The 53,559-nt window shown below is 30.0% G+C and overlaps 7 protein-coding genes across 11 annotated transcripts; 3 read left to right on the top strand and 4 right to left on the bottom strand.

The window, feature by feature from the left end:
- The first annotated feature begins 1,866 nt into the window (after window positions 1–1,866).
- Window positions 1,867–2,850, top strand: LOC127257970 (3'-5' exonuclease-like). Its single transcript, XM_051284584.1, has one exon. It carries the CDS (start codon window positions 1,933–1,935, stop codon window positions 2,575–2,577), a length of 645 nt encoding a protein of 214 aa, XP_051140541.1. The 5' UTR covers window positions 1,867–1,932; the 3' UTR covers window positions 2,578–2,850.
- Window positions 2,851–5,920: 3,070 nt separating this feature from the next.
- Window positions 5,921–12,183, bottom strand: LOC127257885 (protein NRT1/ PTR FAMILY 3.1-like). The gene is made up of 4 exons (XM_051284393.1): window positions 11,988–12,183; window positions 9,096–9,313; window positions 7,790–8,349; window positions 5,921–6,843 (listed from the first exon to the last, which is right to left on the bottom strand). Exons 1-4 carry the CDS (start codon window positions 12,109–12,111, stop codon window positions 5,964–5,966), a joined length of 1,782 nt encoding a protein of 593 aa, XP_051140350.1. The 5' UTR covers window positions 12,112–12,183; the 3' UTR covers window positions 5,921–5,963.
- Window positions 12,184–15,633: 3,450 nt separating this feature from the next.
- Window positions 15,634–19,041, bottom strand: LOC127259408 (exocyst complex component SEC15A). Of its 2 annotated transcripts, XM_051286739.1 has the most exons (3): window positions 18,927–19,041; window positions 18,684–18,812; window positions 15,634–18,261 (listed from the first exon to the last, which is right to left on the bottom strand). In XM_051286739.1, the coding sequence occupies exon 3, from the start codon at window positions 18,233–18,235 to the stop codon at window positions 15,866–15,868; it is 2,370 nt and encodes a 789-aa protein (XP_051142696.1). In that variant the 5' UTR covers window positions 18,236–18,261; window positions 18,684–18,812; window positions 18,927–19,041; the 3' UTR covers window positions 15,634–15,865. The 2 variants fall into 2 exon arrangements, with proteins under 2 accessions (XP_051142696.1, XP_051142688.1); XM_051286731.1 differs by having other exon boundaries at window positions 18,684–19,024.
- Window positions 19,042–24,553: 5,512 nt separating this feature from the next.
- Window positions 24,554–29,207, top strand: LOC127258609 (uncharacterized). Its single transcript, XM_051285530.1, has 4 exons — window positions 24,554–25,005; window positions 26,461–27,076; window positions 27,381–27,660; window positions 28,970–29,207. Exons 1-4 carry the CDS (start codon window positions 24,822–24,824, stop codon window positions 29,021–29,023), a joined length of 1,134 nt encoding a protein of 377 aa, XP_051141487.1. The 5' UTR covers window positions 24,554–24,821; the 3' UTR covers window positions 29,024–29,207.
- Window positions 29,208–31,064: 1,857 nt separating this feature from the next.
- LOC127258668 (calmodulin-binding protein 25-like) lies at window positions 31,065–32,037 on the top strand. The gene has a single exon (XM_051285601.1). It carries the CDS (start codon window positions 31,281–31,283, stop codon window positions 31,851–31,853), a length of 573 nt encoding a protein of 190 aa, XP_051141558.1. The 5' UTR covers window positions 31,065–31,280; the 3' UTR covers window positions 31,854–32,037.
- LOC127258648 (transcription factor IIIA-like) lies at window positions 31,724–38,139 on the bottom strand. Of its 2 annotated transcripts, XM_051285588.1 has the most exons (7): window positions 37,991–38,139; window positions 37,738–37,869; window positions 36,951–37,248; window positions 36,618–36,853; window positions 35,674–35,817; window positions 35,421–35,575; window positions 31,724–31,845 (listed from the first exon to the last, which is right to left on the bottom strand). In XM_051285588.1, the coding sequence occupies exons 1-6, from the start codon at window positions 38,117–38,119 to the stop codon at window positions 35,423–35,425; spliced, it is 1,092 nt and encodes a 363-aa protein (XP_051141545.1). In that variant the 5' UTR covers window positions 38,120–38,139; the 3' UTR covers window positions 31,724–31,845; window positions 35,421–35,422. The 2 variants fall into 2 exon arrangements, with proteins under 2 accessions (XP_051141545.1, XP_051141543.1); XM_051285586.1 differs by lacking the exon at window positions 31,724–31,845 and having other exon boundaries at window positions 35,189–35,575.
- Window positions 38,140–39,255: 1,116 nt separating this feature from the next.
- Window positions 39,256–45,573, bottom strand: LOC127258631 (aladin). 3 transcript variants are annotated; one of them, XM_051285564.1, is made up of 15 exons: window positions 45,100–45,573; window positions 44,945–45,000; window positions 44,681–44,842; window positions 44,203–44,317; window positions 44,011–44,110; window positions 43,744–43,917; window positions 42,992–43,050; window positions 42,580–42,667; window positions 42,391–42,466; window positions 41,989–42,088; window positions 41,431–41,482; window positions 40,883–41,020; window positions 40,147–40,234; window positions 39,763–39,841; window positions 39,256–39,613 (listed from the first exon to the last, which is right to left on the bottom strand). In XM_051285564.1, exons 1-14 carry the CDS (start codon window positions 45,155–45,157, stop codon window positions 39,794–39,796), a joined length of 1,314 nt encoding a protein of 437 aa, XP_051141521.1. In that variant the 5' UTR covers window positions 45,158–45,573; the 3' UTR covers window positions 39,256–39,613; window positions 39,763–39,793. The 3 variants fall into 3 exon arrangements, with proteins under 3 accessions (XP_051141521.1, XP_051141540.1, XP_051141530.1); XM_051285583.1 differs by having other exon boundaries at window positions 39,256–39,608; XM_051285573.1 differs by having other exon boundaries at window positions 39,256–39,543.
- Between the last annotated feature and the right edge of the window lie 7,986 nt (window positions 45,574–53,559).

Here is a 53,559-nt window from a genome sequence, read left to right as displayed (position 1 = left end):
TATTATATACTTATGTAGTTAATAACAAATGAAGTACTATCATCAGTGTAGTTCAATGAATTTTATATTGATTTTTAAATATTAATTATTATATAAAATATAGTATAAATTAAAAATATTATAAAAATATTTTTATTAATCTATTATAATACTAATGAAAAAAAATATTATAAAATATTTTTAATATTTAGTATAATAATAAAAAATGTAAATGTGACATACGGACGGAGAGAATATTTTATAACAATAAAAAGGTAAACAAAGTAAAAATTAAACAAAACAAACATTTAATGAAAAATAAACAAAGTTACAAAATCTGCATATAAACATAATACTGTGTCCGTCCGTAATATTATATGTTTTTTTTGCATAATTTTTTTAATATTATTATTATATTGCTCTATCCTCTGTTTAATTTTTTAATTATTTTTATTTTTGTCCCTTTCATTTAATTTATTTTTTATTTTTTTTAAATACAATTTTATAATTGATAGTTTTTTTATTTTAATTAAATTATTTAATCATATTAATTTTAAAATAAAATTATTTAATTAAATCTGTTATGTACGAAATTTAGAATTAGGTTAAAAGCCCAAGTAAAAAGAAAAAAGGGTCTGGCAATAGAGTTAATTGAACTGGTTGAAGGACACCGTGAGGAAATCAAAGAAAATAGGTATATTTCTAAGGAAAATACAGGACGGAAAGACTTCAGGTCGGAAGGTCTTCAGGTCGGTAGGTCCTCGAGACGGAAAGTCCTCAGGACGGAAAGATCTCAGGTCGGAAGGTCTTCAGGTCGGGAGACCCTCAAGACGGAAAGTCCTCAGGACGGAAAGACCTCAGGTCGGAAGGTCTTCAGGTCGGGAGGCCCTTAAGACGGAAAGTCCTCAGGACGGAAAGACCTCAGGTCGGAAGGTCTTCAGGTCGGGAGGTCCTCAAGACGGAAAGTCATCAGGACGGGAAGTCCGCAGGTCGGGAGGCCTTCAGGTCGGGAAGTTCTCAAGTCGGAACTCTGCGGTGGGACCAACAAGTCGGATGGTTTGTTAGTCGGGATGTCTGTAGCTAATCCTAATCTCAGATGGTTTGGAAGCCGGGAGGATTGGCAGTCGGACCAATGCGGTTGTAGATTGGCAGTCGGGCCAAAAGGGCGGAAGGTCTGTAGCTAATCCAAATAAGTTAGATGGTTTGCAAGTCGGGAGGATTGGCAGTCGGACCAATGCGGTTGTAGATTGGCAGTCGGGCCAAAAGGGCGGAAGGTCTGTGGTCGGCTCAAAGAGTGAAATATAGGGATAATTTTGGTCTGCTGAGGACACGTGTCAGCAGGAGAAGGATTGGAAGACGGTTGGGAAGGAGACGTTGTAACCGTTCGGGCGACGGTTTTCAAAATCATAATTATTTTATTAATATATTTTTAATTATTCACTAATTATATTGTATTTAAAATTACGTGACTCTGAGTGATTTAAATGAAACAAATTAGCTACTTATAGTAATAAAAGAAAAAAAAATTAATATTACAGTATAATATAAAAAATATTATTATATAATTTATTACTCCGTATAAATTATAAAAATATTTATGATAAGGGTGTGTTTGTTTGGGGGTTTGGATTTTGAATTGGGATTTGAATAGTAAAAATTTTGAATTTGAATAGTTGTATGATGTGATATAAATAGGTTTTGATGTGATGTTTTGAATGTAAAATTGATTTTTAGTATAATATAAAAAATGAAAAATAGGTGTTTGATTTGATATTTTTGGGGGGAAAAAATTGGATGAATAGTGGAAATCCACCAAAATCCTTCAAACAAACACACCCTAAATAGATAATATTGTTATCGTAGGAATGACATGAAAAGGTTGAGAAACAAATAGTAATTCCTTTTCCACTCGCTGTTACAGACTGACCTTTCAAATTCGGACGAACGGCGGCTATGGCGAACAGCAACAATCCCTTCCGAATCTCCGATCACCAGCTGCCCTACGATTCCCACAACACTTACACTGTCTATTTCTACGACGAATCCATCCACACAACCCTCACACACGATCCCACCATCCTCACCCAATGGATTTCCGACATCGACGCAAACTTCGGCCGCCGCATCGTCGGGCTGGACATGGAGTGGCGTCCTTCTTACACTTCCGAACAAAATCCGGTGGCGACGCTGCAGCTGAGCAACGGAGACCGGTGCCTCATTTTCCAGCTCCTCTTCTGCCCTTCGATTCCCAATTCTCTCTGGAATTTTTTATCAAACCCTAACTACAAATTCGTGGGGGTCGGAATCGAGAGAGATTTGGAGATGTTGAAGTACGATTACAGTGTGGATCTAGATGTGAATTTCGTCGATTTGAGGTCTCTGGCGGCGAGAGTGTATGCCATGGACGAATTGAAGAATGCCGGGGTGAAAAGGCTCGCGAGCCTTGTGCTGTCGCGGGAGGTGGAGAAGCCGAAGCGTGTGACGATGAGTCGGTGGGATAAGCAGTGGCTGATGCCGGCGCAGGTGCAGTATGCGTGCATCGATGCCTATGTGTGCTGCAAGATCGGCCAGGCCTTGAATGCTGATTCTTCGACTTGATTACTCGCTCTCTTCTCTGGTAAAATCAATCTGACTCTTGTTTTTACTTTGATTGTGAGTATGTTTTGGGGGTATGGTTGATTGATTGATTGATTGGTTTTGGGTAGATGAATTGATTGAATTGAAATGCTTATTTTGGCATCGATGATGATTATGAAATACTTGTTTGTGGATTTTGTTTTTGGTGTTTTGTGTTGTGTTGTTGTCTGTGAATTGAATGTGTTTTTCGATTTGTTTCTTACGATTTTGGGATTTAGCATTCTGGTTTCGATAGTTCTTGATTGATCCTTTTGGCTTAATGTCGGAATCTGCAAGAATCGAATATGTTTCTTATGATTATGTGATTTGCAATTCATTGTTTTGATAGTTCTTGATTGATCCTTTTTGGCGAAATGTTTGAATCGGCAAGAATCAAATATGTTTCTTATGATTTTGTGATTTGCCATTCATTGTTTTGATAGTTCTTAATCGATCCTTTTTGGCCTAATGTATGAATCGGCAAGAATCGAATATATGTCTTATGATTTTGTGATTTAAAATTCATTGTTTAGATAGTTCTCTTGATCGATCCTTTTTGGCCTAATGTTCAAATCTGCAAGAATTGAATATGTTTTTCAATTGTGTTTCTTGCGATTTTGTGATTTACAATCCTTGTTTTGATGGTTCTTAACCTATCCTTTTGGCCTAATGTTTGAATCTGCAAGAATTAAGAATGTTTTGAGATTCTGTTTCTTGCTATTGTGTGATTTACCATTCTTGTTTGAATGGTTCTTAACTGATCCTTTTGGCATAATGTTTGAATCTGCAAGATTTAAGTATGTTTTTCGATTGTGTTTCTTATGATTGTGTGATTTAAAATTCTTGTTTTTGATAACTCTTAATTGATCCTATTAGCCTACTGTTCGAATCTGTGATATTACGAGAATTTCTTGATTGAGCCGGTGCTTGAAATAGCTCGAAAGATCACAAGTGATTGACAAGAATATACTATGGATGCTTAAGTACTTATCTACGAAAGTTTTTTAAAGAAGATCATAAAATCTTTGGGATATGTATACTTTTTGTATTTGTTTTTGTGTTTGCATTTTGGTTTTGGTTTTTTTTGAATGAAATAGTTGTTAGACGTAAACGTTTGAATCATTCTTTGAGTCGCGACTCTTTTGAGTGCTCACTGGGTAAACTCCAAACTAAGCTCGGTAAGATTGTCACATTAAGTGAATCATATATGACAAACAAGATCTAGAGGTGTCGAAAATTTGAACTGATGATCTCACAGTCACTAATTCATCCTACACCACTAGGCGTTCTCTTTCTGGATATCTTTTCTTGATTTTCTTCTAATCGAATCCTGATTGGTTTTTCTAAGGAGTTTTTAATCTTTTCATATCTTGGATTATTAAGTTCTTTTAATAGAATCTTTAGAACTTAAAATTTTGATCGAAACCAAAATACTTAAATTCTACACATTTCAAATATCTAAAAAAACATATGAACTACACGATAAAGAAAGTGTTTCCAATTACTTAAAACACAACTGTAGAAGAATAGGTAGAAAAATTCGATCAATGTTGTTGGAATGATAGAATTACAATATTTTTCATATTTCTACTCTCCAAGATTGGCCTTAAAGAAGATCTTACCAACTACGATCTCTCTATTAAGAAGAATTTTTGTTTTGGATTCGATTGCGTTCGCTGATTTCGATCGTTGTGTTTTGGATTGACAAGATTTTGAACATTTTTAAGATCAAATACATGATGGCAAGTACACACAAACCAAGCTATTGGATTTGAATCCAATGTCGAAGCCAACAATACAACAGACTTTACCAAAATCCTCTTGAAAACTTGAGGAAACCACAAGAGATGATCGAGATGAGGAAATGCCAAAAAGAAACCTCAAATCGCAAGAGAAAAATAAACTATTGGATTCGGATACAACACCGAAGCCAACGATATCACAGACTTTACCAAAATCGTCTTGAAAATTTGAAGATACAATAGACTTCATCAAAACCGTTTTGAAAATTTGAAGAAATCACAAAGAGCGAGATAAGGAAATGCCAAAAGGAGGAAACCTCAAATCGCAAGAGAAAAAATAAGGAGAAGTGGTCCCGGGATAGTGAATTTGTGATTGTGGGGTCATTGGTTCAAATGTCTATGCTTTCAAGTACATCTGTCACACATGGTTCGTCTAGTATGACTTGCCTTGTCGAGCTTAATGTGCAGCCTATTAAGTTTGACCGAATATTTATCCAAAGCGCATATTCGGATAGTTGCCGCGGATTTTCACATTATAAAATAATAGTAATAATAATAATAATAAAAAAGAGAAGTGAGAATGAGAATAACGTGAGAATGAGAATAACGATGTACACAAACACACCAATATATATATATATATGTATACCAATACAATCAACGAACACAATTAAACTCTAGATGATCCAACGGTTCATATCAAGTCTCACAAAAAAGAATAAAATAATAAGTTAAGTCTGGGTTGGGTCACGAGAGGGTTTGGGCCATGGGCCATAAACAAAACTCTACAACCTGACTATTTATATATAAGCTTGAAATTGTGTTTTTTATACAGTATAAAAACTAAAATAAAATTTTTAAAAGGCTAAATTATATAATACTTTTTGTATTTTAGTTTAAATATACAAAATATTCCGTGTTTTGTTTATTATGTGAGATTTTTTTGTAATAAATTAAAATATACACAAAAACATTTTTCTTTTATTAAAGTTAATATTTGATTGTAAACACATATATAATTATACAATTTTTATACAAATAAAAAGATAAAATATGTATTAATATTTTTTTAATAAAATAAATATGTAGATAACATTTATCAACTATTCATTTCATAGTTTTCTAAAGACGAATTGTTACTTAGGGTGTTTTCTTGTTTTAAAAAATCTTAAATATTTCTCCAGAAAAATTAATATATTACACATATTCATTATTTTTATATTTCTATATCTCACATGCTTTTAAACTATTTCACAAAACAACACACTTTTAATTTTTTTTAAAAAAAGAATAAATATAAAATAAAAGATTGATTAATTATATATTTATCTATTTTATCCCAATAAAATTATTTAAAATATTTTATCTTTTATTTGTATAAAACTTATATAATCACGTGCTTTACAATCACATATTAACTTGGGACAAAAAAAAAAAAAAAAAACTATTTTATGCATATTTTAATTTATCACAAAATATTTCAAATATTAAATAAAACATAAAATATATTGTACATTTATACCAAACTAAAAAATTATATATATTATATAAACTTTAATTTTTTATTATTTCATAACTCAAACTTAGAATTAAATATCACTAACAAATCCAAACTTCAACTTTCAATCAAACCTTCCCTTTCTCATCACCACTCTCAAACTCATCACTCTCAACCATCTCTTCCATAGACTTATACTTATAAAGCCAAGCACAAGTCACAAAATACACCAAATTCACCCCTTGAAGACATGTCACTAACCAATAATAACACTCCAACTTACCCTTGTTAAGGTTTCTATCCGGCAGCCAGTCTGCTCTGCCGCTTCTCGTATACTTATGAACCAACGAGACCATAATCGTGCCCGCGTAGTTACCGACCGCGATCGCTATCCAATACAGCGCGACCACCGTGCTCCTCATGCTCTCAGGCGCTTGGTCATATAAAAATTCCAAGTGTCCGACGGTCGTAAAAACTTGCGCCAAACCACCGAGGAAATGTTGCGGGACTAACCAAAAGACACTTATAGGGACGATCGCTGTCGGGTGGTCGAGGAGGCCGTGATCGAACACCACTTGTTTACGTTTTATCTCGATTAGCGCAGAAACGACAGTTGCCAGAATACTGATCCCGAAACCGATCCCCATACGTTGGAGGCTTGTTACTCCGGCCGGATTTTTTGTGAAACGACGAGCTATGGGGACGAAGAGGCGCTCGTAGAGAGGGAGCGCTATGAGAACCGTGAGAGTCGTGAATATCGACATCGTCGCCGGAGGGATTTGGAAGGACGGCGAGAGGTGTCGCTCCATCGTCCGAGCTTGCTCGATTGTGAAACTACCTATATGGGAATGGGACGCGACTTGTAGTATGGTCGCCGCCCATATTGGAAGCACTCGGATGATTGTTTTGAGCTCTTCGACTCGATGGACCGTCGCAAGCCTCCAGAGTTTCGGTTGGTTCGACTCGTCGATGTCTTTTTCGCCTACTATCGCAGCGCGATCAAGCCACCTTTACATAGAATCATAAAGACAAGAGAAAAATTAATTCAAAGCGAATCGAAGAAACTAATATGATCGAACACCATGTATAAAAAACGTTAAATTTCACTGCAAAAAAGTATCTAATTAGCTACAATATTTTTAATGGCAAACTAATTTTTTAGTCCCGTAATTAGAGCATGTCGCAAATTAATTTTAAGTGAAAAATTTTCGCACATTTAGTCCTCCTGCACCGGAAATGCCTACGTGGCACTCTCGTGGTTTGCTAAATGACACGTGTCCGTCAGGTCAGCAACATCTGGCAGACACGTGAATTTTTAATTTTTTTTTTCAAAAAATTTAATTTATTTATTTTGTCTTATTTTGTAAAAATTAAAAATTGTCAAAAAAAATTGAAAATTAAAAAATAAAAAAAATAAAAATCCACATGTCCGTCAGGTGTCTTTTACCTTGGGTGCCACGTAGGCCTCTCCGGCGCCGGATGACTAAATTGCAAAAGAACAATTTATTTACAAGACTAGTTTGCGAGAAACTCCATTTATGAGACTAAAATGAAAAAGGGATCCAGTTACGCGACAAAAAGATCAGTTTACTCTATTTTTAACTACGAAATATTTTTGTAGTTAAAACGTATCATTTAGCAACAAAAATTATTTTCTTCGGTAAAATTAGATTATTTATTACAAAATTAATTTCGTCGCTAAAATTTTTATTGCTAGAAAATTCTATTTTCATAGCAAAAAGGCTTTTAGCTACGAAATTATATATTCATAGTTATATCTCTGTTCTTAACTTTCACTGCAAAAAATTTACTTTTCGTTACTAAAGTCATATTTATTGCCAAAAACCTTCACTTCCGCAGTATAGGCAACGAAATAAGTTTCATGCTATGAATTCATTATCTTCTACTACAGAATTTTTTGTTATGTTTATCGAATATTCGATCAGAAGCTTACCTGAATTGAACCGAATGCCTAAGCCTTCCGTCGAGCGAGATATCGGCGTCGAGCTCTTTGTTTTCATACAAAGTGTGAGAATTCTCCGGCAAAGTGACGCGCCTTTTTCTTATGGCCGCGACCACGACTTGCGCAACTCGGACAAACGGGCTTCCTGCCGGTTTGATCTTTCTATAGAACGGCGATCCTACGACGAACACTACGACCGATAAGGCCATGACTATGGTCGGGATCGCGAGCCCCCACGCCCAACTAACGTTGTCTTGAACGTAAACGAGGACCGTCAAGGCGAGCAACGACGGGAACTCCATGAAGAAGAAGTACCAGTTAAAGAAGTTCCAACTCCTCGACTCTCTCGTCGTTTTTCTCATGTCGAATTGGTCGGCGGCGAATGTCACGACGCACGGCCGGATCCCGCCACTCCCCGCCGACGTCAATATTAGCGCGATGTACAGCACCCAAAGCTGCTCGCCGGAGGCTTCCGAGCAGTCGACCCGAGTCGGGCACGGCGGCGGGTGGAGCTGCGGGAGGACAGCCGACACCGTGATCGCGATCATTCCCTATGGCAATGCGAAGAAATCGTTAATCGTTATGTTATGCTAACACCATCTCCAACTCGTTACTCCATTTTTGCAGTTGTAAAAATGCTGTTGATCTACTCCAACCATAAACTTTAATTTTCACTTTAAAAAGTATATTATCTATATTTCTCTTTTATATTATTTTATACTGTTGATATTTGAATATTAATTATTATATCAAAATCTAATATAAATAAAGAGAAAATGACAAAAATGCATCTATTAGTCTCTTACATACAAATACAATTATATTTTTGGAGTAAACTATATAAATATAAAAATATTTTTAATATTAAATTTAATTGCGCAAAAACATATGATTACTTTCTGGCTTGACGGAGGTAGTATAACTTTTTATATTTATAAATTACACCTAATATTTGATTTATTTTTACATTATAACCCAAACATATAAAATTACACATTATTTAAAAATATATATATAATTATATCACTTTCCGAAAAAGTAAATTTATATATCACTTTTTAAAAATAAAATTACAAAATATACTTCAAAAAATAACAAAAATACATAAAATTCATTCAAAAAAAATGGAGTGGAGTGTACAGTGTTACTCTAAAAATAGAGTAGCATTGTACCGGGCTGCAAAAATTGGAATGTGGCCTCCCCCAATTTTTGCACAATCCACTGCATTTTTTCAGTGGGTTGAAGTTGCCCTAATATTATTTTTATGGATCGACGACGATAGAAGAGAGGGGCAAACCATAACGTAGATGGTGGAGCCTACGACGATTGTCCAAAAGCGGCCGGCGACGGAATCGGCGACGAAAGCTCCGATGAGCGGCGTGAAGCTGGCGGCGCCGGCGAAGTTGGAGAGGGTGTTGGAGGCGGAGACAAGGGGGAGGTTGAGGATCTGTGTTAGGTATGTGATGAGGTTCGAATGGAAGCCTGAGCCCGCGAACCTGTCGCATGCCTCATTCGCTGTTAAGAATTTATCTATGTTAGATTGTATTTTTTTTTTTTTTTGTGGATTTTAGTATAAATTTTTATTATTCAAATTTTTATTTTTTTAAAAAAAAATATTATATTAAATAATTATTTTTTTTATATTATACTACAAATTTTATTTTACATCTATTTATATCTATTTATATCCCATCAAATAACTATTCAAATTAATAATTCCTCCGTAAAATTCAAATTAATAATTCTTTCTACTTAAAAGTATCTTTTTTTTTTAAGTGAAAGTAATTATACATTAATACTATAATACATTTGACCGAAAAATATCATTTTTTTTAGTGAAAGTAATTATACATTAATATCAGAATATATTTTACCTTTAACTTAAAGGTATCTATTTTTTTAGGTAAAAATAATTATACATTAATAATATAATACTCTTAATTTTTATTTAAAATACAAACATCCCATTGCATATCTAATTAATTTTTACATAATGTCAAAAACTTGTTAGGCACTTCCACCTGATAAATAAAATACTATTATTTTTTTAATCTACTAAAAAAATTTCAAAAAGCACTTTCAAATGAAATGGTGGAATATTATTTACTTTGTATAATTTTTGATAAAAATATACTTCTATTTTCTTATAAAATGTTACATTAAAATACAATATAAATAAAAATTTAAATCTAATATTTGATTTCAAATCAATTTTATACTATAACTAAACAAACCCTTAGTGGCAAAATATAGTATAATATAATTCCATATAGTATAATGCATTATTAGTTTCAGCATAATAAATATATTTATCCAATACAAAACAACATATAAATTTTAACACATACTTTTATATAATACAATATTGTTGTGCTATATAAGCAAACAATATTTGTCATATACAATATATACCATAGCACCATGTTGTTATTAATTATTGAAAATTATAAAAATATTATAAAATATTTATTTTTATTTTTATTATTTAGATGTGAGAAAATTATTTTTACTAAAAAATAATAATTTTTTATTAGAATTATATAAAATATAAAATAATAATTTTTTTATATATTTTTTATTATGTTAATTATTGTTTTAATATATATAATAAATAAATTAATAACCTTTGTTTTTTTTATTTGATTTAGTTTTAAAATTTTATATATTTTACAAATAAAATAATTTATATATAAAAAATAAATATTAATTTATTAAAATCAACACAAAATAGAAAATATAAATACAATGAACCGATCAATAATTAACATAATAAATATATACATGAAAATTTTATTATTTTAAATTTTACATCATTTTCAATAGAAAAAATTATTTATATTTTTCAATAGAAATATATTATTTTTTAAATCTAACTATAATAAAAATAAATACTATTTTATAAACTTTTATAATTTTCAATAACTAATAACAAAAAATTTCAAACATTATAAACTCAAAAGAACACAATTGAATATATTTGAAGAAAATAAAATAAAAATATCATCAATTGTCATTTTAGCATGTAAACAGTTAATATCAAACAATTGTTTTAAAACATTTTGATACAAACATATAATTAAATCAGCTATTCAAACCAGCTAATTGAATCAACTAACAACTATTAACAACTATCGGCTTATTGAATCACGTCCTATATTTATATACTCCCTCGGTCCTAAACATCTTGTAATATTTTTTTTTATATCCCAAACATTTTGCAATATTTCTAAAATATAAAATAATTAAATATATTTAATCTTTATTTTACACTTTATCTCATCACATCACTTAAATAAATACAATTTTCTCTCATTATATCATTTGGTTATCAAATTATTCTATTTGATACTATCCATATATTTTTTGTACAAGAAAAAAGATATTGCACCATATTTGAAAGGAAGGAAATACATCCTATTTCAACAAGCATGTTATGTACCATAATTAGTTCTACATGTATATCTAAGTGCTACATAAAAAAGACGTCTTTATGAACCACTAATTATTGCAATATATTCCCTCCATTCTAGTCGAATGTTTACATTTTTTTTCTTTTATAGATTAAAAAAATAATATTTTATTGGTTAGTAAATATATGTAAGTTAATTTTGACATTTACAAGTATAAAAAAAATGAATATATTTATAAAAGTTAAAATATTATGTTATTTGTATATGTTGATGAGGTCACATAAATTAATATAATATAGAAAAATTATATAATTACATGTAACAACGTAGTATTTATTTGACATAATTAACAAATATTTATAAAGAAAGTAACGCATATTAATGTAATAGATAGCAAATTTATATAATTGCATATAGTAATATATAATTCTGACTTCAAAATATGCATATCATCAACGAAGACAACAAAAACCATCTCAAAAAGCAATTCTCATCCAAGAAAACCAATAAAAGTATGGTATTTATTTTTCACAAAGATTAAAATCTAACCACTATTCAAAATATATTTTTGTAGAAAAAAATCAAACTCTAAAAAACATGCAAAGTTCCAAGAATGTTCATCACCTCATAGCTAATTTAACATGAGGAAATCAAATTTAGCTGAGCATCCATCCCAAAAAACACACCATAATTGCATGTAAATAACACATATACATATATGCTCCAACTCCGAAACAGCAAATATATAAATGCCAAGAAAAATCGAAGAAGAAACTAACCAAGAATAAACGGCATTGTCCTAACACCACCAAGCTGCTGATTTCGCCCTGCGCCATATTCCTGTTTCAAATCCTCCTCTCCAATCTCAGAAGCTTTGTTCTTTAGCTCTGCATTCTCCTCCATATTCAAGGTGAGTTCAACAAACAAGGAATCTTGTATTTATAACCAGGAGGAGGGGTGGGGGTGGAGGGGGTGTGTGTTTTATACATTTATAGTGATGAATAATAGTGTGAAGCAGTGACACATGTCTATTTGTGTTGTGGGGACAAAAACAAGAAATCTTTTTTGAATTGATTAGCATGTGATTGTGTTGTCCTATGTATGTTATAATTTATATATATATATATATACAATGCCTAGGTGTATCTCTTTTGCAGATCTGTGCTTTGCTAAAAAAACAATTGGCACAGTCCTCTTATCACTTTCTGGTTTTAATATAACCTTCAGATGGGATATTCTTATGTACAATATATCATCTTATTGCTGCAATTCTATATAATATATATATATATGTATGTATACACTTCTACAGTATTCTTCGACATCCCTTATTTTCCTCTTTCATTTGTTGGGTTGTGTTTAAATTAGTTGAATACAGTTCAAATTTAATGGATTGGTTGGGTAATGATTTAGGATATGGCTGACTCTTCTAGATGTTAGAGATTCATTCTAAAACCATGTAGGTATGTTTGGTTCGATATAATAACTAAGGCTCTGTTCTTTGAAGTTTTATTTCAATTATTTTTATTTTTTACTATGGTTAAATTGTAATTCTTTGTATAGATACATTCAAATTTCTATTCAAACTCAAAACCAAAACCAAACTACGAAAGAACAAACGTAGATGTGTGCTTCATATCGGGAATTGAAATGATTTCCAAACCTAAAATATTCAATCCCTATTCAAGATATTTGTAATGTGTAGAGTTTAGGTATGATTTTTGGTGTCTACCTAATTTAGGCTATGTTCTTATAGCAAGTTTTTAATATCTTATTTATTAAGCAATTTTTAAGTTATTTCTCCTTACAAAATATCTCATCAAATCATTATGCATACACAAATACAGATACAAACATAAATCAAACCAAGCAAAACAAGGTGTCCTAATGATTAATTGTTGAGAACCAATGGCACATGAGTTATGTCCAAACTTTGAAGCAATTATAGCCTTTTTGTTTACTATTCACCCTTACAATTTCTATAAAAATAAACTATTTTCTTTAACAAAATATCATATCCATACCACTATTCAAAAAAATATATATCACCAATTAAACACATGACATGTGTTTTCAAATTACTTTTAGTGCTATTCATCGTCAGCACATATTAATTATAATATATATATTATATCAAATACTTAAGTTTTATTTAAAATATTACATACACTATTATTTTGTACAAAACATCAACACAACACCTTCATACACAACATTAAATAACTATTTTTTATCAAATATTTTACTATTTCCGAAGCTCTCCAAAACTCCAAAACATATCTAGCATCGGAATTTCAAATGTTTTTTAGAACTTTTCTATCTTTAATGTGGTCAAAGGTAAGATGTTCTCCCAGCTTCTTCTGCTATGTACTTTTCACTTTGTTATTATCATCTTTGGTATTGGGAATTTATGGTCCTAAGGCTTAGAAATCAACTTTAATGGAGTTACAGAAACTAGTCAAATTAGCTGACATATATGCTTACGAGAAATGTAAAGAAAACAAAATTAATAAATACCCTTTCCAATGATCAACAAGATTGCTTATTCTGTCCTGTCTGCCCTAGTTCATGTAAGTGTGGCAGACAGTGAGTCCCTACACTACCCCAAAAGTCATGAATTTCGTCCAAAACTAATTTATTTTCACAAAATAAACAAGCTAGAAAAGGGTTTTAAGGAATAAGAATTACAAGAATACCAGAATGTAGATATGCCCAATGATGTTCAAGACCACAAGCTGAATGATAAAAATATAGATATGAATATGAATTCAGGCAACGGAAACAAATTCCTCATTCATATTTCACATGGTAAGAAAATCGAGATCATAATTTGAATATCGACTACTTTAATAGCAAAGTGTATATCAGCATAACAATTTCAGCCTGGGGTTAGATTTAAGTAACAGAGCCAATCTAGAGGTGTCCACCTAAGGCCAAGAACTAGTCCAAGCAATATTTGTGCCGGGAACAATCAACTAGCGCAAAGACAATCCACATAAAAAGGTAAGTTAGATACTGCAAGATTCTCTATTGAGGTAAAGTTCTAGTTGTAGTATAATTGAGTGGAACTATGATAAATATAAAAAATAAAAATAATCAATCAAAAGTGTATACCAGTCTGTATTGTCGATTACCAGCCCACATGTAGATAGGTCCTCCATTCGATCCCAATTGAAAGGTGTAGTGTGTAAATCATACATCATTATCTCGGCACCCTCATTCTGTGGCTATCTTTTGAAGTGAAGTTGTCCTAAATCCTACCATCACAACCACATATGTACCAAAAATGAGATATTTTACAGTTAAGGTAATATGGCACCACAAATCCAAAGAGGAGAATATACATAGTAAACAATAATCGAAATCGGATGCTTGTACATGGACATGTAACAATACCTTGAATTTGTGAACAAACCAAGTAGAGTAATAAAAATGCTAGCTATTAAGCTTCTTTGTGTTCTTTAAAACATATGCAAAACAAAAATCCATGGAAGAAGAAATAAACAAAGAAGCTCTCAGAGAAACATATTTTGTTTTAAAACAAAATAGCCATAAGAACTGTTACGGGGTTGCAGAACTGCATAAACAAATAAAAATCACAAGCTCTCAGAGAAACATCATTAATGAATTCCACAAAATCCAACTACTTAAATAACTTCGACTCAAACACTTCAAGTTCGATAGAAACGAACCTCTCCAGCTAGCTCGAGTTAGTCATACAGTATGTGTTTCAACACAATTCTCAAGAAATCAAGTGATAATAGTTCATGTTTTTGTTCCCAAGTCTAAACAATACAAATACATTGATCAAACTACTAAATTCAAAATTTATCATAATTTTCCTTCAAAGTCTATCATAATTTCCCATCGTACTTGTTATCAATTCTACAAAACCATGAAGCACCGACTCAAATAATCGAATCAAAACAACAAGATTCAGTACATACAACTCCACATGAAGTGATATTGAATGTCAAGAGTTAAAACACACTGAGAAGGAATACATTTGCTTCAAGATTGGTAAACTCGATCTTCAGACAAACTGACTTTGGATTATATTTTAAGAGTAATGAACATCAAATAATGTATCACATATCATCAAATACCAACTCAATTCTATAGCTTGGTGAGCTGCCAAAGAAGACAATTCTAACGATAGGTTATAATAAATTTGTCGAAAACCATTTTAACAGGAACATTCTCAAGTTCTAATTTGGAGATGTACCAACTTTCAGTCCCACCATAATCACCAGAGTACTAGTAAGTAATACGAAATTGATCACCTGCTGACAGTCCTGTGAAAGCAGATCCAACCCTACATGTATCTTGGAATAGAATCTAGGGATTTCCATGACCTGAAGATCAAATTCTTGTAGAGACGAATTTACAGCAAAGAATAAAAAAAACAAACTGGAAAGCTAACTCTGCAGAGCCAAAAATTGTGATTTTTTTTCTTTTTGTCGTAGAGATGCAGTAAACATTATAAAATTTGACAATCACTTAAAAAACTAGGCATAAAGAGGAACTCAACATTAAACCAGATAAGGACTAAAAGCCACAGATCAAACTAGATTCTAGTAAAGAATATTGGGAATTCAATAGCTAATTCTAAACCATCATACGGAGGAAAAATAAAACAAAAACTTGACAAGCTCTCTCAGTTGAAATCCCGCAACCGTTTCTTGAGCACATCCATGGACTTCTTTCTCGCGCTTTGCTTTGAGGCCCTATTCGAAAGGCTACCAAAAAGTCCATCCGCCGAGTCCTTGTACTTCTCACAGATAGTAGCAACCTTCTTATAATCCAAAGTGTTGTAATTCTTCTCCCTTATCACAGGATTCATGAAGTTTTCAGGCTGACTGCTCAGTAGAAGGTTTATCAATTGCCGAGCCTCAATCAAATAACCCCGGAAGTTTGCATCCGCATACATCTCATCCAATCCAGTCGAGTGAAACCTTTCATCTGCAAAAGCTTCCAAGGCCTTCAAGTCATTGTTAATGCTTGTGACTGCACTAACCGTAAACCTCTTCACACTGTCGCTAAGAAAAGCTCCCACAATCGAGTTTGATATCTGCTCAAGCGCACCACTCCCAACCTTATACAAGGCATCCAATGGTAAAATCTGCTGAGCAGTGGACATGACAGTGTCGAGGTATATGACAACCTCATTTATGTACTCATTTCCTCGTGGGTTTTCTTCTTCAGAAGTCCAATTCACATTTTCTGTGAGTGACATGAATTCATCTAGTTTAGAATTCACCAAGCTCAGTAAGGCGATATAAGCAGCATCCCGGGAGGTCTTGAGAACAATCTTCGCTGCTAAACTTGCTTGAGGCCTGTCAATGGATCGGAGTGGAATTCCACATTGCTGAGCTGCGTGCTGAAGAAAATAATCACAAGCCCTCTCGAGAACAGATATATTAGCAGCAATCTGCATTGCCTGAGACACGCCAGTGGTGCCACTCTGAATGGTGTTTAGTATAGCTTCATTTAGGACATCGATCAAGAGTTTGTCCAGGTACTTGCGGACAAAATCAAAATAGTTCCTCTGTTCCCCATATGACAGGTAATTAACAGAGTCCTTGATAAATTTACGGACGATGCGACAGCAATCAGGTACCATGGAAGAGAAAGGAGCAATGTAGGGGAAGGCTGGCATTATATCTGAGGTTTGAAGATGAAATAGAAGCACATTCGCCTGGTATTCAGACTCCTTTTTCAGCACCATTTGCTCATACGTATCGTTCTCAAGGATGGATGTAATTTGTTCCCGGCACTCTCCCAAAAGTAGCTCGTGGTATTTCTCGCGGCTGCTGTTCAATGTTTCAAGAATCCGGGAAACATCATAACCGTATTGTCTGAGCGTCGTTCCAAAAAGTGTTACGTAATCCTTCACTAACAGAAGATGGTTTGCCTGATCCATACGGGCGAATTGCTCCTCCAAGACTGCGGTTACTTTGGCCACAGCCGTTACCCACATTTCCTCAAGTTCATCTGGGGCAAGAACCCCACCAGCTGTCCTTAAAACCCGATCTTCAACAATAAAATAACCCGCAATGTGAGCCAAAAATGTCTGATGGGATTCAAGGAAAGGATGGCTTGACGATATCTGTAAGTCTGATTTCAGCTGCAGGAGCCGATTCCTGTTATAATACTCACGAAACTGATCTTGGATTCCAAGACAAGTGTGTATGTGATATGCTCGATAAAGAGGTGTGAGATCAAACTTCAGAACAGCATTTTCTTTAATTTCTTCGACATCCAATGTGTAAGTGAACTCTTCTAAGCCCACTGAACTTTGCTCCTCCAGCTTCCTTTGTCGGGCCAACATGTCCTCATCCCTCTTGCGAGCAGACGAAGCGTACTCAATTGCAGATTGCCCAATATCCTTTGCAGCACTTCGGATCTGAACTAACCACTCATTAACCTCACTGCAAACCTTCTTTTCGATGTGGGATTTCAGCAGAGGTATTCTCTTCTCTATCAGCATCCTCAGTGCCCTGACGGGAATGTGCTGCAAATAGTTTTTCTCAATCAGATCCACAGCTTTTATGGCAGGATAAAACCGGCCTTCGGAGATGTGATTATTACACTTCACACAAAGTTCCAGCACTTTGACACAGCTCTTTGACATCTTGATCGCTTCAGTAACATTCTTTTCAACTGAATACGATTCAAGAAGCTCTTCAAGTTTCGCGAGTAGCACACTCCCAACCTGCTGTAACCTGTAGTTATCACTCGACAACTCGCTTTTCAGCTCCTCGGCATCTACCAAAACCCCTCGCAGCTCGTCCACAGCCACAATAAACTCCTCATAATGGACCTTGCAGAGATCCTCGATCTCTACTTCTTTCTTCTTCACTAGGTTCCTGAGCTGATGCAAAAGCGATTCGGGCTTTCCTGTCTCAAATGCCAGCCTAACCATCGGCCCCATATCCTCACCATTGCTGACCATCGTCGCGAGAACAGAATCTTCACCTGTATCGCCATTCTCGGCCACCGTTCTCTTCTTAGTTTTCCCACTCATATTTATGCTTCCAAGTCTTAAATCACCTGCACAAATGAATACAAGCTACCATTACCAACTGTCTCATGACCATTCACATAACCAATGAGCTTTAAACAGCAGAGATTCTCCAAAAACAAACAAATCAAATATAAAAACGTAACAGTACGAAAATAAACAGCAAATTTGAGAACAACAAAAATAAAATAAAATATCATTTTGGGGATCCGAATCCTTTCCAAAACTGCAGCAAATTAAACCCCAATAATGAAAACGAGAGCACGCCCAAGCAATTAGGGTTTGCAGAACGAACACTACAGTCAGAATTCCATCAAAATTAAGCTCAAATAACCACCGAATAACCTAAATTTACGAACGAGACATAATCAGAAACAGCATAGAAGATACTCTGAGACTGAAATCAGTTCAACGAACGGAATCGCACAACAAAAAGGGATCATTCAATTACCCCTAAAATATATCAGGAAAAAAGAAATGTCGAAATCCTCTTCCCGTCTGCGGCTGTTTTGGAAATTCTCCGCCGATTCTTGTCGATGCCGACGCGACAAATTGAATAACAACAGTGAGGCGGAAATTCCTGTGCAGGATGAATAAATCAAATCAAATCAAAAGGGTTAGCAATCGTTGTTCGTGGGCACAATTACAAATCCAATCGTGGCAATAATTGGGGAAAATGGTAACAACATCACACATTTTTTGTTGTTGTTGTTGTCACTTGGAAGCAAAGACAAATGGATTTATGCTTTCTTCCATTTTAATTATTTTGCTTGTTTAGCTAAAGAATGTTTTATTCTTCTTTAAATCCCTACTCATTAAATCCGTATATGGAGATACATACATATGTGTTATATATATATGGTACTTATTTTTATTAACAATTAAATAAGAATTTACTTAATTGGAACAATTAAATACTCCGTACTACTTATCGTAGCACGTCACCTTCTGTCTTTTAGAAAATGATTATACATTTTAATTTTATTTTTAATTTTTTAATTTTTTTTAAAAAAATTAATTAAACTAATTAATTATCTTAATTTATAATTATTTATATTATAGATAATTATTTTTACTAATGCATTCTTAATTATCTACTAATTGCACATCTCCTATAAAATACAAAATACAGTGTATACAGACACGATATATGGGACAGAAGTAGTATATTTTTTCTATCACAAAATATTAAATAAATTTTTAAAATTTCAAAAATTTGCCTGAACTTATGCCTAATTTGAGTTTTGATTTTCTTTTTAATTTGAAATATTTTTATTTAAGAAAACTCATTGTTCGGGTTAAACAGCATATTTAAATTAATTGATTGTTTTATGTGTAATATGAAAAAATTGTGTAGTAAATTATTCATTTTTTTATTTTGGTATTCATTGTATTATCTACTTAAAATTACAAATACATTTACAAATTATAATATATTACAAAAATATCATTATATTTATATAACACAATAATAATAAAAATATTTCAGTCGTTTCTACTTTATTTTTATTACATATTAATATAATATCAATATATAAACTTTGTTCAAAAAGCAAACACATATATACTCAAAGCACTAATAAAATATTATTTTAAAATAAATATTTTACTTTTTATAACGAGATTTGAAAGGTTTTTTTTTTTAACTTTTGTAAAAAAATATTTTATACCATTTATTATTGGTTTTGGAAATTGCAATTGCTAAATAATGTCGAGAAAATAGAGTGTATAATTCAATAAATATATATATATTGAATGTATTCATTCAGCAATTTATTTTTCTTTATATTTTCGATGAATACAGTACATATTCTTACAAATATATAATACTTCGTTTGTCCGGCTAATAAGTAGTATATATTTATTTTTGACGTGGAGTTTAAAAAATATTACTAGTATTTTAATTATATTGTATAATTAAAAGTAATGTAAATACAATTTTCTCCTTACTTTTTGGATAAAAATAATAATTTGATAGTAAAATAAGAATATTTGTAAAAAAAAAAATAAGAGTATTTTTAATCAAATAATTACTTTGTAATTAATAACCAAAATAAAAATATGCATACTTTCTGATTACATGGAGTATATTTTATCTACTAACAAGAAATCAACAATCAATTACTTATTCGGCTTCAACTGAATGCATTCATTTTATTATTTTTGTCCGTTTTATTTATAATTATATAATTTCTATTATAATAAAAAAATAATTATATACAAATATTATAATACATCAACTTTTATAAAAATATTCATTTATTTTATAAAACTATCAAAGTTGTCATACACATTTTTATTAACCAGTGATCTTACGGTCACGAATTCACCTCGTATCATCAATATATACCATAAAAAAAAAAAAATAATTACAAAAACTAAAATAACTACAAAATTTCCAACGGGTTTGTTTGCTCAAAATTTTATTTTCGACACGATTCATAATAGAGATTTTATTCTATTACAAAAGTCTAATGTTCAATATCAAATATTATATTTATCCGCTTCTAAAAGTAACATTTATTTTTTGTGTTATTATACTTAACATTAAAAATATTCTTATATTTGTATATATTTTTAAAATATTATTATTATATTAGTATTATAAAACACTAATACAAATACGTTTGTCATTTTCCTTTCATTTGTATTATATTTTGATATAATAATTCATATTAAAAAATTAACACGCAGAAAGTAAATATGATCATTAAAATTGGACGAAAGAAATATTATTTTTATATTACCAATATAATTTTCTATAACTCACGGTATAAATTACTACTATTATTTATTTTTCTTGTTTTTGTTTTTATTTTTATTTTTTCCTAGTATTACATTTCTTATATTTTACATCTAATGCAATTTACTTATTCCGATTTTACTTAGTGTTTTTTACGTTGCTACGTAAATTTTCGATTTTCCTTATATGTGTTATTTTTATTGTTTTATTTCATTTTCATTCTCTGGTCACAATCCTACGTAGATCAACTCAAAAGTTTCCTTTTTTAGTTGAATGGAGAATCCACGTCATTAGTTTTTCAACCGACTTAAAATACACCAATTGCCCGAAAATTTTTTGTCGATAGCGGATACAAATATAGAAAATGATGAGTTTAATCAATTTAATGATAACAAATTCAATTTTTGGTTGTTTCGGGGCACCGATCGTTCGGAAATATTAGAAACTTGCCACTTAAGATGCCAACATCATCAATTGATGTAAATAGGTAAATTGGATGTATATCTAGGGTTGAGAATTGGTCGATTCTAAAATAAAAAAATGATTTTATTTTTATTTTTTTTTTATTTTTTTTTCGTTTGAACTGTTCAGGAATTTGATTTGGTTCAGTCCAAAAATTGAATTTATAAAATTTAGTTTCAGTTTGGTTATGATTTTTATTTTTATTTTTATTTCGATTAATTGAAAATGCCAAACTTTAGAAGAAAAAAAAAAACTCTCTAAGTCCGTAAAATTTATTTCAACTTTTAGTTTTAGTCCGTCCGCTAAATTCACCTCGTTACTAATTTTTTATAAAGTTGACAAATTAACATTTAACTATTATTCTTCATTCAACAATTATTTATAACAAATATCCTTAAATTTATTATATTCTTTTTCTCTTTTATTATTTATAAATAAAATATTTTTTTAATCTCCCTATGAAATGGAGTAATAAAAATTATATATTAATAAATAATACCCTGTCCGTCTCAAACGAAAGGGTTTCTTTAAAGTTTTGTAGTAAATTAAAAAATAATAGTATTCTATTAATTAGTTAAAGTGTGTAAAAGATTTTAATATTTTTGCCATTTAACTTTTGTATAAAGTTTTTGTATGTGTAAATGGTATGTTGTAATTTAAGTAAAAAGTTAAAAGGTATTTTAGTATTAGTGTATGATTATCATTTATAAGATAAAAAAATTAATGCTTTGGAGTGATACATACGAAAATGATAAAAATGGTACTTTGAATTGAAACGGATGAAATATATATTATAATTTTGATTGTTTATATTTAACAGTATATGTAAGTTATATATTAATAAATAAAAATTTGGATTACTCGATTTTAAATCGAACCGAACTTTTAGTTATACTATACTATTTTCTAAGAAAGAAAAAGCTTTCAAAATATCATATAATCTCTAAGGGTTATATTTACTTTCTACGTCATTGTACTTAACATTAAAAATATCCTTATATTTGTATAATTTTTTATACAAATGTTCTTCTATTAGTATTATAAGACACTAATGTAAATATTTTTGTAATTTTTTCTTAATTTATACTATGTTTTGATATAATAATTAATATTCAAATATCAACACGCAAAAAAAAATAAATGAGACCCTTAGAGCCGGACGAAAGTAGTATTAAATATTTATTTATTTTTTATTATATTGCATTAAAATTAATATTAATATCAAAATATTATATTAATACATATTTATATCGCATAAAATAATAATTTCAATTCAAAATTTTATTATTTAAAAATAAAAGCTCAAAGTAAATATATATTTGTTTGATTTGTATTTGGGGTTATATGCCATCTTCATTCAATCTAAAGTGATTTTTGTTGTTTGTACAATATATATATATTTTTTAAAAAACATTAATCTAAATTTATTTGCAATGTGTGTTTTTACCCATTTGTTTTTTTGTGAATTTTATTTTTTTTATTATTTGTAAAAAACTATTTTTATATATTTATATTTTAGTTTTGTAATTGATTTTAAGGTTTATTTTAGTATTTATTATGTTTAATCAAGTACTATAATGTCTCCCTTCGGAAAATTTAGTTTACTTTTTTTTATATATAATTTTTTAAAAAAAAAAGTAGACTAAATTTGGTGAACAGATAAATATATTTTTATCTATATGTTGGATAAGTATTTTTCAATAATATTAAAATTGTAATGTAAGTAATTTAAAAATTATTTATTATTCCCTTTATCCTGTAGAAAAAGATTTCTTTAGTTATGAACATATATTTTAGGTAATGTAATTTAATAAGTTAATTACAATAGTTCCTCCATGATATTATTTTATTACTTCATATATTGTCTTCATGTTTTTAGTTTTAGTAAAATTTACTAAATTTAAATATACATAACAAATATAAATCAATTTAATTAATTTTATAATAAATGACATAACACATCATACCTCACTCAAAACCTTTTTATTTTTATACACATCAATAAACAAATATTTTTATCTACATTTAAAACTCATTCCTTTTTTATAAAATTTATCTATCTTAATTATAAAAAAATAAATAAATTTTATTTATTCATATTATTTTTAAAAAAATTCTTTACAAAATTATATTTATATTACATATATTTGAAGAGGGTGTTTTGATTTAGAGGGTGTTTGAGAAATAATTTTTTGAAGAGTTTGTTTAATCAGTGAAAAAACTAATTTAGGTGTTTGGTAAATTAACTTTTTTAAAGAGCTTTTTTGGACATAAAAAACTAATATCTGAAAAGCTCATCTACTGAGCGTTTTGAAAAGAGCTTTTTCATTTTAATTTTGGTTATTCTTAATTTACCTTTAAAACTTAATTATTTATTTTATACATATAAATATATTTATATCAGTATTTATTAATTATCTTTAATATATTTAATTTATTAAATTATATTTTTATTTTTGTAAATTTAAAATAATTACTATTATTAATTATTACATATAAATTATTTTATTTGTAAAATATATAAATTTTTAAAACTAAATCAAATAGAAAAAATAAATGTTATTAATTTATTTATATATATTAAAACAATAATTTTAACATAATAAAAAAATATATACGAAAAATTTATTATTTTATATTTTACATAATTTCAATAAAAAATTATTAGTTTTTAGTAAAAATAATTTTCTCAAATCTAAATAATAAAAATAAAAATAAATATTTTATAATTTTCAATAATTAATAACAAATTTTTTTTATAAATTTTAAATCAAAATGAACAAAATTAAATATTTAAAAAAATAACATATCAATGTCTTTAATAATCATTTTTATGTATAAACAGTTAATGTCAAATAATTATTTTACCAAACACTTTAATACAAACTACTAATTAAATCAGCTAATTAAACGAATCAATTAATAGCTAAACAGTTAATTAAATCGCTAACAACTAATTATCGAATGCACAATTTGATATTTTTTTAAAAAAATAAAAAATAAATTAATGAATAATAAATTTTGTGGAAAATCTAACGAACGCGCTAAAAGTAAAAATAAAAAGACAATACAAACACGGTCCAGATAAATCAAACAGGACCGAAAGAAACCCTAAAAGACGCCCACAAACCCAATCCCTATAAATCCTGCCCCGATTCCCGATCTTGCACTCTCTTTGATTGGTGGTTGAAGGGTAAAGGGTAAAGGGTAGAGGGTTACCCCCAAGGCCAAGGGCGAGCGATTCGGGAGAGAAGGGTTTCTTCCCTCCCTTTTCTCAATTCCCCGTCGCCGCCGTATCAACCATCCAACAATTGTATAATTCTCCCCTACTTTCGTTTGTTTCGATTTTTTTTTTTTCAAAATTTGTTGTAGGAATTTTGGAGCATGGATTTGACTTCCCTTCCACCCGTTGAATCCTGCGTGAATGGCGTCGCCGTCGATATGAAGGATAAGGATATGTCGCCGCCGCCGCCGCCGCCGCCGCCGCCGCCGCCGCCGCTGGCTTATGTTTCGACGGTGGATCCATTTCTTGTGGAGGCTCTGCAGAACCCGCGGCATCGGTTGACTAGTGAGTTCTCTGTATTTATTTACTAGATTGATTTTTGTTGGAAGACAGTATTGTGTCTAAGTCTGAGCCTTTGAATCTTGGTTGTGCTTCAGAGTTATGATTTTCTTTTTGTCATACTTTTAGTTTTTGGGGGAGAGTTAGGGTTTGAGTTGATTGATGAGAGTTAAATGGATTAGGTTCCTTGAAGATATGGGTGGAGTTTGGGATAATTTTTTTGCTTAGTTGATGCAGATCTAGGGTTTGGGAGAAATTTGAATTGGGTTTTGTTTGATATCTTTAATGAAGGAAGAATTCTGGTTCGATTAAATCTAAATGTTCGGTAACAAAGATCTTTGGAAATTTTGTTCATATGTTAGGCGAATTTATCTAAACTATATTTATTGTCTAAACTACTTATTTGATTTCTTTACATGATATATGTAGGTAGCTAGTAATGCTCGTAAGTTGATTAGTTGTTGGGAATGGTGTAATATTAAGTATTGCGTGGTTAAATTGAACATCTTAGTGGCACTGAAGATTAGGAATGGTGGAATCCATAAAGAACAGTTGAAAAAACCATTCAATTCAAAACATAACATTCAAGACCCCGGGAATAATAGATTTTTGGATTTCCTATGTTTATAATGAAGGGTATATTGAGTCCTTTTAGGAATGTGTTTCAAGAGTGGCCGAGTATAATTTAGAAAACACGGAGCTAATATAAGGTGAATACACAGTCCCAGGCTATTGGTTTGCTATTCCTGTTGAGTGTAGTTAGAGTATGTCGAACTTTGGTACTGTACGGGGAGATTCATATGATATTGTTGGCCTTGATGAATATCTCACTTTTATTCAGTGGCGGAGGTTGATTTGCTTTGGTTTCCTAAGCTTTAAATAATAGAAAAATAAGGTATTAGATAAACTTGGAAGTTCGGTCCTTGATCAATCCTTCGTTTTGTGCCTAATGTAGTGTTCTATGTATTTGTTCATTTTTTCTACCCTGTGAATATTTTCCTTGAGACATTCCAGGTACTTTTACAGGCAGATGAGGATTCTTATAGCTTAAAATGTTACAACATATGTTGAAAATATTCTGTACATTTTCTTTAAACATGATCTGATTTCTGGTATCGGGAAAGCTAAGGTTCTTTAAGATCTATAAGATGGATCATATGAGATTCTCCTTTCCACTGGTATCATCCTGTCACTCTTCAGTGTTTGCAATCTTTAATTTGCTTGTTGTAAACAGCTTTCAGATAGATTATTGATCATTGCAATATAATCCACTTTAATGTGTATGTGTGTGTGTATACAAGAAATTAATAAATATTCCCACTAAACTCGTAAACCTCATATGGTATCCAGTTGCTGCATTTGAGTGAATATGCTTATCATCTTGTCTCTGTTATTTTGATTTATTTCATAGATGCTATGGTTTTATCTTCCTTTATTTTAAATTTTGTTTTATTTTGTCAGTCCTACGAATGGAGCTCGATATACAGAAGTTCATGCAGAATTTTAATGCACAACAATTTGAGTTTCCACATTTTCCAACTTCATACCTCCGGCTTGCGGCACATCGGGTTGCTCAACATTATGGTTTGCAGACCATGGTTCTGGATAATTCTGCAGATGGCCAAGGAATTCGGATTTTGGTTCTGAAGAAACCTGAGTCTAAGTTTCCTTCAGTTTGTTTATCGGAGGTACCTGCAAAAGAGTCTGAAAATGAAAAGGTTGATAAAATCAAGATTGTGAGGAGGCCTAGACCTAAAGCATCCTCACATGATGCGGGCAAACTTGGGCCTGAACGCAGCTCCGTGAGATCTGTGGAAGAGAGAAAGGAGGAGTATGAAAGAGCACGAGCTCGGATCTTCAGTAGCCCTACCAATTCTGGGTCAGAAGATTCATCGGGCCAAGTTACTTCTGATGGGAGGAATCTTAATTTTGATGAGAACGAAGTTTTTAAGAACATCAATGTCGATGGGGATAATAACCTTTTCAATAGGGAAACAGGTAGCTTTTCTAGAGTTGCAATTTTAAGGGACCGGGAGAAGGATCTCACCGATCCTGATTATGATCGCAGCTATGGAAGGTGTGTTCTTTGCAACTCTTTACTGAATTGGGAAATTATGGATTTTGGTGTGTTTTCTGAATAGTAAAAAATATGAATTGTAAAGTTTTTTGATTTGATATTTTGAATGCAAAATAAATTTTATAGGTACTATATTAAATGAAAAATAAAAGTATATGCCGTATTTGAAATTAAGAATTTCTTTGCTGCACTTTCTCTGATGTCCTCGATGCTTTATTTAGGATATTAAATATCTTTCTTGGCGCATTCCTTTTTGTGTCATTTTAAAATTTTCAACCTGATTTTCCGACATGGCATGATGCAGATATGCTAGGACAATGCCGACCCCTCAAAGTTTCAACGTGGCAGCGCCATTCAATATTCAGAATTTCCAGCCTCCATTTGTGCATTACGAATCAGTATTCCCTCAGATGGGTCAGATGCCTGCACCTCAAGCCTCTCTTAACTATATGAACCCGGGGATGAGCCCTTACTGTGCTATGGGTTCGAACCAGACTGCCACAGGCGGTTTATATGTACCATGGCCTACTCAGTCGGTGATGTATGCACAATCTTATGATCAACTTCGAAATGCTTTTTTCCAGGTAATCGATGTCCCCTTTCTCGTTAATTTGTTTATTTTCTTTTCCATTTTTTGAATTCTCATATAGGGTGAAGTGGTGTAGACCTGATATTTTGGATTGTTTGCTATTACATTTTAGGTGGAAACCATACATTAGGGATTTTTTTTTTTTGTTTGCTAGTTTGGTTTTGATTTCATTTTCCTTCATTAATAATCAAATTAAGATCTGTTTAGGAAAATTGTAAATTGACATGTAATCTAAATTTAAACATAACATAAGTTCGAAAATTAAATAATAATGAAGGGTGAATTCTTGTGTGTGTGTTTTATATATATATATATATTTGTATTTTATTGTCTTTTAGGTAAAATATTTGTTGAGGCTATGTTTTGTATAAAAAATAGATGTTTGATATATGTTTTTGAAAAAAAAAAATAGCAGATTAAATAGTCAGAAGATTGGAGTGAAATTAGAAAAGAATGTATAATGTTTGTAAAACACTGAAGAATATGAAGGGAATTGTTCTTTTGGTGTTCTTATTTTGTTTTTGTGTTTTTTTCAATAAAATAGTTGAATGAAATATTTTGTACAAAAAATAAGTATTAGATGTGATGTTTTTGAGGAAAACTGAAATATAATATAGTAAAAATGAAAAGAACAAAAAATAAAATAAAAAGAGCAAACGAAATTTTAAAAAGTTATTATAAATGATACTAAGAGAATTATTATTGTCAAATAAGAACTTTCTGTGTGCCATAAGTGGCTCCAAAAGTATAGCAATCAAATATATATATATATATATGTGTGTGTGTGTATGTGTACATATGTATTGATGGTTTTTTGTTCGAACTACTTTGGCTTCGGTTTGAACCAAAGTACCACAATCACCTCTATTGTTAACATATAGTCTACTTGTCTGCTGTGCGACGCTTTTTAAATATTTTTTTTTCTGTATGACCTTGAATTGCTAGTTTTTGATTTACTCCCTTTTCTCGTCTCCCGATATGACATCTGACATTGTAACTAATGGAAACAATTATTTTCGATGGTTGAAGAGCTGTGTAATGGAGATTATTAGTAGCTGTACCGATTCAATTACATCATCTACTATTTTGTCCATGACATTGGCAAAGACATGGTTAATTGTTTGTTTCCTTTTACTGTTTTGCGCTTCTGTCAAAATCATTGCTATCGTTGTTTTTACCTTTAATGCATGAATTTAATGTTGCCTTTTTATTTCTTTCACATGTAAAAATGTCGGAAGCTGCATGAGCTGCTGTATATCTTGTGTTAATACAACTATTCTTTTTCTTTTTTTTTGTTTTTGTAGGTTCCCTTCTGTCAACAGCCTCTAAGTTTCGACTATGCTCAGAACCATCGATGACAGCTAGCAATTATTGTGGGGGGTGAGTCTGCATTACTTTAGGGTATGTTTATTTAGGGCATTTTGATGAAAGACAATTTTATTTGTAACATTTGGTGTAGGCAAGACATATATATACATATTTGCATGCGAACTTCTTCATTTTGTGATTCTTGTTGTCAATACTAGAAATTTATTTTGATCCCGGATCCTTATTTGTGATTTTGCTCTTTGCCGGTGTTGGTGATTTTGCCCGATTGAGTAGTTCTATACATGTTTTTATGCGAACTTCTTTGTGTTGTCATTCTTGTTTTCGATACTAGAAATTTGTTTCAATCCCGGATCTTATTTTTTATTTTGCTCTTTGCCGGTGTTTGTGAATGTGCCGGTTGAGTAGTTTTAGTTTTGAATTTGTGTTTAAATAGTATTTTTAGTGTGATGTATTATAAGATGAATTTATTTATTTATTTGTACATGAAATTTCATAGTAAAAGTGTTAAAATTAATTTCAAGTAAAGAGTCTTATACATGTTTTAGCTCTTACAGTTTGTTTGAAGTTATTAGAGGAATAAAAACTGTTTCACATTGTCCAATCTGGTTCATGTTACATGAAATTACTCAGTTGGTAATTTTTTATTTTTTGTATTTTGATTTGAATAGCTTTGAAATATTTTTTTATATTATATGTATATATATTAAAAATCATGTTGTGTGAAAAACCATATAAATTTTATTACTCTCTTCGTTCCATAATTATGTATACGGAGTTTTAGAAATAATTGACTAAAATAATTTTATTAGTACCGTAAAAGTATTTGTAATATTAAGTAGATAGTATATTTACTAAAAGAAAATAGATTTGTTAGGGATGGAGGGAGTATTTAAAAGGAAAAAGTTGAAATTAAAACCCTCAATCCCAGTCCCCAGTGTTTTAATTGTTATAATATTTGAAAGAAAATGATATCATCATATATAAAAAACTCAAACAATTGGTTACAAAACTCCCATTAGAGTAGAATGTAACATATAGAACAAATTTGATTAATTTTGTTATAATAGAATTATGTTTTTATTAAAATTTTATAATATATTACTAAAGTTGAGTATATTTTTTAAATAATTATAATAATATTAAAATTGAATTAGCATTAATTGTGTTTTCATTTTTGATTTTTTTTTTTTTTTTGAAAATAGCGTTGGCGCTTTTAACGGCTAGAAGCGCTCTGAATGTTTGTTGTCCCACACGGCATCTGGGACCCACCGCGAATCTCACGTGGCAATAATTTAAATCCAATCGTAAATATGGTGTATTATTCCATCAATTCAACATTTGATACTCTCCGTTTGTTTATTATTTTTGTTTTATCCTAAAATAATAGTCTTATTTTCATAAATATTTGTATCATCATAATATTATTTTTACTTTTTCATCATTATTACACAAATATCACTACTTATTTACCCTAATACATTGTAAATAAATTTTTTACTCATACTTTTTACCAAACTATCAATCTCGTGTCCAACTCAAATAAGATCATATAAAATAAATCTATTGAATGGCAACAAAGAGGTATATATATATATTTAATATATGCAAAATAGTATTGTTTAATTAGAATAGTATATTATAGTTAATGTCTCTAGTGTATTATTTTTTTTTTATTTCTTTTATTCATATTATATCTATATTGCTATTCAAATTATTTTCTTAACACTCTTTGTAGCATCATCATTTTTATCTATTATTTTTACAATCTTATAAAATTTATAATAATTATTTATATATATATATTTTTTTTTATTATCTAATACCGGAGGGAGGCAATATATAATTTGTAAAGGAGAGTATTTATATGATACTATTAAAAAATTTACAATTTCCAACTTTTAAACCCAAACAAACGCTCCCTTAGTTAATGCGTAGCAGCGGTAAACATTTTGGTACTGTGGATTGTACACGTCATTGACACGTGTCCAAAACCACGCGGTTTCTTCACCTCTGCAACCGCCTATTTATTCACACCCTGCCCATCCTCTCCGGTCACCTCTCTGCTTTTCTCTACAGTTACAACTGTACATTTCGCGACTTATATAAACTTTTTTGAAACACGACTACTGTTTTAGAATCTGGCTATATATATATACCGTTCGCCATTTCTGCTAGTTTCAGTTTCTCTGCAGTTTCGATTTTGGGAAGTTTTGGCGGATTGTTGATTTCGGATTTTCGGAGGCATTTTTTTCCGAGTTTCGAATTTGAGAAATCTGAGCTTCGGCTATGGCGTCGTACGATGCTCTGTTGACGGCGGAGCAGCCGTGGTCTGCTCGTCTCGCGTTCTCCGACGCTTGGTTTTCCGATGCTTTTGCTATTCAGAGCTCCTTCGCCGGAAGTTCCGCCGGCGGAGACGTTTTAAGGCCTCAATTTGTCGATTTGGTATTTTCGAAGCCTGAGGTTTCGCCGTCGGCTTCCGGCGGATCGGAGAATGAAGCCTCGGTTTCAGAGCAGCGGCGGAGAATTCCGCCGCGATGCACGATCTCTAAGCGGAAGCCGCGGCCGTCGAAGCGAGCGTCGTCGACGGGGACGACTACTTTTATTGCTACGGATCCGGCGGATTTCCGGTGGATGGTGCAGCGAATGACCGGCGCGAGGTTTGCCGGCGGTGAGGAGGCTCCGCCAGCGTCGGCGGTGCTGAATCTCGAGCGGCGGAGGGAATTATACCTTCCGGAGAGCAGTGTGGCTTTTTTGCTGAACGGCTCGGGTTCGGCGTTGAATGGCGGCGCGGCTGAAGCTCGGCGCCTAGCTGAGCCGTTTTGCAGCTTTCCGACTCTCGAGTCATGGAAGCCTACGTAAAACGCCGACTTCGAATTTTATTTTATTTTTTATTTTTATTTTTAATGTAGTAAAAGCTCTAAATGTGTGTGTTTGTGTTTTAGAATATTCGATATCATTAAAAAGTAAAACAATATTCCCTCCATCCTAGTGATTTATTATTATTTTTATTTAGTAGATTAAAAAATAGGGGAAAAAATCAATCCTAGTTTTAATACTTTAAATATAAAAAAATTATTAATTTTAATCTAATTACACACAATTTTAATTAATATTAATCTTATTATTAAATTGTATACGACCATGTACAATTTTGAACAGAATGTTTGAAAGAAAAGTTACTAAAAAAAACTTTATACTCTCAATGTTATTATTTTTCATTTTCGTTCGTTCTAAAACAAAACAAGATTACTATTTTTTAATTTAGTAATTGTACTATTTACTTAACATAATAGGTATTTTTGTTTTTTTATTATTTATTTTTTTTTTCTTTTTACAATAATATCATTACAATTTTCAAAACCATATATGTATTTTTATGAATATTAAATAAAAATTATAATTCTAATCCAAACTAAAAAAATCTCTGAAGAACACTACCATTCTTTTTAATTAGGATAAATTACATAAAATCTATATGTATTTTATTACTCTATATCCGTCCAATTTCTATTGTCCTAAAGTATATTTGTACGATTTTTTAGGTGATTGTCTTTTTGTTATGAATCGACAAATTTGCCCTTAATTGTATGGTAGAGATAAAAAGTAATAAATGAATGATGGGTAAAAATATAAAATTTGTATTTAAAAAAAAAATAGAACGATAGTTGTTAAACGTCCAAATAAAAAAATAGAACGAGATGTAGTATAATATATAAAATACATTGTATTTATTTATTAGGTGGATTTATTGTCTTATAATATTAAATATTGCACAAAATAAACTATCTTTGTACAAAATTGACATTCATTGTAAATATATACTTAATTATGCAAATGTTATGTAAATAAAGATAGTTAAATAGCTTACATGTTCTTTAATAAAATAAATAAACAATTAATTAATCAATATCTTGTTTTTACATTAATAAAAATGAAGACAATACTGTCATTTAATTATTTAAATTTCACAAAATGTTGAAACTAAGAGTTGATCAATATTTCATCTATTGATTTTATTCAAAGAAGCTTATCTAAAATATTTCACCCAATTTACTTGTATAATATTTGCATAATTATCGCTAGTTTATAATCAACATCATTTTAAATAGAGACACTATTCTGTCTCAATCCAAATGGTCTTTTTAAATTTTAAAGTAATTTGAAAATAAATACTACCTTCGTCCAGTTTTAAGAATTTTGTTTATTTAAGAAAAAAAATTATAAAAGTATTTTCATTGATGTTTTATAATACCAATAGAATGACATGTGTACAAAATATTATACAAATATAAAGATATTTTTCATGTTAAGAGAAAAAGATAAATGTGACCCTTAAAAGCCGACGGAGAGAGTAATATATTAGTAAAAAATAATTATCATATAAAAAATAATTATAGATTAAAATTAAGATAACTAATTATTCTAATTAAAATTAAATTTTAAAATAAAAAATATAATATATATTTATTCATTCACAAAAAATTAATAATTCAGCATAAAATATTAATATTCATACTACCAATACAATGATTCATACCTAAAAATATGTTTATCCAAAAATATTAGATGAACCTGGGTATCTTTGTTTTGTATTTTGGTTTAAATATAAGATATTAGAAATTGTGTAGATAATATAAATATAATAAATGTGTATAATATATTAATTTTTTTGAAAAATATATTGAGTAATTTTGGGTAAAAAATAACAAAGCTAGTTGTTATAGATTTTTTTTTAATTTTATTTTAAAATAATAAATAATTGTTCATTAGATATATAATAGAATATATATATATTACTAATACTCCATCCATCGCATAACTATCTATCTTTCCTTTTGCATGGAGTTTTAGAACTATTAATATTATATTGAGATATAATAGAAATAAAGTAGAAATGACTAAAATAACCTTATTAGTATTGTGTGATATAAAAGTAATGACATTTGTGTAATATATCGTTGTAAGAATATTTGTAATGTTAGGTAGATAATACAATTATTGAAAAAATTAATTGATACTTTGTTATGGAATGAATTAAAATTAAAAAATAAATAGTTTATATTAACTATAAAATATATTATTATATATATAATTATTTAATACATAAATTTCAAAATAACAAAAATATCAAATTATTTTACATTTATAATAACTAATAAAATATTATTTTCTCCCTAGTTTACAATGAAAACAAATTTCAATAACATAGGTAATATTATTCTTTAATTTAAAATAATTTCAAAGTACCTATGGAGGAAGTACTAATATTTTATATTTAATAAAAATGTTACAAAATATGTAAAACTAAGAAAGTACTAATATTTTATATTTAATAAAAATGTTACAAAATATGTAAAACTAAGAAAGATGTATTGAAAAAAATATTTAAATACTTTCGTATAAAATAATATAAATGTTCTTAATATTATAGAGCCTACATTTATTACATACCAGTAACAAATATTATTCGTGTAAGATAATTGACTTTTTTTTTATTAAGGACACAATATTTAAAAAAATGACGTTTAATTAATTAATTAATAATAAATTATAATATTATTTTGTTATAATTTATATAATTCATATATTATAGTTTTAAATAAATTTAATATATATAATTTTAAAAAATTAAAATATATATTAAAATATTTCTTAAATTATATAATAATAAAATATGAATATCAATTTGTAAATAATAAAATTTTCTAAATACAAGTATAAAAAAATTACTTTCATTTATTTATAATTAATATAAAAATAATTTTATAAAAAATGAAAATTTTTAAATATAAATAACAAAAAAAAAAAATTCTTTAAAAAGAGAGATAATTTGGTTGTGTTTTTCCGTAGATTTTACAACAATATTTTTATTATTCAAAATTTTCTTTACTCCTAAAATATCAAACTAAACAATTATTTTTATTTTTTATATTATACTACAAATTTATTTTATATTAAAAACATCACATCAACCTATATATACTCTTTAAATTCAATTTTTTACTATTCAAAAATCCAAACCCACACACAAACACACCCAAAGGCTTTTGAGCGGGTGAAGTTATATATTATAAAATTAATTATATTGATTTATATTTGTTAAATATATTTTAATTTAATAAATTTTAAAACAATAAAAATATGTCAATTATTATAGAGATACAAAAATGAAAAAAAGGTCAATTATTATCCGAGTGAGGGAGTATTTTTTTTTTTTTACATTCACATCAAAATACTATTTAAACTAAAAATTAAAAAATTGCCATACCCAAAAACAATTTATACAAAAACTAAAACTCCCTTAATTGTTATCATCATATCTTACTACTTTTAGTACACCAAAATTCAATTATTGTCATGTTTCTACTAAAATCAAACCATGAAATCCTAAATATATATATATATAAATGTAGATCGATTGATTACCTTCAACAGCTGATTCCTGTACCATGTTCTTCGTCTATTTCAATTTCAGGTGGAACGATTCTTTTACGCATAAGTGTCTCGATGACCGGATACTTTCTTTTCCTTCCACCTCTTGGTCGGGACTGAAATTGCTCATCCGACTCCTCAAAGTCTCCCTGCACGACAAATCAGGCAGGCGCACAGATTATAATTTAGAGTTACAAATGATCCAGCGATGAAGCATAAAATTCGTTTGTTGTAAGAAAGTGCTCACGGGAGTGTAGACATGGCATCCGGATTTTTCGTGGTTGTCCCTCACATGTTTAAATGCGAATCTCATGTTGCAGCCGGGTGAGCCGCAGACGAATGGTTTAAGCTGCAAGTGAACGGCTTTAATGTGCTGTTTGAGATTAGATGCCTGTAGGAAATCACCAAGTTCATTATAAATTTGATGTTGGAATAAAACTATCCAAAACTCGAGTTTATTTCGTTTGCCCAATCAAGATTTCTGTAACACGATTCTCAATATATAATATATATTATGTTCTCTTACAAAAAGTAAACATTCAATACAAAATACTATATTGATATATTATCATAACTCACGTAAAAAAAATTACCAAAATAAGCCTATCTTTTACTTTGCATATTACTTTTCAAAGGGTAAAATGGACATTACTTTATTATACTACATATCTATAAAATATTAATTTACCTTAATCTACAGGCAAAAGACAAACGGGAAGTTCACCACCGGACAGAGAGAGTATCAAATATTCACAATTTCACACTTTGACTAATTTTTTCCGAAAACTCTAAACCTCTAAATAACAAACCCCAAATAACTATTATCTCATGAAGTATCGCATCAAATACAACATTTTCCAAAACTACAAAAAATCTAGAAGACCATGTAGTCGGAACCTAAACAATCATTACTAGTTAGGGTGTGTTTGTTTGGGGGATTGGATTTTAATCCTACTATTCATCCAATTTTTTTTCCCCAAAAACATCAAATCAAACACTTATTTTTCATTTTTTATATTATACTAAAAATCAATTTTACATTCAAAACATCACATAACACCTATTTATATCACATCATACAACTATTCAAATTCAAAATTTTTACTATTCAAATCTCAACTCAAAATCCAAATCCCCAAACAAACACAACCTTAATGTAATGAAATAAAAATTCGATTCAGAGCAGCATACCGTTGAAAATGTTAGTGAGCATCCCTCGTAATTACATTCAACTTTCAGGGGTGAAACACCTCCTTCGTGTGTGCGAATGTGTCGCTTAATGTTCTTCTTCAACTGTTTCTTGCCGCAGGTCTCACAGATAATGTAACGGTGAAAAGACCTAATATGCTCTCTAAGGCACTTATCGTTACTGAAATATTTCAAACAGCCCGGTTCAACGCAGAACGCCTCCACGGAATCCAACTTAACTGTAATCACAACAGAATTCGACACAATGATCACATTTGATGTTTCTCCAACATAATATTTATGCAATTTGACGGAAAATTGAAGTACGCATCATACCATGAGAATCCTCGTGTTTACGTAATTGGGAAGGATACTTGAACACCTTACCACACCCGGGTTCTGCACAAGCACATTCTTTAGGATGATCGATCTTCGTACGAGATGAGTCGTCTTCGTCATCGTCATGGAACTCTTTTACATGGCGTGTCATATTCCCATGATACGCGAATCTCGACTTACAGTCGGAAACAGGGCATTCAAACAGCTTGCCTTCGTGTTTAAGCATGTGTCTGGTCAAGTGATCTTTCCTTCTATAACTGGACTGGCAGTCGTTGACAGGACACATAAAGGACCTCTGTCACAGAAACAAGCTTACAATGAGAAAAAAAAAAGAAGCTTCTCAAGAACAAAACTTGCAGAAACACAAATCTTCGTATCTCGCGAAATACATTAAAACAACCCATCTCAAACCTCGAGGATAATGTGCGTGACAGAGGCCCGCCTGATGGAGCTTCTCAGGCAGTCCCCCGCCTGATACTATTCCATCGAGGTGATTTTTTGCAGCCTCTTGCATTTTGGAGTTCTTCAATTTGGGATCCAATGCTTCACGCAGGGGGATATATGCAAACTATAATCTGCAAAGTTGCATTTATTCAGTTCACAAGATGATGGAATTCCAGAGAACAAAATAATTGAACAAACTTGAATTTGGATTTTCAATTCGAGCACTCGAACACTAACTTATTCAAGTTTTGATGTGTATCTTTGTATAGTAAAAGAGAAAAGATACTATCAATATAAATCCTGCAAATTACACATGAGAATATTCGAATTCCGATCTGACCTCAAGTGAATGGCTCTGCAGATGCTGTTTTAAGTGGGCAGGCTTTCGGAAATTCGCACCGCACTCTTCGCATACATTCAATTTCTGCTCATGATCTTCTTCTTTTGTATCTTCGTTTTCCTCCATCTCCTCCTAAAATCCACAAACAACAATCGAGAACCAAATTTAACAAATGAACAGAATCACTACTTGTCACATACTAAAAAATATGTAGATTTCCGCAATAGGAATAATCACAATCAAATCCGCAAACCTTGTGGTGCGTGAGCATATGAGAAGCTAATAGCGATTTCTTCGATCGACAAATCCCACAGAACTCGCAATAATACCTCCTAATGTCTTTGAATATCGGTACAGGTAGCTTTGCCCCTTCGCTCTCCATTTTTCATGCGCAGGGACACAGATCTGGTGCAGGTACAGTGAGCAGATGAAACCCTAGATCGCCGCGGCGCTTGAAAGAAAACGGGTAGAAGATAATGATGATGATAGCTATAAACTTGCCCATTCGGTTCGAACCGGCTCTCGAATCGATCTAACCGTAAACCGTCGGTCGAACCGGAAATTCGTTAAATTAATATATTTAAAAAATAGTAATAAATGAAAGGGTGTGATTATTTGGATTTAAATAATTAAATTTTTGAATTGAAATTATTTGTGATTGAATATAAATAAACATTTGATATAATATTTTGAATATAAAATTAAATTTTAATATATATAAAAAATAAAAAATAAATATTTAACTTGTATTTTTGAAAAAAATAATAAAAATAATAAAAATTTGATTAAAAAAAATACACCGTTTAGTATAAATAATTATGCAGATTTATGTAGATTTAGTTAATATTAATAAATAATAATTGGTGCAAGTAAAAAATAAATAAGGTATTATAAATAATTTATTAAAATATATAAATAAAATGGAAGAGTGTATAAAAAGAATTGTAATAAATTTATTATTATTTGTTAAGATAAAATAATAAAATTATGAACAAATAAAATTATTTACTATAAATAAACGAACAACAAAAAATAATAATAATTAAAAAAATATAAATAAAGGAAAGCATGAAAAAAAATAAAATAAAAATAAAACAAAAGAATGATGAAAAAAAAAAAGAGAGAAATTGCTTTGGGTGTTACATTATTAGAACAACAAATATCAAAATATCATATTGCAAGGGATTGTTTTGTGGCCTAGAGATGAACTCGTTTATAAAAATGTATTCCCTCCGTTCTACATAAACCTGTTAAATGAGCCGAGTGAACTCAAGTATTAATTGTTCTTCGAGCTTGACTCGAACTTGTTAACGGTACAGGCTCGGCTTGGCTCGTTAAAAATTCGAACCAAAATAGTGCGTCGAGCTCGGCTCGTTAGACTCAATTTAAATGTCCCAATAACAATAATAATGATTCAACCATCGTTCTCTCTATATTTCTCTCTCAACATGCATGCAACTTCCCAAATTTCCAATATATATAAATTATCCTACCTATATATAAATCTGCAACAGTAAATAAATTTTAAAGCAAGAAGATCGATGATCATTGATATATATATATATATATATACACCCACACATGCATCATGTATTTGTATGATATATACTGAAAACACAATAAAATGTTAAACCTCTTTTGTAATAATGTCACATAACAAATACTAAAAGAAATGTCTTCACACACCATGGAATTGGACATCATGCTTCTGAATTATCACCAAAATTCATTAGTCCTAACCGAGTCGAGCGAGCCTAGCCAAATTGATAGTTGGTCTAGAAAGACAGCTTCAACCCCAAAGTTACTCTAGATAGAAAAATTTTACAAATGGATGTAACAGCAGATTACCAACGAGCAAAATCGAGTGGAGCCTTTCCTTCAAAAATAAATAAATGAAATCTTTTTCATATTACCGCAGAATATGTCATTTAGTTTTCAAATTAACAAGTTTATAATATCGAGCTTCCGAACAACATGTGTAAAGAGAAGTATTGGATAAAATTAAACTATGAATATAAACAGTACCTTGAAAACTTGCAGCGAGCCGCGAGCCGGGTTAACGAAATATAAGAGGGTACGTGCAGCAAAAACCACTGCTCCAACACTGCACCAGAATTTTAGCTCATCAAAACAAAGAGTCGAAACAGAGACATACTAGACCACATATGGATGGTAGCATTTGTATGGAATTTCATATTTAATCAAATTCAATGTGAAACAATAGCCACATCATAAATTTTGATTCAGAAATTTGAAAAGCATGAACACAAAGGAACCAAGCATCATGCCCCAAACACATGCAAAAATCCAATAACTCAATGATATGATAGCCTAAATATTAAGATGCCACCGTTGTCGTGAGCTCAATATGTCGATGCAAAAAGTAATTCAATTGGAGAGATGACAAACCACAGAAAGTAATGGCCCTTGTTTAAATTTGTTGTAGAATGAGAATGCTATCGGCTTTGGGTTGTCCCCCGGGCCTCGGATGAATCCTCTGATTGGACAAAAACAAACAACTGAATGAACCCAAGCTACATTTGGTGAAAGAAAAACCATTAACAACATACAACCGAAGAAATTCCGACCGTTGCACCCAACCAAAATAGCTCCTAATACTATGAGAATGTACAAACATATTCTGCATGAAGTTTCATCTCTTTTAAGCATCATTATCCAACTCCAAAATCACTCGAAATATCCAATTCACTAACACAATTTAGCACAAAACAATTCTTACTCCTACAAATAAAAGAGCACATAATTCAAATTTATGGAATCATTACCACCTAACACTATTTTACATAACAATAAATTAAAATGATTCCCTATGATGCACATGATGTATAATTACTCCTATATATTATCAATTTATCACATCATTCAAATATTCATATTAATAGAATAAAATTTATACTACTCACAGATAACAAATAAATGCCATTTTATGCTACAAAATGCTCTCTTTCTGATCATACAGCCACCACAACAAAGCTCTGTATTCATCCTCAGCATTTTTTGTTAAATCATTTCGCAACCCAAACCTTTGTAAAATATTGGGTTTCATGAACGTAATGTAAAAGATTGGTAAAAACAAACAGATCAATATTATTAAAATTTCGTACAGTGAGATATGGAGACTTACATCAACGATGTTGAAATTAACGGAGTTCTTTTAACATCGTATATGGCAATGAGACCTTTGTATATCTCATCACCATCTCGGTATGATACAGCCAACCTCTCTCCTGAAGCATCCCATGCTATCTTCTCAATACGATGACTGCAGATGGCCAACAAAATCAGCAAAGCAAAAAGATGAAATGATAATAACACTCAACACATTATGAATTATTAATGGAGTGTGCATAATGATAGATCGAGCATCGTCTCCGGCATGCTAAAATTTTATTTACAAACACAAAAACAGTAAAAATAAAGAGTGAAAAAAAAAAAAGTCATATTTATCATCCTAAAGTTGTACTTCATGATGAAACCCCTTTGGTGAAGAAATACAAAAAATGTGAGACAGAATAATAATTTGAATTCAACCTCGCTACTGAAAAATTGTCTAAACCAAGTGGATAATCCAAGTTTGAAACAAATGACGGACGAACTAGATTAAATAGCTTATGCTTCATGACATCAGAGTAGATAAAAATATAGCAACAAAGCGACAAAAGGATTTGCTACCTGTCAGTCAAGGATTTTATCTCTGGCAACTCAACGGGTATAAGGTGTGCATCTGGAGAAATGAAAATTTTAAATTCAATTCAAATGCTAACATATAGAGGCTTTTGTGAAGAGAAGTACCAATGCCAATGAAGTTAACCCTTTTTTTTTTCCCAGTAGTTTGTGTACCCTCAATAATTACAAAATAAATCTTTCTAAACAATTTTAAGCATTCCAAGATACTGCTTACTTCTATTCAAAACATAAATGTTAACACAGCATCAGTTCAATAATTCATTTATCAACTTATGCTAAGCTATAGTAAGCCTATGGCCATTGGCTCGTAGACATGTTCTATTAAGTTCAAAAATAGATTGAGAGTATAAACAAAACAGGTCATACAACTTGTGTACCAATGAAAAAGTACGAGTAATGCACAGTTGTAATCCATATAAATGAATAACATGACAAAGAACAAAAGCTCCTTCTTGGTGTAAACTAGTCCATAGCACTGCAAATATTACTTTCATGACACAAATGACAAACAAATAGAACACACAAAACAGATGGTCCAAATACCTAGTGAAGGAGGTTTTGATGCAAAGTGAATAGAGCCCAATGTTGATGATTCAGAAAAGGAAAGGAGTATCATGCGGCCATCAGGATCCCATGTTGCTCCCTGTACACACACACACACACACACACACACATATATATATATAGGTTACTCTCAAATTGCAAGAAAATGACAACTAAAAAAGCTTGCTCACACAATTTGTTGACACTTATGATATCTTTAAGAAGTAACGGTGACTGCATCACATATGAAGGATCAGAATTTACTTCCTTAGGGTATCTAAGAAAGACCAGATCAAACTCCCAATACAAAGCCGCATACCAATAATCGAACAAAACATTTAAGCTTCTTAAACTAGTTTAAAAGGCATGAATTACGAACAAAATACCATATTTTTGACTAACCGTGACAAATCCATTTTTTGAGGACCAGGGTTCCGAAGTCCATGTGTTTGTCTCCCAGAGATAAAATGTCCCATCACTGATTAAACAATGACCAATCAGAATGCTCCTTTGCAAATATCAACCAATATAAATTCTTGAAGCTTGGAAACAAACATATCAAAACTTAAGAATAAGGGTGGGTTACAGTACAATTTTGCCACAAAGAAGTAATCTCCTGACGGGGACCACATCAGCATTGATATGCCTCCTAAACCCCTTCTAAAGGGAGTACCCACTCCTGCAATCAGAAGTCAATCTTAAATAAACAAGAATGGTATTTGAAAATGTATTTAGACATCATAATTTAATCATGGCATGCCTATTGTAGATTGAGCATTCTACAAGGTAATAGCTTAATCCCTCAACAGGTAACCAGATAAGACTCACATACACCATCGAACACTTATGGAGAGCGTAATTTGCAAATATTTCTGTACAAAAGCTAAAACTAGTTAAGGTTATGGAATTTGGATTGGGGCAGGAATGTTCTACTGACTGTGGAGCCTAGTGTCACATTTCATAAACTAGTTTATAAAAGGAAAGATCAAAGGATTCTACATACCTTGTGAAACATCCCAAATGGTAAAAGATGAACTCTCGAATGAAGCTGATGCCAAATATGTAGACCTCAGTCAAGGAACATGACAAATGCATTTGTTTTTGTAGGACATGATTCAAATATAAATTGGTTTGTCTAGCTCAAAAAACAACATAGACAAGTCCAAACATGAATAACTAGATGATGCTAATATTAATAACATTAAAAATAATTGTAAACAAATGTGGCTAAACATCCTTTCTGTCGACTGTAAGGCATACTGATGCAGATTATCCGGCAGAAGCAATTTACTTATGCATTTATGCTACATTAACTGAAAATAATAATAAATAAAAATTTGATAGTTTTGAAAACATTTCAACCACTTTCCTTCATGTAAAAAGCTTTCGGGCTAGTAGTGAGAAAGATGGCATCCAACTACAAGACAATTAAGATATATAGTAAGCAAGTATTTAATACCACCATTACATAGCAATATGCCAAAAAAATGTGCTCAACTTCTATCTAACCTAAATAAATTTGATATGAGACTAAACAAGGGTAACTTTAGATTTCCTGCATATAATAGAAATAATATAGAAATGAATTGATCTGGCTTAGCTGCAAGGGATTCAAATGGTGTTTGAATAGGTTTCTTTTTATATAATTGAAATTCAATTCAACCAATGACAAGATTACTAAAACCTGGAAAGTATATCTAATAAGAAAAAATCAGCAATCAGCACATTAGTTCGTGAAATAGTTTATCAGGATATCTTCCATCAGGACTCCATGAAAGTGCACTGATTTGTTCAGAATTTGAAGTTTGAAGGAAATCCACCAGAGTCCACCTAGCCGCAGAACCTCTCAAAGGTAAGCTTGAAGTAACACCAGACCTCACAGAAGGAACATTGCCCGGATAAGATGCTGCCCACATGCAAATCCCGCCCCTAAAATCAAAAGGTACAAAGTATAATCAAGTTAAAAGATATGTACTTTTGATACAAACTTGCATGCCACAGACAATGAGAATTAAGACTAACTTGCATGCGACAGAAAGTGTTCTCCCTCCATTAGGTCTCCACTCAAGAATCTTCGCATCTTTTTGAAACTCATGAGACAAGACGCAAGGAGGCCTTCCATCTAATTGAAGGAAGACAGTATAGAGATGTTGAAATTGCAAACAGCAGTCATTAGTAAGATAAGATATCAAAGAAAGAGTTAACGGTAATTACCGGAATCCTCATAATCACGAACTGTCACATGATGTGAGCCAGAAACAAACGCCAAGATATGCTTGTGGGGGTGCCAACTTACACTGCGAAGATCAATATCTTGTAGTAGTTTAACCTGGAGGTATATAAATATGGGTGATCAATCATATGTCTAGAATGTAGTCTCACTCATAATGCTTAACCATTTCTTACTGAAAACACTAACAATTCAAAAAGAACATTTCCCGTTCTCTATGTACCGTTCAAATCAAGCATTCATCAGCATCAATTCAGTGCATTTTTTAACAAACTTAACAGAGTAAAAGTGCAAAACAAGAAGAATCCAAGTAATTTCATCCATCCATTAGTTGCTAACACTAAAAGTTCATTAGATTCTTACATGATAAACCCCACTTAATCCAAAATTTCGAAAACCACATTAGCCTGACAATTTAATTCATATAGGTATGGTAAAAAGCATATTAGAGAGAATAATTACATCAGCAGGCTGGAGCAGAAGTCCGAGAGAACCACTCGACAGAGAATTTAGAGCCCCAGAAAAAATGTCGAAAACGCCGTTCCTTCGTGGAACAGCGTCCTGCTCCGTTTCGCCGCCCAACAAGCCGTCTGATTCGAATGAAACGGGGCTGAATATGGTTCCCTACAAATCCATCGACTAACTCATTACAATTTCGTAATTTAAGAAATTACAGAAGAAAATCATACAAATGAATAAGAACATGCAAAGGGAACTAGAGAGTACCAGAACTTTGGCGTACGTCTCCCTGGCCTGGTCGTCACTGAGCTGGTCCGCCGTGACTGCGCATAACAGATTGAACAGAAATCAAAACTCAAAAACCAGAATCAGAAAAATCACCCAACTCACGAAGAAACAGGGTTTTTAAAGGCGATTCAAACCAAGCTGGCGGTTGATTTCGCAGATAGTGACTGAGCCTGGCTGCGGGAACGACGGCATTAGGGCGGGCGGGGGCGGAGCAACGCCGCAGCGTTGATCGGAAAAAGTGGGTGGGTTTGTGTTGTACGGACGTGAAATGCACGAAATGACAAAACTACCCTTAGAAGCACATATATATAGCTATCATCTTCTTCCGTTTCCCGTCGCGATTCCGGCCAGCTATTCGCGGATGTGTTTCAGCAGGGAAGCAGTTCCCGATTTCACCCGACAGGTTTCCGGCGTCAAGACTCCATTCCGGCTGTGATCTACAGTGGAAGCACCGGACCAGAAAGCATGGAAAATAAGGAAAACCAGATATTCGAGCGGATGGCGGCGGTGGAGGGGAGAAGACGAAGGAAGAAACGAAGACGAAGAAGAAATGAGAAAATTTGAAAAGAGGAAGAAAATGCATAGGGCGGTCGGTGTAGAGTTTAGGGTTTGTTTTTGGGTTTTATTTTATTTGCTTTATTTTATTTTATTTGTATTTCTTCCTTACTTTCGTAATTATATATTCATTTAAAATTTAAAAAATATTAGTACTATATTAAAATATAATAAAAATAAATTAAAAATAATTAAAATAATATTAGCATGTGGGAATGATATAAAAGATTATATGGTATGTTTTTTTAACAAAATTTATCTAAATTTTATTATTTTAAAACTATATTTTTAAAAAAAATAGTTTTTTTTTATATTTCAATAAATATTATTTTTATATTAAATCCAAACTAATTTGTTTTCAAACTCATCAAAAGAAATACACTAATATATACATGGTTAACACAGAACAGTTTTTTACCAAATATTTTAATATCAAATACTAATTGAATCAACTATTCAAATCATCTAATTAAATCAGTTAAAATGTAACAACTAATCAAATCCACTAACAATTAAAAATTATCGACTAATTATTGTTAAACACCCTTAAAAAAAACAAACAAACAAAACAAAAAACAAAATATTCATTATTTTATGAAATTTGTGTATATTAGAATTAGAAGAAAAAGAGGAACTAAATAATAAAAAAATAAGTGAAAATGCACCAAAGAACACAATATTGGTGTTTTTGGGTAAATGTAATTTTTTATATTAAGTATAAAAATTTATATTGTTAATATAGAAATTAAGATAAAATTATTATATTTACTACTTTAATATATGTACATATATTATATTTTGTTATAATATTTATAGAGAATCACGCCGCGAAAACACAAATTGTTCATTTAGATATTATATATTTTTCAATGAAAATGATTTTATTTATACTTTTTTAATAAAAATACAATACTATTTTTGTTATAAAATATATAATAGTAAATAATATTTTGTTCAATTTAATTTTTTCATTCTTTTTATCTTAGTACATCACACATTATTTGTTTTTTTTAAAAAAAATATAATTATACACTTTAATCATATTTTAAAATTTATAATTTATAATTTTTTATTTTAATTAAACTATTTAATCGTTTTAATTTATAATTGTATTAAATTATAATTATTTTTATTAATATATTTCTTAATTACTTACTAATTATACAATACTTAATCATGTGATTAAGCAAAATAAAATAATTTAAGTGGGGTGAAAGGTAGTAAAAAATTACTTCATACAAAATAAGATTATAATTCCCCAATATATTTTCATAATTTTGAATAACTAGAAAAATCTCATTATTTCTAAAACACTATAATAATCAAGGGTGTGTTTCTTTAGGCCGGATAAAGAAAATTTGGGATTTTATTTGAATTTTAAGATAGATTTGAGTTTTTGTGTTTGTTCTGTGTTTAAGTTTGGTTTGAATTTGGAAAGTTTTGATATATATTGATTTGATAGGTAATAAATATAATAATATAAATGTGTATTAAATTTAAATGATTAAAATTTGTAATTGTATGATTTGATTATAAATTTATATTATATCTAACATATATATATTTAAATTTTTTTTTATTATAAAAAATTTTATTCTCTACAAAAATGATATATATGTATATATATTTTTTATTCTATAATTATTATAAATATTAACTAAATTATTATATGTGTATTTTAATTTATTTTTTTTAAAAAAGAAAATACAAAACAAACACAACAATAAAACTGCAAATCTCAGCTCTGTGGGCACTACAAGAGCAGCCCCCGTTCTCGGAATGAAAGGGATAAAAAGAAAAAGCTTTGGGCGGGATGTTATGAGAAAATAGTACTCTCTCACTCTCAATACAGTAGTTTTATTTATTATTTTTTTTTTTATTTCAAAATAATAGTCTTGTTTCCATAAATAATCATATCACTATAAAACTACCATTATTCTTTCATTATTATTATTATACAATTGTCACTATTTTTTACACTAATACATTCACAATGGCAAAAAAGTCTTTTATCCGTATTTTTTACCCACTGTTAATATAATAACAATATTCCTTAAATCTCGTGTTAAACACAATCCAGAGTATAATTTTGGAACGGAGGTAGTACTATAAAGTAAAAAAATTGAATTGCAGTTGCAACCTAACAAACCCTTAATAATTTGTCCCATAAAATGGTCTGATGGTGTGAAGTCAGAATCCAAATTTTGCTTGTCACATTGCCCTCTCTAATTTGGAGGACTAAAATAAATAAATTTCCTAAGGGTGTGTTTGTTTGGGGGTTTGGATTTTGAGTTGGGATTTGAATAGTAAAAATTTTGAATTTGAATAGTTGTATGATGTGATATAAATAGGTGTTGATGTGATGTTTTGAATGTAAAATTGATTTTTAGTATAATATAAAAAATGAAAAATAGGTATTTGATTTGATGTTTTTGGGGGGAAAAAATTGGATGAATAGTAGAAATCTTATTAAATCCCCCAAACAAACACACCCTAAGATAATTAAATCCCCCAAAAAAAAAAATGTGTTTGTACAAATAGTACGTTATTTGTTTCATAATAAACAATATTATTTCTATTTTAGTCTGTTTATTACAAATAATATCTTTATATATTTGGTAAATTTTACTAGTTTAAATATAATCAATTTAATTCATTTTATAACATATAATATCATGTATGACTCACTCAAAATTTTTTATTTTTTATATATCTTATAGGTAAATAAACAATTTTATCTACATTTATTTTTTTATATAGATAATATAAAATTAGTTTATGTTAATCATGAATAAATAAATATATAATTTTGTTTATTTTTATTATATAAAATATTTATTCTCTAAAAATATATATTTATATTATATATATTTTATTGAAATATAATTTTTAAAATATTTAAATACATATTTAATTTTTCTTAATCATATATGTTTTTAAAAAAAATATATATATATTCACAATACCCCTTAATAAAAGTCAGTAACATATATCATAACTTCTTGTTATTATTATATATTCAAATATCACCGCCTTAAAAACAATGGCTGTATTTATTTTGTGAGATTGCTAATATAAAAAGAATATATGTGACAATTAAATTTTTATATGAAAAAAAATATTTATATTTTGTGAATATGTGTATATATTATATTTTTATTGATATTCATTAAAAAATATTAACAACTTATTTAAAGAAAATTTATTATATTATCATATTATACTACTACCTCATTTTAAATTTGAATAGTTGTACGATGTGATATAAATAGGTGTTGATGTAATGTTTTGAATGTAAAATTAATTTTTAGTATAATAAATTAAATGAAAAATATGTGTTGATTTAATATTTTTTGGAAAAAAAAAATGAATGAATAGTTGAATTTAAATCCAATCCTCCAAACAAACACACCCTTAAAGAAAATTTATTATATTAGTATCATACTATTATACTACTACCCTCGTTCAATAACATGGGTAACATTTGTCGATTGCATGTAAATTTTTTAATATTAGTATTATATTGGTCTGTGGTGAAAAAAAATTACTCTTAGGGGCTATTTGATTCATGGATTTTTTTGGTGGAATTGGAATTTCACAGTAGGATTTATATGTGATGGGATTTATTATATTTAGGATTTGGAATCCCATATTATGTTTGGTTGATAAAATGTGGTGGGATTTATATTTCGTGGATTTGGATTTTTTATATTCTAAATGACATAATTGTCCTCTTATGAATTTTATATATTTTGACAAATTAAACCTCTAATTCATTATTAATACAAATTGAAAATATTTCAATAATTTTATAGAATGACAATAAATTCGCGTAAACTCGAGACCCGACCGAGCCCGACCTATTTATTTGAAGTTAAGTCCAATTATTTGAGTATTAGGTCTGGATCCGGGTCATAATCAGGGTAATATAATAATAATATATCAATCATACATATGAAAAAATAATTTCGAATAATATAATTATATTAAAAATATTTTTTAAGTTTAACGTATTCATTATTTTATTATAATATTTTCTAATATAATAAATAAATTTTAATATACATTGGATCTGGTACATGTGTAATTTTAAATTAAAATTTAAGAATTGTAAAAAAACATGAATTTTTCGGAACCATCAAGTCTTACCGGGTATAGTCTCGGTCGGATCTAGTATAATCGGATCCAATTTGAATCTAGGATTTAACAATATATATTTTGAATGAATATCAGTTCCGACTGAACCCGACTTATGATCGTCCCTATAATTTTATAATTCAAATAAAATTTATAATAAATAATAATTTAAACAATAAATTTATTAATTTATTTAAAAAATATTGTACAATAAAAAAGAATATAAATTTAATTAAATATATAATTCAAATAATAATTAATTTTAAAATTATTTAGTTTTTTTATATAAATATAATATTATTATTTTTTTTATAAGAGGATATAAATGTAAAAATTAAAATTCTAAGAATAGGATTTAAAAGTAACAGGGTACACCGTTACAAAAAAAATCCCTTATTTGTAGGATTTTAGACCTCTTTTTCAAATCCCATCATTTTAAATTCCACCTTCTTTTTTTTAACCAAACATGGATTTCATGGGATTTTAAAATCCAAATCCCATGGAATCCCATTAAATCCTTGAATCATCGATTTTTTTTTTTGTGGGATTGAGATTTCACACCAGGATTTATATGTGATGAGATTTATTATATTTAGGATTTGGAATCCTATCATATGTTTGGTTGGTAAAAATACGTGGGATTTATATTTCTCATATCTTGTTTGTTTTTTATATGAGTGGAAATATTTGGATTTTTTATATTCTAAATGTCCCCTATGGATTTATTTATTTTGATAAATTAAACCTCTCATTTATAATTAATATAAATTGAAAATGTATCAATAATTTTATAGGGATGACAATAGGTTAGCGTAAACTCGAGACTCGACCCGGACCCGACCCATTTATTTGAAGTTGAGTCCAATTATTTGAGTATTAGGTTTGGGTCCGGATTATGTTCCGAGTATTCTAATCGGGCCCGAATCGGGTCTAAGGTATAAGCGGAACCTACCCGCACCGGACTCGATTTATAATATTAATAATATATCGATTTTACATATAAAAAAAATAATTTCTAAGAATATAATTATATTAAAAATATTTTTTAAGTATAATTTATTTATTATTTTATTATAATATTTTTTAATAAAATACATAAATTTTAATATATATTGGGTCCGGTACATGTACAATTTTAAATTAAAATTTAAGAATCGTAAAAAAGAATTGGATTTGTTAGATCAATCGGGTCTTACTGGGTATAGTTTCGGTCGGATCCGGTATAATCAGATCAAATTTGGATCTCGAGTCTAACAATATATACTATGGACGAATTTAGTTCCAGCTAAACTCGACTTATTGTCATCACGCAAATTTTATAATTCAAATAAAATTTATAATAAATAACAATTTAAAACAATTAGTTTATTAATTTATTTTAAAAATATTATAGCATAAAAAATAATATTAATTTAATTTAATATATAATTCTAATAATAAATAATATTAAAATTATTTAATTTAATTTTATATAAATATATTTATAATATATAATATTATTATTTTTTTTTATTAAGAGGATATAAAAATAAATATTAAAATCTCATGGAATGAGATTTAAAAGTAATAGGGCGTGCTTCATTACTAAAAAAAATTTTATTTATAGGATTTTGGATCCCATTTTTAAATTTCATCATTTTAAATTCCATTATTGTTTTTTAACCAAACATGCATTTTATGGGATTTTAAAATTCAAATCCTATCAAATCCTTGAAACAAACAACTCTTTATTTGTATTGTATAATGTAAAAATAATGATATTTATATAATTTATTATAAATTGTAAAGATATTTATTATGTTAGGCACAATTATTAAAAAAAAAATACTATTATTTTAGGATAGAAGAAATAAAAAATAAAACTTTTCTGGTTTTTTTTTTTCTATGGAGGTAAAGGAGTATTATTATTTTCAAAAGTAAAATCTAATCTATAAAGTATACTGTGTTGTTAGTATTATACTACTACTATTTTCTTATTCACGATATACATCAATTATTATATTTTATTTTAATTAACTAATCATTATTTAATATATTTTTATTATTACAAAAATCAACTTATAATTTCGGGTGGAAATAGGCGAGGCGGCCTACCAGAGGTCTACTGCTTGCATAAAGCCTGACTTATTTATTCAAATAATTCAATATAAGTTTATTTTAAAATCTATTTAATTAATTAGAATAGGTTTAGACTTTACGAAAAGTCTTTTAGGCCTATTATGCCGGTCTGTTTATATATATAATTTTAATTTAATATATAAAATTATTATATATTTATATTTTTTAAAAAATAATTTATTGATAATAACCAAATATAAAATTGATTAATTTTTACTATAATTATATATATATAAAATAATAATTGCATTTATATTTTTTACTAATATGAAATTTTTAAAAACAAAAAATTAATTATTATATAGACTTTTAAATAGACTTGTAAGCTACATAGACTTAAAAATAAGTCAGACTCAGGTGTATAATTTTTTTATTATAGACTAGACTCAGTCTTTAGTTTTTCAAACTGATTTGTAATCAAACACCAACTCAAACATCTCAATTTTATTTAAAAATAAAATAAAATAAAAAAAATTCAAATCCAACCAAAAAATACAATTCAATTCAAATTCTAAGTTACAATCGAACACACCCAAAAATATTTTGAGAAATATAATATTGTTCGAGTGAAGTGAATTTTATTATATTTTTTAAGTATTTTGTAAAAAATAATCTCCGTAATTATTTTTATAAAAAAATATGAAAAAAAAAATTATTGCAATATTGGAAATAGTATAAAAGAATAACCAATAAATATACATGAAGACAAAAAAATTGTGTTATTTTTAATAAATACAAAATTTGTACAAATTATATTTGATTTGAATTTAAAGCGGGTCATATTCTCTAATATGGGTCATTTGATTATCCCTCTGGGTCGATTTATTTTTAAACTTAGTTTTCGATGGCTTTTTTGATCCGAAGAGATTTGGTCTTTGGTTTGATTCTGCCGGACTTTGGAAGGCTTTGGTCTCCGTGCAGACAATTTGATCGTCGGCTTTGGATTTGATGTCCTCTTTGAATGATCCGTGACTTTGATCTTTGATTTGGCTTTGTCGCTTTTTGGAGGACTTTGGTTTCCGTGTTAGCGATTTGATTATTGGCTTTGGATTTGGTGTCTTCTTTGGACGATCTGAGGCGTTAGATCTTTGATTTGCCTTTTTCATCTTTTGGAGAGCTTCGGTCTCCGTGTGGGAGATTTGATCGTTGGCTTTGAATTTGATGTCTTTTTTAGACGATCCGCGGATTTGATCTTTGCTTTGCCTTTTTTGACTTTTAGAGAGCTCTGGTCTCCGTGCGGGCGATTTGATCATCAACTTGGATTTGATGTCTTCTTTGGACGATCCCCAGCTTTGATCTTTGATTTGTCTTTGCCGCTTTTGGAGGGCTTTGGTCTCCGTGCGAGTGATTTGATCCTAAACTTTGGATTTGATGTCTTTTTTAAACGATCCGCAACTTTGACCTTTGGTTTGCTTTTTCCATATTTTGGAGAGTTTTGGTCTCCGTGTGGGCAATTTGATCGTTGGCTTTGGATTTGATGTCTTCTTTGAACAATCCGCGACTTTGATCTTTGGTTTGGCTTTGCTGCCTTTTGGAGTACTTTGGTCTCCGTGTTGGCGATTTGATCATCGGCTTTGAATTTGTTGTCTTCTTTAAACGATCTGCGGCTTTGACTTTTAATTTGGCTTTGCCGCTTTTGGAGGACTTTGGTCTTCGCGTGAGCAACTTGATCATCTGCTTTGGATTTGGTATCTTTTTTGGACGATCCGCGGCTTTGATCTTTGTTTTGCCTTTTCCGCCGTTCGGAGGGCTTTGGTCTCCATGTGGACGATTTGATCATCGGC

The sequence above is a fragment of the Andrographis paniculata genome, unplaced genomic scaffold, assembly GCF_009805555.1.
Source record: "Andrographis paniculata isolate CXL003 unplaced genomic scaffold, ASM980555v1 Contig14END, whole genome shotgun sequence".
NCBI lineage: Eukaryota > Viridiplantae > Streptophyta > Magnoliopsida > Lamiales > Acanthaceae > Andrographis > Andrographis paniculata.
The sequence above is the reverse complement of the archived record's forward strand: the minus strand, read 5'-3'. Positions and strand labels throughout refer to the sequence as shown.

Coding starts and splice junctions, on each gene's coding strand:
- LOC127258648 (XM_051285588.1), bottom strand. CDS start 38,119: ATGGAGAGCGAAGGGGCAAAGCTACCTGTACCGATATTCAAAGACATT. Junction 37,249..37,737: donor TGCAGAGCCATTCACTTGAG/GTCAGATCGGAA, acceptor TTTCTGTGACAG/AGGTCCTTTATGTGTCCTGT. Junction 35,576..35,673: donor GATGCCATGTCTACACTCCC/GTGAGCACTTTC, acceptor TTTGTCGTGCAG/GGAGACTTTGAGGAGTCGGA.
- LOC127258668 (XM_051285601.1), top strand. CDS start 31,281: ATGGCGTCGTACGATGCTCTGTTGACGGCGGAGCAGCCGTGGTCTGCT.
- LOC127258609 (XM_051285530.1), top strand. CDS start 24,822: ATGGATTTGACTTCCCTTCCACCCGTTGAATCCTGCGTGAATGGCGTC. Junction 27,077..27,380: donor TATGATCGCAGCTATGGAAG/GTGTGTTCTTTG, acceptor GGCATGATGCAG/ATATGCTAGGACAATGCCGA. Junction 27,661..28,969: donor TTCGAAATGCTTTTTTCCAG/GTAATCGATGTC, acceptor TTGTTTTTGTAG/GTTCCCTTCTGTCAACAGCC.
- LOC127258631 (XM_051285564.1), bottom strand. CDS start 45,157: ATGCCGTCGTTCCCGCAGCCAGGCTCAGTCACTATCTGCGAAATCAAC. Junction 42,467..42,579: donor TACTTCTTTGTGGCAAAATT/GTACTGTAACCC, acceptor TTGTTTAATCAG/TGATGGGACATTTTATCTCT. Junction 41,483..41,988: donor ATCAAAACCTCCTTCACTAG/GTATTTGGACCA, acceptor TCATTTCTCCAG/ATGCACACCTTATACCCGTT.
- LOC127257885 (XM_051284393.1), bottom strand. CDS start 12,111: ATGGAGGAGAATGCAGAGCTAAAGAACAAAGCTTCTGAGATTGGAGAG. Junction 9,314..11,987: donor GACAATGCCGTTTATTCTTG/GTTAGTTTCTTC, acceptor AATTCTTAACAG/CGAATGAGGCATGCGACAGG. Junction 8,350..9,095: donor GCTCCACCATCTACGTTATG/GTTTGCCCCTCT, acceptor GCATTGCCATAG/GGAATGATCGCGATCACGGT.
- LOC127257970 (XM_051284584.1), top strand. CDS start 1,933: ATGGCGAACAGCAACAATCCCTTCCGAATCTCCGATCACCAGCTGCCC.
- LOC127259408 (XM_051286739.1), bottom strand. CDS start 18,235: ATGAGTGGGAAAACTAAGAAGAGAACGGTGGCCGAGAATGGCGATACA.